This window comes from Pyrus communis, chromosome 13 (assembly GCF_041283825.1).
Source record: "Pyrus communis isolate YQ-2024b chromosome 13, ASM4128382v1, whole genome shotgun sequence".
Lineage (NCBI taxonomy): Eukaryota > Viridiplantae > Streptophyta > Magnoliopsida > Rosales > Rosaceae > Pyrus > Pyrus communis.
In genome coordinates this window covers 1,259,608-1,331,696 of record NC_142577.1, presented here as the reverse complement: position 1 = coordinate 1,331,696, position 72,089 = coordinate 1,259,608, and the positions used below count along the sequence as shown (strand labels likewise).

Genomic DNA, 72,089 nt, shown 5'->3' with positions numbered 1-72,089 from the left:
TTAATATGTACAATCTTCTTCCATGCTCAGAAAAACAATACTTTCCATAATTCTATGCAATCTAAGAGTTCATGTACTCACCCCGGCACTGCCCAATGCACAATTCCATTCCCCAAAAGATCGGAACTTATGGTCATTTGATGCGGGGCCGCGATGATCCCAATACTAACCAGTTCCTTGCACTGGACAAACTCTAATTAGTCCAAAACTGCAGAATTGGAGCAGTACCCAGTTGCGATCCAACAAAAACCCTAGAAAATTCCACCAAGACAGGAAACACCCACTATCAAAAACCCTAACCTTACCCCTCAAACAAATAATTAAGGGAAAAACTTCAAAATTTCAAGAAAAAGAAAAAAGAGAATCGACCCACTTCACAATTTCAATTTTTATTTTGTGGGTATGGATCAAAAGGGCAAAAGAGAGTGGATTCAAAGCTTCAATGAGAAAATCTTCGAAACCTGAATTCTGGATATTTGGGAAATAACTGGTGAGATTACCTCGTCCACTACAAAGTGGGCAATGCAGAATGACAGGAGATCTCTCTCTGTCTTTCTCTCTACCTCTAAATAATATAAGATACAAAAAGAGGAATGGGATAGATGATGATAAAGATAGCAGATTTGTTCTGTGTTTTGCTCTACTCCTTCTCAGTCTTGAGAGTCTCTCTGGTGCTTTGTGTTTTATAGGTGCTGTCCGAGCCTGAGTCTGTCCGACCCTCACCGTGTCTTGTTTTTATGGGATTTTGGTGTTTTAATAGAGAGAGAGAGAGAGAGAGAGAGAGAGAGAGAGAGAGTTGAGAATTGCGAAGTGAGAGTCTGGGAGAGAGATAAGGAGGGCAGTCATCCTGTTCCGATACTCTTTGTAAAGGTTTTGGAAATTTTTAATTGTATTTGTTCATCATATTTTATGTGGTCATAAATTATTTATTTAAAATTAAACATAAATAATGTCTAAAAACTGATCACACAATGTGTGATGCACAAACGCAATTAAAAAATTCCGAAATCCTTACAAACAGGATTCGAAGAGGATCTAGAGAACGTCCCCATTCGGCAGTAGAGGGGATTGAAGCAAACGAATAAATTGGCGACGGAACACATGGTTGAGAGAGAAAGGGAGAGAGCGTCAGATATTGGAGCTCCATAAATCCAAATCAAGTCCCACGCTCTCGATGCATTGTTTGTATTCCAAACCTTTGGATAGGACATAGGAGGGATAGTCAAAGCCAAGCTGTGTCCCAACTTTATGACTTGTACTTAAGTTGGATGCTTTCTTTCCAAACTTAAATTTTGGCTTGATTCAACTTTCTTTGTGACATAATCTCAACACTAATGACAACTAGTTTTCTTGAGTTATTCTTCACTTTTGCAAAGCAGAGGTTGCGGTTTCTTAAACTGGGAATCAATCGTGTTTATATGAACGGAAATTCATAGTTCCTCGTTAACATTAGAAATGGCAAGACGCAATTTTTTTGGAAAATTAAGTTTACTATTGAAAAACTATTCACCTCAAGAACAAAGTTTTACAAATAATGTCTACACATATGTTTCATGGAGCCAACATGACAGTTGATGTGGTTGCTGAATTTAGACATTAGTGTAATCATAATTGTATTTGGTGTTTTCACAACTTTCTAGTTACATTACAAATTATGTACTACTATTACATGTCTATAAAGACTCTAGAGAATCCTTCTTGTAAATTCAAGCTTGTTCAAAAATTAGAAAATTAAAAATTAAAAGAACATTATTAATTAGAAAACTCGAAAAATAGTTTTTAATTTTTCTTTTCTTTTTCGGAAACTAAAAGTAGTTACTAAATGAGTTTTTTTTTCGTTTTAAAAAAAAAAAAAAAAAAACAACTAAAAACTAAAATGTAATAGTTATTAAACTGCTCCAAATTTACGATTAAGTTGCCTTGACTTGAACTCGATCATTTCTTCTACGCATGAGCTTTACAAACAAAATATACTAAAACTCAAGTTTTACTTTTACGTTGATATGCTTAATATCCTATTTGAACTTTTTTTTATAAGGAGTCCTTTAAGGAGTCGAGCTTGATTAATCCAAATACCATAGGTCTCTAGCTATATTGAACTAGTTTATTAGTGTTCAGTAATCACAATAATTTTATAAAGAATTTGTAAACTAAATAGTTATAAATATTTATCGCTCGAAATTCAGTTCTCTCCTCCCTTCCTTTCATTTATGTGAGAGTGTATTTAAGGAACACAAAGGCATACAGAAGTCAAATACTCGCATTATGTTGATAATGGTATTAAATATCCAAACCTATTTTCAGTTAAACATGAGCTCAAATATACAAAACATCAATTAAAAATAAGTTTTTCACATATATTTATATGCATGATAGTTATGATTTATTTTGCTTCGCTCAACCCAACTTGGGAACAAGTTTTGTTTTGATATGATTGTACGACTAAACTATTTATAAAGATTGAAATCTATATAAAGATTCAAATCTATAGTCTTTTGTGGAATTAGAAATCAACAAAGCCCTAGCCACTAGCAGCAGTCGTACTTTTTCATTCCCCTCTTCTCTCTCTCGTCCCTTGCCTCCAAACTCCCTCCATGTCCCTTGTGACAACCCGTCCCGAAATATAATCTATTTTATCTTTGCTAGCGTGGAATGACAATTTTGCCCTTGAACGTTGTGTGGTGTTGTATAGTTTAATCTTTGGATGTGGACCAAATATGTTAAGTCCTAATGGTTTGGACCCAATTAAAACTTTGATTTTATTTGTTTTTGGTTGGTTGCAACCTAGAACACACACTCATACACACACATCAACCCGTTGACCCTCTCTTTTACTTCTTCCCTCTCGGATTTTTCTTCCATTTCCGTACAACTGTACGGACAACTCTCACTCTAACCCTTGCATGCACGGATCGACATCAATGAGGTTGTTTTTGTGTTCCTTGTGAGCCCAGGAGCTCATCCATATAGTTAGTTGGACGTGAAGACTTCATTTACTCGAGAACCAGAAAACCCCAATGAGGTCCACTGTTCATCCATCGTGATGGAAGAGGTTTTGTCGAGTTTGGAAGTGTTAGAGAGCCTTAGAACCTCTTCTCAAAGCTTAGGGAAGAATTTTGGAAGGTTTTGGACATTAGGAAGCTCGGGTTTGACAAGTTGCAAAGGTGGCCGAATTATCGTGGGTTTTTCCGGCGAGATCCTATTGGATTTAAGTCCTAAAAGTGTAAGGTTTTGTTCTACTTGTTGTAAGCTTCATTTTGGTACAAATTTCATGAATTTTGGTTAAGAAACGAGAAAGATATGAAGCTTTAAAGTTTTCCAGAAACCGATGAAAATTTGAGTTTCAGACGGCGAGGCTCGTCGAAGAAGGAGATGAATATTCCGTCAGAGTTCACGAAATATTCTAACAGCATCAGGTAACGCCGTTAACTTCTGTTAAGCTTTTAACGGAATATTCCTAACTGCCGTTAACTGTTCCGTAGGGTTGGGCGCACGTCTGGCAGTGCCTTGGCCGGTGCGTGGAGACGCGTGGGTGGTCGAAATTTTTTTCTAAAAATATGAGGATGTTCATGGTGTTGAGTAGATCACGTTGGTGTACTCAAACACCCCATTTGAGCAATGTATGAGAAGTTATTAGCTAGTTTCGTTTATGTGCTTTAAATTAACGTTTTTATAGTTGTTTCGCATATAGGTGAGACCTATTCTCAGGACGAGCATAGTCAATCGAGGCTTGGGGGCTACGACCCTTCCACATGCCAGTGAGTGGGCTTTTGGATTTCCGTATATACCTATATACTTGAGATTTTACCCAAAAAATTGATTTAAATGAAATTATGTTTAGAAATGCCATGCATATTGATTTATACGTAGATCATCATTGAATTAATATAGTATGCATAAATGTGATTTGACACTGTGGACGCTCAGGTAAGTACCAAGTGAGTTGTAGATTGTTTATGTATTGATGATTATGTGAGATGTGTTGAGAGCTCATAAACCTGCACCCCGGTGTTAGTGCTCCTGTCTGTGGTTAGGGCACAATCCTTCACGTGATGTTCACCTCCCGCACCATACGCTCACCTTGGATCCAAGTTAGGTGCACAGTCATGTCGTACACACCACTATAGGTGGTTCCGACTCGTAGGTGACCCACGATTATTCATACAGTCTTCACGTGATCGAAGCACTTGAGCGTATTTATTTACACCTAGTCCTGTCGTACAGACCACTTTAGAGCAACTCCACCCCTATCCACTTTGCGCCAACACCCAACCCATTTATCCACTTAATTGAACAGTAATAGACCCAATGAACAGTAATAGGCCAAAGCATCTCTACCCCAAAAAAAATGTGCTGGCACCTAGTCTAAAAATGCGCTGGCACAAACGATCTCCACCCCTACAAAATGCGCTGGCACCCAGTCCATTTAAAATATTAAATAATTTTTTTATAAAATAATAAAAAAAAATAGTTTTAATTTCGAATAGGATTTTTAACCAATCTCGTCACGCCACGTGCCATTATTCAAATGTAGAAAGTGTAGAAAGTGTAGAAAATATTGAAATGTGGTGTAAGGTGGAAGATGAGGGTTAGGTATTTATAGAAAAAAAAAATTAATTTTTTAAAATTTTTCTGTATTTTTTAAAAAAATTTTGACAATTTTTAATAAATTTTAATGTTGTAATTAATCTGGACCGTTGGATTTGAAAAATAATCAAATCCAACAGCCAACACACTGCCACGTGGCCAACAGTCAAATTTCTGACCGTTGGGCCTTTTTTTTTTTTTTTAATTTTTGGTGAAAAAAACATGGACCGTTGATCTGTGATCGGACGGTCCAATTTAAAAGTGAAATTTAAATTTTTTTTACCGTTGGAAATCCAACGGCCTACAAAAACTAGCCGTTGTAAATCCAACGGCTCTGAGGAGGGCCACGTAGCCCTTTGACAGACTGAGTCCACTTGCCCTGCATTGCGGGCCCCATTGTCTGCAGACGCTGTCGGCTACTCGCGATCTCCACCGCGTGTTGTGCACGCGCCAAGAAACGGACCGGCCTCTGGGTCTGTCCATTTTGGGCTGGGCTCTTGACTGGCACGGGCTGGGTGCCAGTCACTTTTGCGGGCTGGAGCTCATTCACTGCGTGCCGGGCCATTTTCTTCACTTGGTGCCGGGCTGGACTTGCTCTTAGGTGGTTCCAACTCGTGTGTAGGTATATTTGTTCAGATGTGGATTTAAGCTGTATAGGTCACGTTAGGTGACTCCGGCTACATGGATGAGCTCTATATTCAACCGTACAAGTCACGTTAGGTGACTTCGGCTGACATATCATTTTGCATTGATTTATATCACATGTCTTATATATTTTTATGCTGAGATATCCGACATGACTTGTATATGAGGATTTTGTTATTCTGAGCATGGTTGTGCTATAGATATGTATTCTATTTTCTGGGAAATTATACAGGTTTTACTGCGAGGGGTTACTATCTTTGATAATTAAAATGGTTTTGAAAAGCTTTGTTTTTGCCCACTCACATTTTTTGTTTTGCGCCCCTCTAGGTTATAGTTAGGAGTGCTTGTTGGTGGCTTGTGAGGAATCCACAGCAGTTCTGACAGATTATCACCATTGTAGGATTATCTTTGGGTGTTGTATAATTAGTATTCGTCCTGCTAGACTATACTTAGGCTACTTATGCTCTGGTTGTGAATTCACACTTAGTTTAGTTAAGCACTTATTTATTCGCATTTCTTATTTTAATATTGCTTCCGCACTATGCACATGGCTGCTTCCCCACTTATTTCCCCGAACTCAAAGGGTACTACGATGAATTGTCCTTTTACAACGAGATAGATTCATGCTCGTATGAGGCATTAAAATCCCTGACTGAGTGCAATGAACAACAACGCTTGATGCAGTTACTAATGGGACTAGATGAATACTATTGAACTGTTCGAGGGGCCATTCTCATGATGAAGCTGCTTCCTTCCACACGAATGGATTATGGTCTTCTTACTCAGGAAGAAAGTCAGAAAAAAATTGTTGTAGCTCACTAGAATATTGAGAGTATGGCAATGCTTAGTATATCTCACAGGAAACCATTGTTGATGATTATTCCCCCACCATATGGGTTTATTTGATGATGTTAAAATCTAAAACACAAACTTTACTTAAAAAAACCTTTTTCTCTTTTGTGTCCACACAATTCAACAAGAAAATCAAAGCCATTCGGTTTCCTCAATCCCTTATGTCCCCACCTTTTCATACCTCTTTTGATTTCCCTATCCATTCCTCTTCATCTAAAACCTTAAACCAGACAAACCTTCTTTCCCTAACACCAACATCTCCCAACTTCCTACCACCCTAGACCGCTCCCATATCCTCTCCACTTGCTCCATCCCCACTTCGTCATCCGGAATCAAATCCCACAATCTTTAGTCCTCTTTGGCGACTGCCACTGTGATGCACACCTTCCCTCTACACCCATCTAATCATCTTTTTCTACACCAGGTACAAACACTAGTTATCCTATTTTCAATTATATTTCGTATCACAATTTATCTCATCCCTATAAACTTTTGTTGCTGGCATCTCCAAAATAGCTGAACCTACTACTTACGCTCAGGCATTCTTTGATCCTCTTTGGCGTGAAGCTATTGCCAAGGAAATTGAGGCACTAGAACAAAAAAAATACTTCGCTCCTCACCTTTTTACCTGCAGGCCAGAAACCCCTTAGATATAAATGGGTATTAAAAGTTAAGAATAATTTTGACGGCACTGTTGAACTATACAAGGCGTGCCTTGTTGCCAAAGGATACACCCAACAAGGTCTTGACTACACAGAAACATTCCCCCCACAACCAAATTGGTGACATTTTGGTGTCCTCTTGCTCTAGCCACTGCCTGCAATTGGCCCCTTCATCAACTCAATGTTCAAAATGCTTTCCTTTAGGGCGACTTGGACGAGGAGGTTTATATGCGACAACCTCCCGGTCTTTGCCGACAAGAGGGGAACATGGTGTGTCAGCTCCAAAAGTCACTCTACGGCTTGAAGCAAGCTTCTTGCAATTGGTTTGCAATGCTTATTACCGCGCTTCACGAAGCTGTTTTGTACAATCTTTGGCAGATTACTTACTTTTTAATTGATCCCAAATAATTCTTTTACTATTGTATTATTTTATGTTGATAATATCATTATTACATCAGATAATTCTCAAGTAATTCAAATGGTGAAAGACTCTTTCCATCGTCGTTTTCGCATTAAGGATTTAGGACTTCTAAAATATTTCTCGGGTATAGAAGTGGCAAGATCACCAAAAGGGATATTTATCTCATCCCCTCAAGGTCCTTGATGATGCGTGTTTACTAGGTGCTCAACCTTCAGAGCATTCCTTATGACTAAACACTTCGACTCAAATCCGATGAAGGAAAGCCTCTTCATAGGCCCACTTGATATTGTTGTTTGGTAGGATGACTTATGTATCTAACAGTGACCAGGCTAGACATACTTTTATCATTCACATCTTGAGCCGCTTTATACATGAGTCACATCAGCCGTATTTAGAGGCCGTAATGAGGGTCCTGCATTATATTAAAGGATCTCCAAGCCAAGGTTTATGCTTTCCATCTCATAATAATATAGAGTACAAGCATTTTGTGACTCAGATTGGGCAACTTGGCCTATCACCAGGCAATTAGTTATATGTTATTGTATTATTGGGAATACATTGATTTCCTGGAACACAAAGAAACATAGTATTGTTGAACGTTCTCCCCTAAAACGAAGAACTGAGCCATGGAAGATGTGTGTTGTGAACTCATATGGCTTCGATACATACTTAAGCAGTTACAAGTTGAACATTCGAAGGCAACAACTTTGCATTGTGACAGCTAATTTGTTGTACATATTGCCAAGAATCCTGTTTTTCATGAGCGAACGAAGCACATAGAGCTAGATTGTCATCTAGCACAACATCTCACATCAGGTTTAGTTTCTGTTGCGTACACATCAACAAGCTCGAACTTGGCTGATTAGGAAGGGCAACTTTCGAAACTTTGCTTGGTAAGTTGGGAGTGTACAATATCCACTTGCCAACCTGAGGAGGTGTATTGAGATATGATTTGTCTTTGATTGTGTCAAGATATATTTTCTGTTGATTGTTGTAATTGATTCTGTAATTATGTTTAAATTAGTCAATGGTGTATTTTAATTTAACAACTAAAAACTAGGATATAAATTGTATCATAATACTTGGTTGTTGTTTATTTTTGTTTATTTTTTTTTTGAGTACATCGATATTTTTACACTAAAGGGAGGGAAGTTTGGCCAAACCACATTATGAGTCAATTTCATATTATATATTTTACCCTATTCTTAGTATACTTTGGTTAATATTTTAGAAGAATTTTGATACTTTGAATTGTATTTCTAATATAGGACTTTCGACTTCTTCTGGAGAAAAACATGGGCAAATGGATGAATTTTGGAGTAATTCTAATTGAAGGACGTTCATGAGTCACTTGGCTTGATCGTATCAAAATATCAGATTTTTCTACCAAGCGATGATTTTCTGGAAATGAAATAAAGGAGCAATGCGCAGTGCTGGAATAGTGATGTTTTGGGCTTAACTTGCGTTTTTGGAGCCCAGGATGACCTCGGATGGGTTTGTGGCCTTCTGGAGATGTGTTCAAAACATTCTTATCTCTAAAACAAGCTATCTTGGGCTGCATTTGGAGGAGATTTGAGGCTAAAACGTGGCTGGACAGTTTCTATGCAGCTTTTCCTAGTTTAATTAGGACTTTATTTTCTATTTTATTTTATTATTATTTAGTTTCTTAGTGGGAATAAAATACTTGATTGTTAGGGTTTGTGCACTAGCTTTAGGGAGCTATTAAAAGGTGTTGGCCGGTTTTAGTTTTGGGGGATGTTTTGCTTTTATGAAACTTTGGAGATAGATAACTTTGCTAGGATTTTTGGAGATTTTCTACTTTTAAGGTGTTTTCATTCCTTTTATTTTTAATAATATTTTCAATGATTTTAATTATGAATATGCATAACTAATTCCTTTTGCTAGGGCGAAGCCTTAAGCCTTAGCATGAATATGTAATTTTTATTTAATTGCTTGTGATTGATTGCATGCGTATTTTGAATTATTGATCACCGTGATTAAAACTATCTAATTGTCTTAATGCCTAATCACCATTAGGATCCTTAGAAAAGTAATTTGATGCAGTTTTGGTCGGAAGGTTCCCTGAAATTGACGCTGGCTTCTTGTAATTAATAATTGTAATTTCACTTAAGATGAACACCGCGTCTTAAGGGTTGCATGGTTCTTCAAAGGGTTTTCATAAAGCATAATGAGTCTCTCATTTTAGATTTGATCCGAATGTCCGTACGGGTTGCATGTTAGATATACGTTTTATGTTGGAGGTTCCAAGTAGAATATAAATTAGGAAAACCTAACCTTCAAAGTGGCATGTGTAGATCATAAGTAATTGGTAAAAATACATAAGATTGCTAGGTGATGGTGGAACCCTAGTGCTTTCTTAATTTGATTTTTCCAAAACAGTTTTCTTTCCCCTTCATCTTTAATATTGCAGATTAGTTTATTTTTATTAATTAAATTCGTTTTAATTTAAGTAGGGTATAAAACCAATCATCTCAACTTTCTGCTTTACAATAATTAATTGGAATTTGGTTTGTTTTGAATTATTTAATAATTCCTGTGGAGAACAACCTTGCAAGAACCGTTTATACTACAACAACCTTGTCATTCTTGCAAGTAATTTAGGAGTCGTTTTTAACTCGTTTGTGTGTGTGGTAAAATCTCTATCAGCACACAATGGGCAACCTACTTTGTTATCTAATTCGCCATCCACGAGATTCGAACCTAAGATCGTAGTATTAAGTGGCTATCATAATCCTTGTTAAATAGGATCTCCTTATACCATTTTATTATCAACAAAAATTATTACCATTTTTACAGTTTTGGGCAAGTGCAAAGAGGCCCTTGCACAAGGGCCCCCAATCCTAAAGGGACCCTAAAAGGTGATATCATTTACATATGTACCAACTTGGTTTGTGGCAAAAAAAATTCATCTTTGGGAAATTTTCTAGATTCTGCTTGTGAATAAGAAAAATATGGAGTCCATATGCCTAAGAGAAGTCATTTTTATGTTTGTAGTTTGATTTTGCCAGCTTTGCTCTAAAAATTTTAATTATTTAGTTTTTTTTTTCTTCTTGATTTTTTGTTGTTTTGAACTATAACTCAAGTATTATAACTCCATTAAGATCCCTTATTAGTACAACTATAGACATATGAATTAGCTTTGTAGAAAAAATTGTATACAAGTACTCATTTACTATCTTTTGCACAGTGCCTCGAAAGTCTGAAAGCTGGCCCTGACTCACATCATCATGAATTTTACGCTTGAATCTCAATTTGTCTCTCAATAAGGGACTCTTATGGAACATTCCTCGTTGTAAATGATGAAATTTTATGGTCCCTATTGTTTGAGCAAATTTTCATTTAGTTTCTATTTTGGCAATTTTAACTCATGAATCAGGTTTTGCTGATTTGATTCTTACAAAATGATGATCTTGCCTTGTTGCAAGTTATATGTAAGCTCAATTGGTTAAGAGAATATTGCCGTACACCCTTGCACTGAAATCATAGGTTCAAGGACAAAAAGAAAACTGTTCACAATTCCCAAATCAAGTAATTAATCAAGCCTGTGCTATGCTCCATTTAACACGTAGTTAAATTCGCCAAAATATCAAACAAAATTCTAAATCAAAAGAATCTGGTGTGGTTAATTATGTAAATAACCAAGACATTTAGGGAAAGTTATAGCGAATACCATGGGAGACAAAACCAACCACTAACGCACAGTTTTATTGCACTCAGCTTAAAAGATCTTGATGCTGCTCAATAGACCAGCGAAAAACTAGAGATCTTTATTCATCCTAAAGTCAAAATATTAAATATATGTTAGTCGACTTAGAAGAAGGTGAAAATTAATGTGTTTGTTATAAACTTCTTATTTAAGTGTGATTGTGTAAATCATAGATTAGATTTGATTCTAGTTATTCTTCCCTTTTAGAACTTGTATTCCTTTGAGGAGAAGGATTTTTTTCTCTCCCTTATTACTATAAATAAAGGCACTGCATAGGGGGAATAACACATCCTCTATACAACCTTACAAACACATCTCTCTTTATTCTCTCTTTGTGCCGCCGACCCTCTTTCTCCCTGTCAGATAAAATAGACCACAACACGTTATCAACACGCTCCTACCGTTGCGCTTAGGAATTTGATGTGGTAGTTTTCTGCATCAAACTAATTCATCAATATCATCACGCAATCAGGTTCTTTCAAAATAACGGTTTTTATCTCGATATTTTTGTAGTTCTGATAGCATGAACATTCACCATAATGCATGACCCAACTTTACGTTTTTCAAATTTTAGATTTTACATAAATTGTGTATGCATTATATTCATAATTGTTGAATTATTTGAATTGATATTGCCATGAATTGCATCATATATCTGCTCATGCATTGAATTATATGTTGAATATGCATGAAATTTCATTAATTTTAGAATCTAGAATTGACAAAAATTACAAAGGACTATTTTAGGGTTTTGGTTGAAACCAAGCCATGTTGCATGGGCCATATTTTTATCTTTCTGAGCTAAGAAACCCGAACCTGGAGCCACCAGCTTCAGGCCTAAACCCTAAACCCGAAGCCTAGACGGCGTACTTATGGGTTGTCGTTGAACGCACGGCCTTTGCCTGAAGCGGTGGCGCCAGTCTTCTTCTTCGACGAGTTCACCCAATTAGCGTTGAGGTGTCTAGATCAAAAACCTAAGCCCACTTGGGCTTGGCCTGTCTCTCGGCAAAGCCCTAGCCCTTTGGGCTCTGGCATTCTTCTTGGCCTAACACCGGCCCGTTGGTCACGATGTTCCCACTACACTGGATCCTAGCTGCTGCTGTTGATGCATCCGTGTATATGTTGTATAGGATTGGCACCCTTACTATAGGCCATGCCATTTGGGCCTGCATTTGCAACCCACTTTTGTGCATATGGGTTTTTTTGCTCAAACTCGGCCTGCGAATAACACCAGCTTAATTGGGTTTTGGTGTCCCCGCACCCCCCCCCCGGTGCCCGCGTTGCAACAAGATCCCAGCCCCACATAGGTGCATCCGTATCCTCGCCCACACTGGTACATCCGTGTCCTTGCCCATTCTCGATCCCAACTCGCAGCTGGTGCATCAATGCACCCACACTGCGTCACACCAGATAATTGCCCATTTGGGCCCCTTCTTTTTTTGGGCTTGAACTCGCAACCCACTTCTTTGTGATGCCTGGGATTGCTTTCATGTAAGGCTCATGTCTACTCGAGCCCAATTTTTGGGCCTGGACCATGGCGCAAATGTTTCTCCATTATTTTGGGATGCCTATTTTTTAGGCCTTATGGGTTTTATAATTTTTTTCACCTACACTTTAAATTTGTCCCGAAGTCTAAATAATTAATTCGATTATAATTCTAGACCTGAAGTCCTATTTGCATATTTTCGTGTTGCATATTTCTGTATATATATTTGTGTTTGTTTATAGGAACATATGAACCTGAAGTTCATAATTATTTTCGAAACCTGAAGTTTCTATAAATATGCCTTGTTTGAAAACATAAAGTTTTCCAAAACATCACCCAAGAAAACCTGAAGTTTTTTTTTCATGTAAATTTAAACCAATACATATATATTAGAACCTGTTTATTCTACTCCTACGTGAATGGATTGATTTTTTTTTTATTCACCATTGCACTAACCACATTCTTGTCCATTTATTTTGTGATAGGGACATGTCGAATTTGAACAAACTCGACTTCACCGCTTTAGAGGTCTCTAGAAGGAACTACCTCAAGTGGGTCCAGGTGTGAAGCTGCACCTCACCGCAAAGAATTTGCATCCTGCCATTGAAGATGAGATGGACAACCTACAAAATGAAGTGTCATTAGCGAGGGTCAAATGTCATCGAAAAAGGCATTTTGCCGTCGCAAATACTTATTTACGATGGGAAAAAGTCCTCGATGGGCGTCGCAAATTGATCCATTGGAAATACTTTTTTTCCAACTAGCCATCAAAATTAATTCATTTTCAACGCACAGGACTTGTCGTTAGTAGTTAGTTTTTTTATTGGAAATGAATTTTCAAAATGGCAAATTTATTTTATTTTCGACATGGAAATGTGGGCATAAATAATTATAGAGTTGTCGAAATTACTTTTCAAAGAACGACAAATATTTTTTACAATGACTTTTTTTTTCGACCGTACGACAGAAATAGGCACAAAAACATATTTGCGATTATCAAGCATCGTCGAAAATATGTACTTCAAGCTTTGTCGGTAGTACATATTTGCAATGGCAAGCTTCATCGGGAATATATATATTGTCAACAAAGAAGCCTCGTCAAAGATATATATTTGCAATGGTGAAGTTTCGTAGGCAATAAATATTTCTGATAGTGAAGTTTCGTTGGAAATATATATTATTTACCATATTTAGTAGTCGCAAATTTTTCGTAACCAATATTTGGTTGAAAATGGGTATTTCCTATAGGAACTTTTTTGTTAGAAATGTGCACATTAACAAGAGGAATTTACAATCGAAAAATTTATTATTCTATCTATAATTAAATTATGTATTGAAATTAAAATATGATAAAAATAGATATGCAATCCCTACTAATAAATTAACCAAACCACTGTATTAAATTTCTCAACATCCAAACGAAATTATTCATAAAATTATTTAAAAAAGAAAATAGACAATACTTAAATTGGACAAAAAAACAAACAATACCCCACGAATTAAACTTAAGAAGTTTAGATATTTGGTAATATCAAAATGAAAGTATGATGCACTACTAATCTTCATGTTGAGCATCTGACCAACTTTCAACATTCTCCTGTAAAACAAACAGTAAAGAAAGTACTTAAGTAAAAAAATAATATATTATTCAACAGTAAGACAAATAATAAAAATGAAATAAAACAATTTACCATAGAAGCAGATGGCCCTGAGCGCGCATAATTATTTGAGTTGTTTGGCATCAGTCTTTCAACGAATTCTTACAAAGAATTCAACTTATCTGTTAAAGTGTTGACTTGGTCCTTCAATTGCTCATGACTTTCTTCAAGTTCTAAGCACATACATTTATTACAACTTTGGCTATTTGAGGGATATGCATCTTTAGTACTAAAGCCAGCACCTACACCAAGAAGACGACCATGACTTGGGCCACCAATCACCTCCTTGTATATGAGCCAATCATTTACTTCATTTTGTTCTTCCATAGCAGTATTCTTTTTGTTGTCCATTTTTTCCTTCAATAAAATTGTAATATGTAAGCATAGGTAATACACACAATATCATGTAAAAAAAAAGATTGAAATTGTGATAACATGCATAAAGTTCTTTAGCCTATTCACTTGCCCAAGTTTCTTCAGTTTCACTCTTACGCTTACTCACATGGAATTTTTTGAAACAATCAATCGGGCTAGGTTCAATTCCACTACGATCAAGCTATTAAGATTATAAATAAAAAAAGTTCGTTCAATAAATTTAAATATGCAAGAATGACGGTATTGAAACAAAGCATAGACATAATATTTTTACCTCATCCTTTTTGTACTTTTCCATTGGAACTAAACCTGTGGTGTGCACAATTGTGGACCGCTCCCTATTGCATTCATTTTTCACACTTTGTTTTTGTATGAAAAAGAAAGCAAAGTTAAAACCCATTCATCTCACAGTAAGCATCTACATGTAAGGAAAATAACACATCAGCCATCATAAGATGATATTACTTAAATAAAACTTTTACCTTCCATTTAGGCTTCTCCCATTTTTCAACCATTTTACACTAAACATCTTTAGATACATTTGATGGGCAGTTAATGCATCTCTCCCCAGTAGTCTTGTACTTGTGAAAAACAGAATTCCTCCATGTGCTCAACCAATCGACATATCTTGTTTTAATATGTAGTTCAAAAGCATCCCTCATCTCTTCTTCAGAACATGTGTATGTGTATCTAGTTCCCTTAAAACGACCATACAATTCATCCATTTGCTCTTTTGGATAATCTTTAAATGTAATCCAAGGTCCATTAATAACTTGATTAAAGAGCACCCCTATAGTTCTCGTAGCATTTGTAGTTACAATCCTATAAAATTAAAATTAGATTAAAACAATCACATATCTAAATAGTTAACTATTTGACAATCATGCTTTCAGTGACTTGTGCTCATTACCTGCTATCATGTATTACAATCGGAGTGCCATTCACATCTTTACCCTTAGCTTTCCCTCTACCTTTCTTTTTGGTAGGACCTAATCAATAAAAATAATAATGTGCTTGTATGTTTAATAAATAACCAATTACAAAAATGCACATTTTGAAACCGATATAAATACGGTACCTTCCACACTTGAAGGTTGATTCTCAATAGGTGTTTGTTGTGTCTCATGTATTTCGCTATCATGTGATGGTTGGGTAACATCAAGTTGGTCTGAAGAGGGTGTGGGTGAATGAGTAGTAGTGTGCGGTGCTCTATTTTGACTCATTCCGCTTGTTGTCGTGGCTACAATTTTACAAAGAAAACACAAAGCTAAATAAGACATAATTATTAGAGAATTAGTTTCTTTTAACATATGACAAAATTCATAAAACAACCAACAAAGGCAAGAAAATTAGATGCCTAGTACCGAAAGATAGAAAAATGAAAAAAATCCACATATAAAATTACCTTGTATATTTGCATGTTGGGTCTCTTGCATTCCATTGTCATGTAGTTCAGTGGTGGTATCATGTTGGTTTAAAGAGAGTCTAGATGACAGAGGACGTGTGCTTGATGAATTTTTTTGGCTCCTTCCCTTTTTTGCCATAACTATCAATCATACAAAGACAAGAAAATTAGATGCCTAGTACCGAAGGATAGAAAAATGAAAAAACCAAACCATGAAAGCTAAAATAAAATCGACTAGAATTGGTGTTTCAATGGCAGAAGGCAAAATATATACATAAACCCTAATTGTTAGGAAATCCCGACAGCCATGAAAAATGAATAAAATTGAAATTTAATATTTACATAAACCCTAAACTTAAAATCGGCTGGTTTCTCGATCCCATCCTTGCAGCCGAACATCTTAGATGGTCAATTTTTGACTGTGTCTCCTCCCTTCCCACAAAGCCATTGCCTCTAAGTGAGATGATCTAATAAACTGCTATTGGAACGAAACGTGGGTTGTAATTTATTACACATGTTAATATAGAGTTCCATTGAGCAATGTCATAGAGTCTGCCATTGTACCATGAACATGTAATGTGTATTCAGTATATTCTTACTCGAACTCTTCAATATTCTAAAGGCAATCGACATTGTACCATGACAAGTTAGCTTCTGAGATGGAATTATGTTGACAATTTAGTGATAAAAATAAAATAAAATAAAATAAAAAACAAGGAGAACTATTGGTGTTTCAATGGCAGAAGGTAAAATATATACATAAAACCTAATTGTTAGGCTAGTAGGCCAATTCTTACCAACTCAAGTAGCGAAGAGGCACAACAGAAGGTCAGTACTACGCTGGTTCACGATCATGCATTGGGTTTGAAACAAGGTAAACAACGTTGAGGAATTGATGTAGGCCTAATCTAATCAAGGTTAGAGGTGTTAATATAGAGAACGGCAGCCCTAATCTATCCTTTTTAGTTTCCCTCCTTTTTTTTTTGGTTGTGGGCGGAACAAAGTCTACAAAAAAATTTGGAAATTGTGGGGAAAAGGGAGGGACACGCCAAAACCCTAATTAATTTGGAGGAAAAGCCGACCCGCTTAAATTCCATAAAAACAAGAGTTTGAAAATTGTGGGAAAAATAGGAGGGAAGCCAAACCCTTATTTATTTGGGGGAAAAGGCTAAACACTAAATCCTACAAACAATTTTTTTAAATAAAAAATAATATTGTTTCATTTGAGGAAAAGAGCCAAAACCCTAAACATTATCAGATATTAATATTTACTATTTGGAAAATTAATTTGAATGATTCGACTGTCAAAATTTGTTTTTATATATGTAAGATCCCACATCGCCCTAGGGGTGAGGATCCTGTAAGCCTTATATGTATATTCCCATCTCTACCTAGCACGAGGCCTTTTGGGAGCTCACTAGTTTCGGGTTCCATTGGAACTCCGAAGTTAAGCGAGTTCACGGGAGAGCAATCCCAGGATGGGTGACCCACTAGGAAGTTCTTGTGTGAGTTCCCAGAAACAAAACCGTGAGGGCGTGGTTGGGGCCCAAAGCAGACAATATCATGTTACAGTTGAGTTGAGCCCGGGTTGTTGTGGGGGTCTAGGCCGGGATGTGACAATGTACCTCGAGATCGCATATGCCAAAAATCACAAAAAACTGACATTCAAATATTAGGTGATGGGACGAAATTAACCTTTCAACGATTATAAATGAAAACTCATGATTTAACGGTCAATTTAACTCTGATTTTCATGATTTTTTACAAATACACTCCTCAACCCTATAAGAGTATGATGGACGAATTCGATCTTCAATTTAAAATATTTGCACTTTTCTACTTAATGGAAGTATAAAATAAACTCCAAGTGTTTGGTGAATCTATCGTTTTGAAGGAATACACATTCTACAAAACTAGTTTTAACAATCCAACCATCAAACTTGTTTGTATATGCTCCAAGATCGCATACATAAAAAATTGTAAAAAACAGACAGCCAGATATTAGGTAACGGAACGAAACCTTTCGACGGTTATAAACAAAAACTCACAATTTAACGGTTATTTAACTTCGATTTTGCTGATTTTTTACAACTACACTCCCTAACCCTATAACAGTATGATGAATGAATTCGATCTTCAATTTAAAATATTTGCACTAGTGGAAAACTAGTTTCAATGATCCAACCATCAAATTTGTTTGTATATGCTCCAAGATCGCATACGTAAAAAATCACAAAAAACAGACAATCAGATATTAGGTAACGAAATGAAACCTTTCGATAGTTATAAATGAAAACTCACGATTTAATGGTTATTTAACTTCGATTTTGTTGATTTTTCACAACTACACTCCTCAATCCTATAAGAGTACGATGAATGAATTCGATCTTCAATTTAAAATATTTGCACTAGTAGATACCATAAAATATTATGTTCTACTTAATGGAAGTATAAAATAAACTCAATGTTGGGTGAATCTATCGTTTTGAAGGAATATACATTCTACAAAACTAGTTTCAATGATCCAACCGTCAAACTTGTTTGTATATGCTCCAAGATCGCATACATAAAAAATCACAAAAAACAGACAATTAGATATTAGGTAACAGAACGAAACCTTTCGACGATTATAAATGAAAACTCACGATTTAACGGTTATTTTAACTCCGATTTTGCTGATTTTTTACAATTACACTCCTCAACCCTATAAGAGTATGATGAATGAATTCGATGTTGAATTTAAAATATTTGCACTAGTGGATATCACAAAATATTATGTTCTACTTAATGGAAGTATAAAATAAATTCCAAATGTTTGGTGAATCTATCGGTTTGAAGGAATACACATTCTACAAAACTAGTTTCAATGATCTAACCGTCAAACTTGTTTGTATATGCTCCAAGATCGTATACATAAAAAATCGCAAAAAACAGACAATCAGATATTAGGTTACGGAACAAAACCTTTTGACGGTTATAAACAAAAACTCACGATTTAACGGTTGTTTTAACTCCGATTTTGCCGATTTTTTACAATTACACTCCTCAACCCTATAAGAGTACGATGAACAAATTCGATCTTCAATTTAAAATATTTGCACTAGTGGATACCACAAAATATTATGTTCTACTTAATGGAAGTATAAAATAAACTCCAAGTGTTTGGTGAATCTATCGTTTTGAAGGAATACACATTCTACAAAACTAGTTTCAACAATCCAACCGTCAAACTTGTTTGTATATGCTCCAAGATCGAATACATAAAAAATCACAAAAAATAGACAATCAGATATTAGGTAACGGAACAAAACCTTTCGACGGTTATAAACGAAAACTCACGATTTAACGGTTATGACGAATATGATGAAATTGTGGGATACGCTCTCATTGTGATTGTGTGTATTTTTTTTTTTGGTCTGAAAATTTAGTTGTGGAAGTGATGTGGTTATACTTCGTTCAATGTCCATGACAAATGTTATGAGTTAACAAAGGCCTACAAATTATTTCTTTATCATAGAATACTATATTAAGTTATACACCTTTTTGCTCAACGGTTTTATTTTTAATTTTAAAGTCCAATCTTCTCCATATGTATTCTAAGTTATATGATTTATTTATTGTAGAATTTAAATTAAGCATCTAACTTATTTCAAGAATATTCCCCGTAAATAATTGATTCCAACAAAACCACATTCCTTAAAAATGTATTCTGACAAAGAAAAAATTTTGTCAGAAAAAATATGATTACTTCTGACAACAACTAATCTCCCTTGAAAATATAAAAGCATTACCGAGAGGATTTTTTTTCCCTCAAAAATATAAAGACATTACCGAGAGGACTTTTTTTCCCTTGAAAATACTAAATCAATTTCATCAACATGATTAAACCTTCGGAAATAACCATTATATTTCCGATAAGAACTTTACTCGTTGTTAATACAACTGGTGCCAATTCTTCCGGCCAAACAAAAATGTATTTCCGATGAAACTTGAGACTTTTTCAGAGGACATTATGTGCGTTGGTAATAAAAACTTGTTTCATGCAATATTACCGACGACCCATATTTTATGGTCGCAATATGTTCTTTTTACGACGATTTTTTGGGGCCCTCGGAAACTCTTCGTCGGTAATGACCACTTTTTTTATAGTTAAGCTGAGAAAGCCACTACCATGATCTTCAACCGAAGACATATTCATGACGCACTGCAAACTGAGTACCTTGTTGAGGAAAATCTACGAGCACTTTGGGTCGCTTTGGCTGATCGCTTTGATAACCAAAATGACATCTTCTAGCATGAAGCAAGACATGATTGGCAGCATCTACGCTTCCAAGACTTCAAGTCTGTGAATGAATATAATTATGAAGTTTGTCGAATCCGATCACTTCTCAAGTTTTGTAACTAGAACTTGATCGAAGAGGATCTCATGGAGAAGACCTATTCAACCTTCTCTACCACTAATATTGTCCTGCAGTAGCAATATAGGGCTCAAAAGTTCACCAATTTTTCAGATTTGATCTTTGTTTTACTTGTCATTGAAAAACAGAATCAATTGTTGATGTAAAACCATTAAACTCGTCCTACTGGGGCTACTGCTGTGCCTGAAGCATACTATATGACACATCCCGAACGAGATCAGGGCGTGCTGGCCGTCACGTGGAAGTGACATAGCCATGTGCACAGTGCGGAAGCTAATAAAGTAGTAACGTAAAAGTACGAATAAATAAAAACTAGCATACATAAGATAAAAGTAATAAGTGTTAGCGTAAGTGAGACACAAGTTCAGAGCAGAAAGCCTAAAGCAGTCCAAACTAAAATGACGCTACAACAGTACACCCAAAGGTGGCCCTACGCTGGTGATCGTCTGTCAGAAATGCTGAGAAAGCCCTCTGGGAAACCACCGAACCTGCTAGGTAGCTAGAACCTGGAGGGGCGCAAAACAAAAGCGTGAGTGGGCAAAAACAAAGCTTTTGGAAAACCATTTAATAAACAAGTTCTAACCCCTCGCCGTAAAACCTGTATACTTCCCAGAAAGTAAACATATGTACGTATATATAGATATGCCAATCATGCTCAAGAATATGCCATGTCGGAACCTCAGAATGAAATGCAAGTGCTCAGGTATAAATCACATCAATAATATATAATTTGGTAGCCGGAGTCACCTAACGTGACCTGTACGGCTACATCTAGAGCTCAAATCTCCATCACAATAACTAAACTTGCCCACAAGTCGGAACCACCTAAAGTGGTCTGTACGACAGGCCTGGGTGTAATACATATAAACGCTCTAGTGCTACGATCACGTGAAGGCTGTGCGAATAATCACGGGTCACCTACGAGTCGGAACCACCTAAAGTGGTATGTATGACAGGACTGTGCACTTAACTTGGATCCAAGCTGAGCGTGTGGTGCGGGAGGTGAACAACACGTGAAGGACTGTGCCCTACTCTGGGCGGGAGCACTAACACCGGGGGCGCAGGTTACGAGCTCTCTAAGTATCTCAAATCACCATTTAAAAGTAAACATGAATAACATTTACCTGGCACTTACCTGTGCGTCCACAGCACCAAATATGCATATGTATATAAATATATACGCCCAATAATGCAACTAATAATGCATAACGACGATAATATAATGCATGGCATATAACTAATAAACATTTAAATCAATTTTTGGGAAAATATAAGTATATAGGTATATACGGAAAACCAAAAGCCCACTCACTGATAAATGGAAGGGTCGTAGCCCCCCTGCCTCGAGTGACCACGCTCGTCCTCAGGATATGTCTCACCTATATGCGAAATAACTATAAAAACGTTAATTTTAAAGCACATAACCAAACTTTCGAAATAACTTCTCATACATTGCTCAAATGGGGTGTATGAATACACCAACGTGATCTACTCAACCTCACGAACATCCCCAAATTTTTAGAAAAATTTTCCACCGCCGCACGCGCCTCCACGCGCCGGCCAAGGCACGGCCACACGCGCCGGCCACGCGCAGGCACGTGCCTGGCACGCTGATGGCGTCAACTGACGCCGTAGGGAATATTCCGTTATCCCTAACGGATTCCGTCAACGGCGTCAGGAATATTCCGTCTTCTTCCCCGGCGAGCCTCCGGCGCCGTCGCCGGCGTCGGAAAATCGCGAAAATTTTAAACTTCAATATCTCCTTCGTTTTTCAACCAATTTTCATAATTTTGGTACCAAAATGAAGCCTAGGACTAGAGGAACACAATCATACAACTTTCAAGGGTTAAAAACCACAAAATCTCACCTGCAAAATCGATCCAACTCCGGCCAACTTCGAAACCAACGATCCCAACGTCCAATTCCTTCAAATGAACTACTCCGAGCTTCCTTGGGACCTCACCAAGCTATCTACAAGCTTCAAATTTCCTAAAACGTGAGAAATCATGTGTGCATGAGTAGTACCTCAAATCGGACATTGTTGAATCGACGTGAAAACGATGGAGTTCTTACCTGGAAATGGTATGGTTGGACTCGTACGAGCCTCACATGCTCGAATATATGCTTGGTTCCTTCGATCTGTGGGTGTTTTGATGGTTTTGGGTATGTGTCCGTACGTATATGGTGAAAGGGAAGGGAAAGGGCTCGGGACAGAGACAGGGAAAGGGATAGAAGGGTGTGCAGGTGTGGGAGTGTGTGTGTGGCCCAAAACATGCCAACACAACACAAAAACAACCAATAAACGTAATGAAATCGAACTAGGGGCAAAATAGTCTTTTCACACGTACGCTTTTGATAGTTTCGGGACGGGCTGTCACACTATAGCACAAAGCAACGCCCAAAAACACCAACATAGGCGTGGTAGGGGCGAGCAGAAGCCACCCTGTCAAGGCCAACAGAACCAAGGCCTACCTAAAGGAGGAAACTGAGCCCAGAAGTGCCCTATCCTCTCTCCTAAGGCCCCAAACTTCAAGAATAAGGGCAAAGCACCTGAAACCATGGATCCGGATATGTGCTACCACTGTAATTTAAAGGACCATTGGTCCTATGTTTTCCGTGCTCCACAAAAGGTTTCAATTGAATATCATTCTTGTCGTAAGAAGTTTGAAGCAAACTTTGTGCAAGTGGATGAACCGGAAAGTACCAAGATAGAGGTTTTTGACTTTCAAGACCATACCACACCTATGGAAGATTAGAATCTTAGACATGAACTATTTTTAGTTGACTTGTGGAACAATGGGGCCGAATTCCACCCAGTGGCCGAATCCTCCCTTGCTTTTGGTTTAATTTTGCACAATTTTCCTTTATGTTTGGTTTATTTATTGGTGATTTATTTTTGGATATTAAGTTTTTTAATTACCGTCCTTGAATACTTAAATTATTTTGAATGGATATTTGTTTTTAGAACTTTTATGCATGTGACCGATTCAAATTAATTTTTATTTCTAGGTATGACTAGTGGGAAAGTTAGTTGTCTAGTAGATAGTGCAACCATGTACACCGTTTTTCATGAACATATCTATTTCACTAACTTCATACCTAAGATTGCACCTCTGACAACCCTCTCAGGACCATCCAACCTAATTGAAGGATACGGTAAGGCACGTATAATGTTGTCCAATGGTACAATTTTGACCATTAATGAGGCATTCTATTCTCCATGTTTCGGAAGAATGTTGTTGGGTTTCAAGGACATTAGACACAATAATTACCATGCTAAAACCTATGTAGAAAATGGAGTTAAATTTATGTGCATCATTTCCTACGAATATGGCCAGAAGTCTAGAGAAAATGGAGCGTATCCCGAGTGGTTTGTATACTATGACCATATGCCCTATAGAGAGCCACTATGTGGTCGGCCCTACCTCAGGGATCGCGTACAAAATTACACTTTAGCATGATCATTTAGGTCACACTAGACGAATAATGATGCGCCGTAACCTCAAATCATCACACGGGCATCCACTAACCCGAAGTTTAGGTTTGATTCAAGGAATTGCATGTCAAACCTACTCAATGGGAAAGCTTATTATTAAGCCTTCTTATGACAAGATTCACTCGAATCCTCCTATTTTTCTACGAAGGATTCATGGGGACATTTGTGGACCTATTCACCCTCCCTACAGACCATTTAGATATTTTATGGTTTTGGTTGACACTTCCACACGTTGGTCACACGTGTGCTTGTTGTCCATAAGGAACACTGCATTCTTCAAACTGTTAGCTCAAGTTATCAAGTTCAAGGATTACCACCCTGATTATCCGATTAAATCTATTCGATTAGATAATGCTAGAGAATTGACATCTAAAACTTTTGATATTGCATGTCATTTGGGGTTAAATTTGAACATCCAGTACCCCATGTTCATACCCAGAATAGCCTAGTAGAGGCATTTATTAAGCGCTTACAAATGATTGCTTGATCATTGGTCATACGTACCAAGCTCCCGATCGCTACTTGGGGCCATGCAATATTGCATGCAGCCATGTTGGTTTGCCTGAGGCCTGTTGCGATGCAACCATATAGCGCTCTTCAGTTGGTTATCGAATACAAACCCAACATGTCACATATGCGCATTTTTGGTTATGTAGCCTATGTGTCGATTTCGTCGCCCTTACGTACAAAAATGGGGCCTCAGCCAAGGATGGGAATCTATGTCGGATATGATTCTCCTTTGATCATTCGTTACTTAGAACCTTTGACAAGTGATATGTTTACCACTCATTTTGTGGATTGTCACTTTTATGAGACAGTCTTCCCTTCGTTAGGGGGAGATAAAAACATCACCGTTCATGAAGAACGACGTGAAGTATCGTGGACGACTCCTACTTTGTCTCATTTAGATCCCTGCACTGCTCAATCTGAAACTGAAGCGCAGCGCATATTAGATCTTCTGAGTGTAGGTCAGAGCATGCCAGATGCTTTCACGGATCTAGCGTGAGTGACAAGGTCACATATTCCAGCTGCAAATGTGCCTGCAAAGATGGATGTACCAAATATACAAAGGACTTCCCTCTTGGAGGCCCGAGACACCACTTTGGCCGATCCACGTACATTAGTGGCTAGCTAATCATTTGCGCCTATATATAAGCATGGCAGACCATTTGGTTCAAAGGATTCACACCCCCGAAAGAGGAAACTCATGGCACAGGCTCCTGAATAACCCATCGTGAATCTGATTGTCGCCTACTTATTTTATCCAACTCATAAGGAAATTCTAGGTTACAAAAGCATCCTTAAAGAGACGAATCCACCTCTCGAGAATCATGAAATTTTGATTCATTATGCTAGCTTGGATGATGTTTGGTGGTGTATAAATGAGATGATCGTCGACTATGCATTAGCATATGTAGTAGCTACTGAGATCATGTTAAGCGATAACATTGAACCTTTTTCATTGATGAATGTCGACGTAGAACTGATTGGTCAAACTGGAAATAAGCAATCCAAGCCGAACTCGATTTGCTTGCGAAACGTAAGGTGTTTGGATCTGTAGCTCCTACTCCTCCACATATGAAGCCTGTTGGCTATAAGTGGGTTTTGTTCAGAAGCATAATGAGAAGAATGAAATTGTGCATTACAAAGCTCCTCTTGTTACGTGAGCATTTTCACAACACCCTGGGATTGACTATAACGAAACTTATTCACCCGTTATGGATGTGATTACTTTTCACTACCTTATCAGTTTGGTAGTTTCCGAAAAACTGAGTATGCAGCTGATGGACATAGTAACTGCATATCTCTATGGGGATCTTGATATGGAAATTTATATGAAAGTTCCAAAAGGACTTACATTGACTAGATCAAATATTTCCAAACTCCAAAATACACTCTCAATTTGGCTAAGGCGTTCACTTTACAATTTGAAGCAATCTGAAAGAATGTGGTATAACCGTCTGAGTGAGTATTTGACTAGTCAAGGATATGTGAACAATGAACTATGCCCTTGTGTGTTCATTAAGAAGTCACATTCCAGTTTTGTGATTGTTGTAGTATATGTCGACGACATGAACCTCATCGAAACTCCTAAAGAGCTCCAGAGAACTGACGTGCACCTAAAGTCAGAATATGAGATGAAAGATCTATGAAAGACTCGATATTGTCTCGGTCTTGAGATAGAGTACCGTTCAGATGGAATCTTAGTACATCAATCGAACTACACCCAGAAGGTGTTGTGTTGCTTTAACAAGGATAAAGCGAAGCCTTCGAGTACTCTTATGATCGTTCAATCGTTAGATGCAAAACGTGATCCTTTCCATCCAAAGGAGGATGATGAAGAGATTTTGGAGCCTGAACTTTCCTTATCTAAGTACGATAGGCACTTTATTGTACTTAGCTCAATGCATTAGACCCGACGTCTCCTTCACTGTTAATCTTTTGGCAAGATATAGTAATGCACCAACACGCAGACACTAGACTAAAGTTAAAGACATATTTCGCTACCTTAAGGGTAGCACTAATGTGGGCTTGTTCTATCCTTATGGATCTTCGAGTGATGTCGCACCCCTTTATCTCGAGTTGATTCTTACCTTGTTGGTTATGTCGACGCAAGATACTTATCAGATCCGCACAAGGCGCGCTCTCAAACGGGTTATGTTTTTACCATTGGAGGCACCGCAATCTCTTGGAGGTCAACTAAATAGGCCTTAGTTACCACTTTGTCTAACCATGTTGAAATTCTCACCCTACATGAAGCAACTCGGGAATGCTTCTGGCTGAAAGAAGTTGTTGGCCATATTCGAAGCTTAAGCCATCTTGACCCCATTGTTGATGTCCCGATGATGATCTATGAAGACAACGCAACATGCATTGAATAGCTCAAGCAGGGTTACACCAAAGGAGACAACACCAAGCACATTAGGCTGAAGTTCTGCTTTCACATCAACATCAAGAGCTTCAAAAGATTGAAGTCACGCAAATCCGTTCACAAGACAATTTGACCGACCTCTTCACCAAATCACTACCGAAGGCGACATTTCATAAGCTTGTTCAAGGAATTGGTATTCGTAAACTTTTTGAGTTGTAACATTGTTAGTTGTCTTTAGAATTATGTCAAACTCAGGGGGAGTATCTTGAAGTATACTTGCTTGATCTTAATGTACTCTTTTTCCTTACAATTAGGAGTATTTTTCCCATAGGGTTTTTGCTACCTAACGAGGTTTTGACGAGGCAACCACCTTGGGTTGATCATATCCCTGATGACGTCCTGCAAATGTTTCGTTTGACTTTCCATTTCTCACACATTTTTTCTTAGACTATGGATTTTATCACTACTCGGGTTTTTTCATAGCCATAGGATTTTTTGTGTGACTTACTTTCTTATGCAAGTTCATACCTTATTTGAGACTAGCGTGTTCTTAGAATCAGTACCGACAAGTCGACTTCCTCAACTCTACATGATGCCGAATCTACTTGAGTATTTACACACTCAAGGGGGAGTGTTATAAACTTCTTATTTAAGTGTGATTGTGTAAATCCTAGATTAGATTTTATTCTAATTTTTCTTTCCTATTAGGACTTGTATTCCTCAGTGGAGAATGATTTCTTCCCTCCCTTATCACCATAAATAAAGGCACCCCGTTGGGGGAGTAACACATCCTCTACACAACCCTACAAACAAATCTCTCTCTCTCTATTCTCTCTCTGCGTCGCCAACCCTCTCTCTCTATCAGATAAAATAGACCACAATAGTGTTGGATAATGTCACATTAATTATTCAAAAAATTACAGAGGCATGATGTAAGGTTCTTCCTACCATTGGGACCCCCTGTGTCATTTTCTATTCAATAAGGCATGTTGGGATGGAAGGTAGAAGGGAAGGTTCGTAGACAATTACGAAGCTAGCATGGGGTCATTAGTTGTTCTTAACCCCAACAACTTAAAAAATTCCATGTATATATGTTTGTGTATTATATTTGACCTCTATTAACAATTAAAGAAAACTAAGTTACAACCTCATCCTCCTAATTTTTATATTTTCTTCTATCATATTTTGCTTCCTTTTCTCTTTTCTTGTGTGCGACTCTATTGTGCACATCATGTGCTCAATGAAATACCTTAGTTGACAAGCCATGACAGTCTTCAACAATACTCCACAATACCTTGCATCCGCCATCGACAAGCCTCTGCAAATAATAGTAGTTGTCGACATATGTTGGCATAAGCTTTCGGCATATGTTAGAAATAATTGGCAGGTGCCTACTAAGTGCTCGACGAAATGTCCCAATAAAACTTTTTTGGTTGATATTATAACCCCATTATTAGAAAATCCTAACTATGCCAATGTTCGTAGAGCACCTTAGAGAGTCTTTGACCTTACTACTAGGGCAGAGGCAAAAAATTCTATACTTGATTGCTCCATAGCACGAATTAGGTGAATAAACGATTGACTTAAGGGTTAAAGATCTAATGATTCAGAATTTAACGATCAAATATCTCAAAGAAAACTATGAAAAGCTATGATAGAAGTCCGTCTCTTTTAACACGCGAGCCTAGAGAAGGGTAGGTTCGTAGGGCAGCTTGGACGTTAGGAGGGTCTATGGCCTTAATAATACGGCAGAACCAAAGATTCTAAATTTATCGGCCTGTAACATGAATTAGATGAAGGAATAATAAGATGTGTAGTTAAAGTTTTACTGATTAACAATTCAATGACCAAATATTCCGACGCATACTAGTGAAACTCGACCAGAAGCCAGTCTCTTTTTAACACATGGAGCTAGCTAGAGAGACTAGTGCATATTTATTACACATTTAAATAATTGCGATGGACAATGTGACATGGAATACTTTTTGGGAAGCCAGAGACTTGAATTTATGGAATGGTACTTTAGCAACCGATTTGCTAAATTCATTATTTATAGGCTCCCCATGCCAGATGAGTGATGAGTTTCTTTTTGTAATTAGGTCTTGTGCAAATGTTGCATATGGATTTGAAACTTGTAGATTTGGATCTGAAAATGTAAATCTGACCCATTTGCATACTACATTGTGTGAAAGAACATCATTCATATAATTGTTTTCCAATGCGGCCTTGCAGGAAGACGTTCAAAGTTTACTTTTGTAAGTTTGTAAATGTTGGAGAACAAGATGGAATCATGCCTTTGACTTGTGAAGCGTCAATATTTGTCTATATTATTACTCTAATCTTAGTTATAGTTTATTAGTTATTTAAAATCTTATTTGACAAAAAAAATTATAGGAAATGGGAATCTATTTTGAGGAAAAAATGATCAAATGAAGGAATTTTTTAGTAATTCCAATTGGCGGGAGTTCGTCAGTCCTTCGAGAATTTCAGATTTTTACTCCATGCGGTTTGACTGTGGTGAAGAAATAAGTGCTAATTACATAGCTTTTCCAGATTGATGCTTTTGGAAGTGTTCGGCATTTTGACAGACAAGATGGCGTATTTTGAGGAAGGTTCATTTTGAGGATTTTAAAAGAATGTGTCAAGCTTCAAACAGAAACCTTTTGAGATAAAAAAGTGTAATTTTCTCTACCTTCTAAATTTTACTTTGAATAGGAAAACTTTTATTTATTATTTTATTTAGATTTCCAGATTTATTAGAAGACCTTGATTAAGTAGGATAAGGAATAAAGCATTATAAATATAGTGTAGTGCTCTTATGGTCTCTCTACACATTACTTTAAAGAACTCGGCAAAGCTTTTGGATTTTGTACTTTGATTACAAGGTATTTTCTATCATTTTCTTCTTAATAATAGTCCAATAGGTAAAGCAAAAACAATACATGAGGCTTCCCAAGAGTTTTGTGATGCAGGCTGAATCTAGAACTACGCAAATAATTGGACAATGGATAAGGGAGCTGATATATACATGATATGTATATATATACAGGTCCTTTAAGAAAAGGGATCCCCATTTTTCAAAAAAACAGGAACACCTTCTTGACCGTTAGATTTGACTTTAATGAAATTCTGTGGCTGAGATTAAATCATAGGCCACAGAATCTCAACCACAAGATTTCATTAAAGCCAAATCTAACGGTCAAGAGGATATCCTCATTTTTTTTGAAAAATGGGGATCCCTTCTCTTAAAGGCTTCCTACACACACACACACACACACACACACACACATATATATATATATGTGTGTGTATGTATGTATGTATGTATGTAATAATATTATAATAGTATATACCATATCTACTCTTACCCATTAAATTAAATAAATTAAATTAAAAATAACGGATAATATTAAATAAGGTGTGCATCAAGAGAAAAATATGTGTATTGTCATTAATATTATTAGGAGTGTGTTTGTGTAAATCTTAAAGTATGATTCCAATATGATTTGGAAAGCAAATCCTTTTATGACTTGTATTACTTGTAGGGCAAGTAAAGCCCATGCGATCAATATAAATAAAGGCATAAGGCCACAAGAGAAAAAGCAAGCAATTGCATACAATTGAGCTCCCTTTCTCTATCTCTCTCTTGTTGTCCCTCTCCTACGCTCACTCTCTAAATTTTCCTTCAACATAGCACGAAGTGTGTCTCAAAGGAAAGGATCACTCTACAATGGTGTTTAAAAAATCGCCATCCAAGTATACATTACCACAAGTGGAAAAACAAAGGTTGTCTTTACATTTCAATTTTAATAAGGAACTTAAATCTGTCACTATAGTTTTAAGAGATGGATGGATTGTTTTGTTTGACGAAACACTATTATTTATTAATGAATACTTGGATTATTGTAATTAGTTGTCTTTATATCGTAGAGATAATGTGGAATGATTCATTTATGGGGCTTAGTTCGCATAATGTTGGGATGATTCATTTACGAGGCTTAGTTCATATAATTAGTCACTCGGGACCAATGGTATAAGTACGGAATGAGGCGTACGAGGTTTAGGTGTATAGTTATACGGATTAATAGGTATAGATGAAGAATTTTCATTGCATTCATACATTATTACCGATAATGATTTGATACCTGATTGTGTATGATACCATGACACTTAATTTAGTATTGTCAATTTACTGTTGTAAGGTCATGTCCCTACTGAGCTGTTGAAGCTCACCCCTCTTTTGCTATGCAGGTTTACAAACTAGACAACCGAGAAGGTAGGCAGGATGAGAACAAATTAGATACGAGGCTAGAAACTTTATTTATTTCTTACTTAAGCTTTGTAAAAAATTAATGAGTTGTTTTTAAAAGAGGAATTTAATTTTGATCTCATATCTTTGTCTTTTTATTAAATTTTTAGATCGAACACTGAACAAGGGGTTTATTTTCTGCTGACCAGGTACGGGGGTGACAGTTAACAAGTCATGTCTACGTAGCGAGGTTGTGGAGTACTTGAGCCCAGGACCTGTGGGGCTCATTTAGGGCCTAAATAAGAGGGATGAGTATCTATTATAAACAGTCGTGTGGATGCAAATTTCCGCCTTCTTGTTCTTGGACGAAAATGCACCTACAAAACAATTAACACCTAAGGTCAAGGCCAAGAGCCTCATGCGCCCACGATGAATTGGGGATGGGGGGCTTTGGCCGAAGAACCTCCGATGCCAAAGTTAGAATTCGAGGGAAAAGTGTTTAGAGAAATTTGGAGAATTTTAGAAGGGAATTGGACTTAGGTTTGTTTGGAGAAATGAGGGCTATTTATAGGGGTGTGGCCGGCCCTCATTGGAGAAATAGGGACCGGCGACTTATGGTGGTGATATCAGTGTAATTGTAATCAATTAGGCAATTATCAATTAATTGGGTAATTAATCAATTAATCCTAATTTGAAAAGAATAATTAGGGGGTTACCTTGTGAGGAGAATTTGATGAGGATTGATGTAATAGGTCTTGAATACATACCTATTTTTATCACTTTTGACCTTGATTGAGCCATTATTGTTCACTGCTTGCGCGTGGGAGTCTCAATGTGCCTCGAGGGTAATTTTGTTTTTTTTACCCAAAAATCCACTTATTGCCTCCATAATTTTCTTGATTATTTTTGGCTCCACAAGTCGGACACAAGAGAAAAAAAATAGAATATTATTGAGCACTTTTTGTAACTTACCTTCAATATATATATATATATATATATATGAGTACTACAATGGATGTTACTCAGTTTTGAGGATGAATCACTTAATTCTTGTTGTCAAGCTATTACAGCTTAAATTCCGTACCCACCAAAGGCCAATCATAATGCCTTTATTAACCTCCCACTTTTTAGCATTAACAAGTTAAAGCTCATAGTAGCTAGACCCAACAAATGTTAAGAATACATAGTTAGACGTATTAAAATTTTGGGAATACAGCGATTGTGAAGTACTTTCTTTCTCTCGTTAATCTTCTACTTCTTATTAGCCCCACTTTTACAACGATTGTAAAACATAGTTACTAATACGGTATCAAGCATTGAAGTAGAAGAACCAATTGTTTTGAACTATTCAAGAACAATTTACAACACCTTCGAAAGGTGTGTTCTTGACATTTGCAAGACATTTCTTGCAAATACCCCTTCCAATGTCCATCCTTTCATAAAGAAAGATTGTTCCCTTGGAGTTATTTCACCTTCTTCATTTGACTTCTCCATTGACTACAATAGTCATGGTCCCTTAAACTCCCACTATCTCTCTTGGAACTTATTTCAATTGTGTTATACACATCAAACGATTTGGAGAGTTTGCAGTTATTGTTCACTATATAGTTTACAATAAACTTAGTGAACCATTTGGATAGGGACTCAAAGTTGAAGTCCTTGGCTAGTTTTCTTCTCCTGAAGTGGTTTAACACTTCAACACTCAATGATTCAAAATCATGATAAGTCCATGTTGATGGACTATTTTTGTCATTCAACCATTATATTCTAAACATGATTACAAACTTTCAAGAGTTGTTCAAGGCAACTCTCATGTCTTCATACAACAATTTGTAAGTGAAGAATCATGGCACATAAAGTGTCCATGCCCTTGTGCTTACTTCTCAAGTTCCTTGTTCATTTAACAAAGAAACAAACACTAGTGTTTGCATTAACTAAGAGTTATTCAAAGCAACTCTTGTTTCTTCATACAAAGATTTGTAATGGAAGAATTATGACACTAGAAGTGTCCATGTCTTTGTGCTAATCTTCTCAAGTTTCTTTGTTCATACAACAAAGGACTAAGTACTAGTTGTTTGTGTTGTCCTCTTTAAGATAGACTTATCTGACATGTTCTTCCATTGATACATTATCAATAGGAAGATTGTGAGGATGAGACTACTTAGGTACATATACAATTCATTCAAGACAATCTATGGGATTGTGGTACTAAGTCCGGAAACTAAAGCCTTCGGCTTTTCTTTGTCAAGTTTTGGATAGCGTTTGCAAATATATCGGTAAATAAATACATAACGAATATAAATTGATTGATTTTAAGCTATTTGATTTGGGTCTTTAAATAAAATAGCACCACCCACTATTTTTGGCAAATTCCATATCCCTCATTGGAATTCGAGAATTTTAGAGGAAACTCTTAGTAGGGTATAGGAGGCTCACTATTACCAAGCCCACCTCACAATGATATGATGTTGGCTAGCATCAATAATAATGAGAGAGTACACTTACTCATTTACATCTCATGTAAGTACCCATCTTATTTGGCCTCTAGAGAATGATGCCTCACAATGATATGATGTTGGCTCCATTGCACTTAGTTAAGTTATTCCCACCATGCAAGTTCGGGTAGGGGTTCAAGAACAACCTCACAATGATATGATGTTGATCATTCATGTTGCCTACCTTCACAACATCATGTATGCGTATAGAACTCCTCCTGAGTGTAAGCACATACTTTGTACTCCCCCATGATAGGGTGAAGTCAGTGTATGAGTCACAAACAATCGGAGCCTACCACGGTGGAAGGCCATGAAAGAGTGTTCAAAGCACTCTCATGCTTGTCAACTTAATAACGGTTCTATTGAGGGTTTTTAGGTCTCATCACTTATAAGCATGCATTTTAATCTTATTAAAACAATTGGGTCCTATTACAATTATTGGTCCATTTGATTGATTTAGTAGTATATGATACTCTCACTATGCTTGTAAAACGTTTTTTAAAGCAAGAGTATATGGTACTACTAACATAAGCTTTGCATTCATTGATGGACTATATAGTTGCTTTAGGGCCTTAGGATGACTATGAACCTTTGATTCGATCCAACACGAGCCTAGTGTTGGATCTCGGTCTAGGGATGGTGATTGATTTTAGTTATGCGTTTAATCATATTAAGGCGTGTTTTCTTATTGGGCGTTGGACCCTACTACCCTAATTTCATGCAAATCAAATAAAACAAGAAAGGAGTACTTCAAAGTAAAGAAGAGCTTATGCTCTATTACAACATTTGACCAAATTACTTTGAAGTAAAGAAGAGCTTATGCTTTTTTACAACATTTGATCATATCAAATTACAACCAAAATCTAATCTACTTATTCCCATGGTTCAAACAAATTTGAGAGATGGCCTTTCACATAGCTCAATTATCGTAGGCTTATGTTCATAATCACCCTTTCTTTAATTAATTAATGTTTTAACTACTTAAGCTTGAATGCAACATTGTCATTTGGTTTTTGTATCCATAGAATTGATTTAGATGGAGCTAAATGAAATGAAAATCCAATTCTCCTTTAAAGATACAAAACTATTTTGTTCTCAACTAATTTGGGCCAAAATGCAACAACCTCAATCTTTTAGGCTATATTGCAAAACACAAACTTTTGAGGTCATTATGTTAAAACACAAAAGTCCAGTACTTCATGTAATTACAACTAGAACCCAAAAATTTCAACAAATGCCAAAACTCCATTAAAGGAGCAAAACAATTTGTCCTTTAGTGATTTTGGGCCTTTATGTAAAAACGTAAACTTTTGGGTCAAAGTACAAATACACAAAAGTATCAAAACTTTGTGTAATTGCATACAAGCCCCAAAAGTACCCCCATTATAGGGGTGGCCGGTCATGGTGAGTAGTGATGGTGTGTGTGAGTTGATTTGTGTGTTTGAAAGGTGATTGAAAGTTGTAAGTGATGGGTATGGTGTGAATAGTAAAAATAGTATGGGTGTTGTTTGAAAAATCATACCATCCATCACTAATAAAAACAAATAAATAACCAAACAGCTTTTTTTGAATCAAAACAACGAACCTTTTTGTTCTTGGTATGAACAATGAGAACAAAGCAAGAACATTGAAGAACATCCATGAAAACCCATAAGAGCTCCATGAATGTTTTCACTCAATAAAACTCAAATTTTCACTACTCAAAAGAGGGTTAACATCCTAGGGTACTTAGGGGTTCCAATAGTCACTTTAAAACACTTTTAACAAGACAAACATGAACCCAAAAATCCACCCTTTGGATTTGGCCGAATTACCCCATAAACATGGCACCAAATTTTAGCTCCAAAATTCATGCTCATATGAACTACATCTACAACATTTGAGATGGCAAATTTTCAAGCAGAATTTACGTTCAAAGAAGCAAGAATAAAGCTTGTAACAATTACAACATTCAAATCAAAGACTATGAACTACAAAACCCAAAAGGATTCACGAACTACCAGACCTAGGCTCTGATACCACTTGAAGGAAATATTTGTGAAAACTAGTTTATTTGAGCAATATTTATGCATGCAATTAACAATTAAAAGGCGGAATCATACTTGTATGCACTCAAAAACAAAACTTTACCCATGAAATTCAAGGCCTTGTAATTGTGGTGAACCAAGACTCAACTCAAATCTTAAAGAAAAAAGTTGAGAAACTTTTATACCTTTGAAGCACCTCTTTGCTTAGCAAAGGATATTCACCCATGTGAGGACCTTCTTTCTTTAGTCTCCTTGCTCCTTGACTCCATAGATGTGGATGGATGAAGGAATGGATTCTCCAAGTTCCCAAAATAGGGAACCTCTAAGTTTTCACACCAAGGAGAGCATTGAGGAAGAGATGAGTGACCTAGAGGAAGAAAGATTGCCAGCTATTTTCCTCTAGGGTGGCCGGCCTCCTAAGAGAAGATAGAGCTTTGTGTTCACCCTTATGAACTTTTGGCTATAAAGGCCTTTATATAGTCACTTCACTTAAGTGACAAAAGGAACCAAAACCCATTCATTTACAATATGGCCGGCCTTCCAAAGGCTTTGGGCTGTTTGGGCCCTTTTGAGTCTTTAGTCATTAAGTTGTCATATAACTTAAGTTAATGGGCTTGACGGTTCTAAGCCCAATGGGCCTTGAGGTCAAATAATTACTCAAAAGTTAAAATGAACTTATTTGTTTGATTAATTATCATATTAATTAATCCTAGCCATAAATAATTAAACCATTTAATTATCCTTACTCATCTCCATTGTTTCTTCAATCTTTGCCTTACATGGTGTACAATCCATTAGGTTCCTTTTAGCGAGGTAGTGGGCGATTAGAACTCTTCAAATCGATTGTGAATTGAAACATACTTTCAATTCTCCCTTTAGTGATTATACACCTTTAGGGCTTCCACAAACCATGAGACGCACCTAGCAATATATCATGGCTACCCAAGCTAATCAAAAGAGGTGGAGAACCTATTCAGTTTAGGATTACAATGCAATAAGGTCTTTCTCTAATACAATACTCTTGACCACATTGTTTGGTTTGATAGTTTATTCATGTCTACTATCCAATGTGATTATTTTACTTATATGATTACCTTGAATGTGAATTGGAATGACTTCCTAAATCTCATTCATATTCTGGCCAGAAATTCTTAATCATATCATAGAGTATTCTCCCTCAAACGGTTTGAAGGTTAGAGAACCCTTGTTGTGCATTCACTTGCCTTCATAGCTAAGTGGCTTAACCCCAACTATGCCGTGGACACCCTTTGACAGAGTAACTGTGACATAGTCAAAGATCAAGGATCTAACCACAAGACAACTATGATGCCTCAGGTTAAAGGACTACTTTGCATTATACTAACCATGAGTTCTCATGTGACATGAGTATGAGAACTCCTCGTTGATCACATCCAATGGACTCATTCTCTATTGAGCACCTACATGCTTGTCTTGATGTCAGTCACACCAATAACTCAAAACCAGTCACTTTTTCTAAGAGAAGACATAGCATGTACTGATCTTAACGAACTGTCAATGCCCGATTGGCAATCCTATGATCAAGAACGTTTAGGATATGTATACGAAAGAGAATGATCTCATGAATCTAACTTCTTTAGATCACATTCTCCCAATTACATATTCCTTTGACATATCTTTTAAGCATATAACATTTATATGAGACAGCTTTAAACAACAATCTTTGCCCTTTATATTAAACTAGATTAGTTTAACAGGTGAAATGTCCGTAAAGTATCATCATATAATTGACTTTTAGGGCACATTTCCAATAGTATGGGATGCCCCAACTAATTAGAGAATCTAGCAGGAAAGGTGAGCTCACAATTGTAGACAAACATCCCCCTTATAGGCCACCACCATTGGCTAATAAGGGAGGAGGGACCATATTGAGGAAACCCAAACCAGAAAAGGAAAATTTCTCAAGTAATGATCGTAGCCTGAAGTGGGAACCTCCTCATATCCCACATAATAATACATCAAACTAGCAACTCATAGAAGAGTTAGCCGAGCTAAGAAGAATGGTGGTCCAGAATGCTCAACCTCAGGCTCACCCACTGTTTAGGATCACCTACCAAAAGCCATATCCTGAGTATATTGATGAGCAGAATCTTTTTCCCCTCAACTTCAAGATGCCCGCGTTTCCCACTTTTAGTGGAGAAGATGGCAGTGTGTCCTCTAGAGATCACATTTTAAAGTTTTCCAACCATTGTGTAGCGTTTGAAGACAATCCTAACTATAAGTTAAGATTGTTTGGGAATTCATTGGTTGGCTTGGCATCTCAATGGTACTCTTTATTAACCCCCCCCAATTCTATTGCCAACTGGGGTCAAATGGAGATGGCTTTTCATGAACGGTTTTATAGGATGGAGCCCGAGATGACTATCAACGATCTAGTTGAAGTAAACCAATATAAGCATGAGTCTACAGAAGATTTCATGATGAGGTTTAGAAAAACAAGGATGAGGCGCCAATTTCCTATTAACCATGCCCAACTCATATCCATTGCTCAGAAGCCATTGAGGCTACCATTGAGAAAAAAGTTTTATGATGTGCAGTTTAATGAGCTGCAAGAGTTGGTAATTGCTACCACAAAGTATGAGAAGCTGCTGATTGAAGAACAATAAGTGAATCACTCATCTAAGTTGCCTCATTTCTACAAAAATAAAGCTACAATTCACCAAGTAGAGTTTGAAGGAGCATATCCAAAAGAAAGTGATGGCCATGGAGTTGAGGGAATTGAGATGTGTATGGCAGAGATGAACACCCTTTTCAAACCTTTAACAGTGAAGGTTTAGTTCAGCCAGTCAAGGATCAGAAAGTGGTGATGAATGATGGTGGATTTGTCCCTATGAAGCCCCCTAAATACCAAAGTTATTCTTTTAACTTAACTAAGGCCTAAAAAATCTATGAAAAGTTGGTGTGGGCAAGAGTAATAGTGCCCAACAGCACCAAGAAGATGCCTAAACCAGAAGAATTAAGAGGAAATAAGTATTGCAAGCTGCACTATACCTTCAACCATTCCATAACTAACTGTGTCCAGTTCAGGGATTGGATACAAGACCTCATAGTCAAAGGAAATTTTCTCTTGAAGGAACCCTAGGCTAATATGAAGATTGGCACAGATCTCTTCCTAGAGGCCCTTAAAAACATAATCAACCTGACTTTGGCTGAGAAAGGGAAAGGAAAAGCCACTTGGGAAGTGAAAGCAGAAAGGAGGCTAGTTGATAAACTTACAGAAGGAGTTATCAAGTTACCCAAGAAACCCAAAGCAGCCTTAGTTAAAGGGCTGGTATTGTGCAGTAAATGTCAAGGTGAATGTGAATTAGAAGCGCCAACATCAGGAGCTATTATTGATCAAGAGTTGATCAGAAGAAGAAAGAAAGAAGAGTAAGATGCCCGCAGAAGCATCATGCAGGCAGCTAAGAAAGAAACCTCTAGACGTGTTTTCCAAATATTAGGAGGAGATTCTGAACCAAAAGGGTTGTCCGAAGTGTTCAGAAATTATGAAGCCTCAGAGGAATGGGAGGATAGAGGGGCCAAAATGCCAAAATGGATGGATGTAAGGCCTCCCCAGCCAAGTTATAATGATGTCAGAATGAAAGGAAGAACAAAGAACCAGTATCCCCAGTCACTAAGAAAGATTCTGCCCGACTTGGGTGAAAATGGTATGTAGTAGGGAAAGATGGGAAACCAGTGAAGGAAATGGGAGCTTCTATGATCAGGAGAGTCTAGAGGTAGCATAATGCTCATATGAAATCACTAAATGTCCCTGCTACATCAGAAGCCTCTGAGAATGTGAAGTTTGAAAAAGTGCCTCATGGGGGAAGAAATCAACTTAAATGGAGAAGCAAAAAGGAGGTTGAAAGAACTAATAGCAAGACTAAAGAAGATGGAGAAGCCATTGATTTGGGAATTAAGGAGGATCCAAGGCCTATACAGATTAGTAGCCTATTGGAAGCTGAAGATCGGGCAAAGATAGTCAGCCTTTTGCCTGAGTTTAAAGACTATTTTGCTTGGCATTACACTGAGATGCCAGGTTTAGATTCAACCTTAGTAAAACACATAATGCCTATTAAGGATGGATATAAACCTATAAAGCAAGCACCACAAAGAATGTCAAAAGAGATTGAAGGAAAAGTCAAAGAAGAGATTAAAAGGCTGGTAAAGGCTGGATTTATTAGGTCTGTCAAGTATGTCAAGTGGTTAGCCAACATTGTACCTGTATTAAAAGCCATAACTAATGCAGTTCGATGTTGTGTTGACTATAGAAACATTAATGGAGCCACACCTAAAGATGAATACCTCATGCCCATGGCTGACCCATTTATAGATGCAGTTGCAAAACACAAAGTTCTATCTTTCATGGATGAGAATGTTGGTTCTAATCAGATAAAAATGGCTAACGAAGATATACATAAAATAACCTTTAGATGCCCGGGACATGTTGGAGCATATGAATTCTTGGTAATGCCATTCAGGCTCAAAAATGTTGGTGCAACTTATCAGGAGAGCAATGAACGTTATTTTCCATAACCTAATTGGGCATAGCATGGAAGTATACATTGATGACATCGTGGTAAAGTCTAAAACTAAAGAAAAGCACTTAGTACACCTCAGACAAGTCTTAACAAGAATGAGGATCCATAAGTTGAAAATGAATCCTAAGAAATGTGCTTTTGGGGTAAGGTCGGGCAAATTCTTGGGGTTCCTTGTCCATCAAAGAGGGGTGGAGGTCGATAAAAATAAAGCCCATGCAATAATAGAATCACATCCTCCCACCAACAAAGTAAACTATTGAGGCTATTGGGAAAAATCAACTTCTTGAGGAAATTTATTGCTAACTTGGCGGGCAAGATTTAGCCGTTGACTCCTCGGTTAAGATTGAAAGATAAAGAAGAGTTCGAGTGGGGCCTACCACACCAAGAGGCTTTTGATAGAATAAAGGCTTATGTAGCCTCTCCACCAGTTCTTATGCCACCTCAAAGGGGAAAGCCTTTAAAGCTTTATATTTCAGCCTCTGAAAAGTTAATGGGAAGCTTGTTGGCTTAAAACAATGAAGATGGGAAAGAACAAGCAATATACTACCTTAGTAGAATCCTTACTAAGGTAGAAACAAGATATACCCTAGTGGAAAAGTTGTGCTTGGCTCTATACTACACTGCCTGCAAACTAAGGCATTACATGTTGCCTTGCCACATCCACATTATTACCAAGACAGATGTAATCAAATACATGTTGTCAAAACCAATGTTAACTGGAAGGATTGGAAAGTGGATTCTAGCATTATCATAATTCAGTTTTCAATATGTGCCTCAAAGAGCAATAAAAGGGCAAACAATTGCAGACTTCTTGGCTGAGCACCAAGAACCTCAGGATGAACTTATCAATGTCCCAAGAACTCTAGAGGTAGTCAGTCTCTGGATCCCACTAAGCAGAGCTCTCTCGGGTAAAGAGAAATGGATTTAGTAGGAGGTAAAAAGGATAGCTAGTCTTTGGATCACTCCTTGGAAGTTGTATTTTGATAGGTCTTGCACTCAAAACGATGCTGGAGCTGGGATCGTCATCATTGATCCTAAAGGTGTTCAACACTGTTATTCATTTCTCTTAGATTATCAAGAAACTACCAACAATTGGGCAGAGTATGAGGCACTTATAATTGGCCTAGAAATCTTGATAGAGTTGGGGGCAACTCAAGTTGAGATATTTAGTGATTCAAAATTGGTGATCAATCAATTCAATGGAGAATGCAAGTGCAGGCACATCATTATGGTTGTTTACTATTTAGCATCAACACAGCTATTAAGCTATTGGGGTGCCGAAGTATCAGTCAACCATGTTCCCAGGGAATCAAATGCAATGGCCAACGAAATGGCACAGTTGGCTTCTGGAGCACAGATCCAAGAAAGAAGATTTGAGTTAGAGGTGGAATTGCAAAGGAAAAATCTTCCTTCTATCTTTGAGAGAGGGTTTAACCTAGACGTGATGACTAAGGAGCCATAGATAGAAGATTGGAGATCACTTATTACTCAATACTTGAAAAATCCTTCTTTCCCAACAAGTAAGAAGAATAGACAGCAAGCAACTAAGTATGTCGTATGGGAGGAGAATCTGTTAAGAAAAACTCCAGATGCACTCTTGTTAAAATGCTTAGGCCAAGAATAATCAATGAGAGTAATGGCCGAGGTACATGAAAGGATCTGTGGAGCACAATAAGCTGGAATTAAAATGAGGTGGTTGCTCAAGGGAAATGGTTATTTCTGGCCCAACATGGAGAAGGACTGCAAGGCCTATACCTGAGGGTGTGAGGAGTGTTAAAGACATAGACCTCTTCAACATGTGCCCTCAGTACCTCTAAACATTATGGTCAAGCCTTGGCCCTTCAGAGGATGGGCCATGGATTTCATCGGGCAAATTCATTTTGCTTCTAGTAAGGGACACACATTCATAATTGTGGTGAAAGATTACTTCACCAAATGGGTAAAAGTTGCAGCTGTGAAAACTATCACTTCAACTATTGTAAAAAAGTTCATTGAAACCAAGATCTTACACAAGTATGGGGTGCCCGAGACAATTGTTATAGACCACGGGCCATCTTTTATTTCAAAAGAAGTAGAACAATTTGCAAGTAAGTTTAAGATGAAGATGATCCAATCTAGTCCTTACTACCCCCAATCAAATGGTCAAGCAGAAGCCAGCAATAAGGTCTTGGTAAATATTGTTAAGAAAAAGGTGGTAGATAGTCCAGAGAAATGGCATGAGAAGTAAGGAGACACTTTGTGGGCTTATAGAACCTCCAAGAGGGCAAGAATTAGAACTACTCCTTATGCGTTAACCTTCGGGCAAGGTGTTGTACTACCCATGGAAATCAATGTAAGTTCTGTTAGAATTCAAAACCAGCTTGGGCTACACAGTGAAGAATACATCCAAGCTATGTGTCAGGGAGTTGAAGATCTAGATGTAGCCCGAATTGACGCTTCAAATAAAATTCAAGAAGGGAAGAAAGTTGTTGCTCGAGCATACAACAAGAAAGTGAAATTGAAAACCTTCAAGGAAGGAGAATTAGTATGGAAGGCAATTTTTCCCTTAGGAGCTCAAGTTAGGGGCTTTAGAAAGTGGAGCCTTACTTGGGAGGGTCCTTTCATTATCAACCAAGTGCTGGATAAGGGAGGATATTACTTGGCAAATTTGGAGGGAAACTTGCGATCAATGCTAAGTTTTTCAAGAGATATCACCCAACCTTGTGGGATGTTAGGGATTGTTATATTGAAGAAGTCTAAGCATTATGAGAAACTTAAAGTCAGCTTACGTATTGGCCACAGTAGAGTTTCAGGGAGGAAATACAATCTAAAGTGAAGGAAGAAGTCATTTTTATTTCATCAAATATTGAAGTCACATAAGGTTTAACTCAACAGTTTTACATCCTTGGCTAGGGCAGCTATCCTAGAATGGTATGTTTGCATAATAATGAAGATTCTACTAGGCTTCTCCAAAGCAATATTACTATTGGTTAATTGTGCTTTTGCATCATTAACTTCAACGTTTACTTTTTTGACTTCTTCAATCTTCTGGTGAAGTTTGTTGGATAAAGTCATTTGTTCAACCTTGAGTGCAGACAGTTGCTCATCCAACCTTTCAATTTCATAAGTCACCTCTATAATCCTTGCCTCCATGGTCGAGCCTTCTTCCACTAACCTTTGCAAAGAGGATGAGGTTATTGAGTGTTTCTCCTTGTAGCATTTTACTCTATTGGCCTGCCTCTCTACCCTCAAATGCTGGTCCCTTAATGTCTTCAAGTTCTTAAAGAAGTTACGGAATGACTCAAACTTAACCTTTGTCATGTGTTGGGCTTTATACAGTTTAGTCAGAGCCTTCTCAACCTCTTAAAGACCCTTAAGGCTAAAAAAAGCATCTAAGTCCCTCTGCATCAATTCTTGGAAGATCATGCGATAATCTTGAAGTTATTGAGGCTCATAAGAGCGCCTAGGAGACCTCAACTTTGTTCTGATTTGCCCGAACTCTTTGGTATTGCTTGGGCAATAAAGTTTTAGCTGGAATAGGTGCGAGAGGTAGAGGCATGGCTTCACTACTCCCAGAAGCAGCAATAGCAGTAGAAGTAGCCCTAGTTGAAAGAGGAGGATGACTAGAAGTTGAGGAAGTAATAGCAGCCCTTATCTTCTTTGGTCTAGAGATATGAATTCCCATAACCCGAAAAGCCAAGGAAGAGCTGCTTTATGCACCAGAAGTGGAAGAGATTGGTCCAAGCCTTCTCCAAGACCCTGTTACAAACCAAGAAAAGTAAGTTAAGAAGAAAGACTACAATTCAGATTAAAGGAATGCGAGATAAAGGAAGTTAATACAGCTGAGTTAAGCTTGGAGCCTTGGAAGGAGATGGAGTATGAGTTGTTTCCCTTAATGGTTGAGGAGGATCATTCTCACTTACTTGAGAATGAGGAATGATGCTCGAACCTTCACCAGAGGGCTATAAACATCAAAAAAAGGCAAGTGTAAGTAGACCAACTTATGAAGAAAAGAGAAATAGAAGCGTAATGGCTTCCATGCCTTAGCAGAACCCTGAGTAGGAAGAGGAGGCACCTTTGTGGTCGTTGTTGCTTGAGAAAAAGTAGGTAGATTGACCTAAGTAGCAACCTGAGAAGCCCTCGGGTTAGTCACCTTTGAGACCACGGGGATCTCAGGGACTATGGGTTCCCCAAATGTAGTTGCTGCTGGTGGATGAGACTCTTGTGTTGGGGATGATTGGGGAAAGCAAAAAGAAGATAAGTATAAAAGAATGAGAGGACTTTAAATATACAAATGTCAAGACAAAAATGCTTGGGTACTTAAAAGAATTGAACATGCACCTCTAATTCCTTGATGGTAGCATTAAGAAGGGGCTTATCTTTTTGATACATCTATGCCCCTAATGGCCCTTCCCTTGAAGCAAAAGTGGGCCTCTTGGTTGCTTGAGGCCCTGGTTTCAAAGAAGATGGAGTTTTTAGCTTTTAAAATGAAAATGCAGGTAAGGAATGAGGGTTAAAATAAGATTCACTTACTGGAAGACTTATGTTTCTTTCTGCCTGGCTTAGCTGGAGAGGTAATAAAGGCAGAGGGCATTTTGGAAGCTTTGGAGGTCTGAGCCCTTGTCCTCTTCTTGGTTGGAGTTGCCTGAGGTACAGGCTGTTCTTCAGGCTCGGACTCCGAAGTTTCCACCACAGTTATTCTTTCTCGCCGAGTGGCCTAAAGCTCCACTTCCGGCTCAGTCTCAGCCTCTGAATCTCCACAAAGTTTACAGATATCTCCACATTTTCTAGCTTCTTGTCTCTCAACCTTGGCCGTAGCCTCTTGAAAGACAAGTTCATTTGTAGCCTCTTCATCTAGCCTGATGCCCACTTCTTCAGTAATGCCTTGGGCTACAAGTTCCAAGATAACCAAGTTAAGGATTAGTGGAAAGCAAATTATAAAAGAATCATATAAAACAAGTGAGAAATGACAAAGGATACCTATTAGAAAAAGCTGGTTCTTCTGACAAATCATTTCCTTCCAGTTTTCAAGCTCACTCGAGCTAGGATAGGACTTGATTGAGAGTTGCCTGAAGAGGCGGCCATGAGCTTCCCGTAAATCCTCTCCATACTTTTTGGTCCATTTGGCTTCCCACCAAGTGGAGAAGGTCGGAGTACATTCGAAGTTCAGCACCATGGGCTTATGAGCAATCTTACTTCACACCTCCAAGCTACATCGAGCTACTCGAACTGTGATTGCAGATGGAGAATGAAGATGGTAGGAGGTTCCACAGTGCATAGAGTCAAAGAAGGGCACTGGAATGGCTTGCCTAAATCCCAACCGCCTAGCACAGAAGTTAGGATGGTAAGCCTCCAGCCTGCGCTCGTAACGATCACTGCATACCCTCCCAAGCCAAGTCTCTTTGCTAGATACAACTGATAAACTTATCTTTGCAAAATTGGCTAGCATCATCACCGAAGGCATCTTGGAAAAGCTAATTCGAGAACCACTAATACCTCCTAAGCATGGAGGCCCCCCATTCCAAATCTGCCCGAATCCGGCAGACTCTAAAGAAATATAGGTAGCAGAAAGTAGAATGGTTAGTAGGAGAAGCTTCGGCCAAAATTCGAGCAGGAGCAACACCTTCAGGGAACTCCAGGTTGGGTGCCTGAAGCTCAAGGAAGTACCATTGCAGCCATAGCTGGATCATCCAGGTCGGCCCGTTGAGATTGGTCTCAAAGGGCTCGCCTCTGGTCATTTAGTACAGAAGATGATAAAGATGGGCGAGAAGAAAGGGCCATGTGGCCACATCATCAAAGTGATGGAGAGCTTCCACCAGAGGGATCCACTTGACTTTTACTCCTTTGGATTTGTTGGGGAAGACACGCTTGTTGAGCCAGTATAGGAGGAAATACATGTGCTCCTGATCTCTGTTAGCATTAGAGGACGTTGAGCCAAAGTTTTTCTTGACAATTGGGATGAAACCCGTGAAGGAAGTCCCATAACTCTTGGAAGTTGAAGGGTTACACCCCAACCGAGTGATAGAATCATTAGCATCTGAGCTTTCAGCATTCGGGCGGGATGGGGAAGACCAATCATGGGTGACCACGATTCTGCCCAAGGGCCTTAGCCCGAAGAATTAGGCCATGTCAAAGATAGTTGGGGACATAGGACCCATCCTGAATCAAAGGTGTGTGTCCCCGAATTCCAGAAAATGAGGGTCGTGGTTAGAAGCTCAGGCATGGCGATCACAGTGGTCTTGGAGAGCATTATTAGCTCATATATGTCATTGTTCATTCACTTCTTCTTGAAAACGAGCTCGAGCTCATTTACCCACTGCACCTAAGCTTCATCGTTCATCAAAGGAAATCCTCTTCAATGGGTGGACCGTTTAGAAGAAGAAATGCTAGGTTCGTCCAAAAACAGGTTGGGGGTAAACCAATTTGCCTTGGGCATGTTGTTTTCCACGACAACGAGGACCCTGGAGGTCTAGGCAGGTCCCAAAGAATGTATACCCCCTTCCTTGAAAAAAAGAAAGGTATTGAGGCTTGCCCGAGGGCGATGAAGGCCATTGAGCAAGCGACGCATGGTAACAATCCCCTAGCCAGACTGGCATGAAGATTGAGTAGCTTTGGGCACCATTGAGTGTATTAGAAAGAAAATGGAAGAGAATTGAAGATAGAAAGCAAGAAAATTATGAAGGCAAGAGAGCTCTGAGAAAATCTGGGAATTCAAGGGATTAAAATTGCTAAGATATTTGGCCGACAGGATTATGCAAAGTTTATATGGTAAAACAGTTAGTTAAAGTTGGAAATCGTGGGTTAGTACAAAGGTTTAGTTAACAAAGGTTGTTTTAAATGGCGCAAGTCCCGAGTGAAAGCATGCAATGGCTGTTTAATCATCATTAATGCCTCGATTTGCAGACTCAACAACGACTAAAGGGGGCACTATTTGGGTTAATATTTGAATATTGGGCTTAAATGAAGGAATGCCCAAAGGATGCCAATTAAGAAGGAAACTTGCCCGAAGCCCAGAATTGAGCCCAGAGGCAAACTGAAGCCTTCTCAATCAAGACACAAGCCACATGTCTATAATTGAAGTGAAAAGTGATGGAAATTAACCTGTTATTAGCCAAAGAACACTTTCCAGTGGCATTACAAGTAAAAAGATGATGATTCATTACCCTCCCAGTGCTTTAGGGCAAGAGCAAAAGCTACAGCAACCAGGCCAAATAGCCTATAAAAGGAAGAAGAGACAACGAAGACAAGGACACTCAACCAATCAAACAAACAAACTTACAAACTCTGCTCTTAAGACAAATTTGCATCCAAAAGTTGAAATCGTCCCAAATTAAGTTCTTTTAGCGATAGTTCGTTTGAAAAGCTATATATTGTCTAGTGTAAAAGCTCTGCTACCTCCCTTAGTGGTGTAGTATCGATTCCCTCGTGTAAATTTGTTTACCATCCATCCCATTTTAGCATACAACCCCTGTAAACTCAAAGAGAAGTGGCTGCAAGAGGTTCAACCTTGCCAGACATGGTGAAATCTTGCCCGAATCTCTTTGTTTGTTCTCTAAATTAGTAGATCTATTGCTTAGTGTACTTTTCATTATGTATTCAAGTCATTTGCACCTATTTTTCTATTTTAAGTATCCCATTTGTATCTGCATATGTGTTCATTAAGAGCAATTTGGAACTAAGCAAATGATTTAAGGGGCTCTAGATTCCCTCCATTCGAACATACAAGATCATGAACTAAAAGTCCTTGTTTACAAGGCAAGAAAAAGAACTTAATGTGGACTTAACCCATCCATGACAATCCTTTGATAACAAGAAGTTTGAGTAACTTATCGACTTAAAACATACTTGTTCTACATCTACTATACTAAGATAGTAGTGGCACGCCTGAGTATTTGGTTAGTTGGCCTATACCTAAGGCCCCACAAAGGCACCTTTTAGAACTAACTTTAAGCTCTGACTGCAGCACACAAGGCAAGTAAGAGCCCGACTACCAAATACATACATCAAAGTGCCAATCCCTTGGGGAGCTGTGCAGAGGTCCAAGGAGCCTTCTCCAAGAAAAATCTTTGCTTGAACACACTTACTTAGGTTGCGACTCTGACTTAATCAAAAAATCGATAACTTTCATTTTGTATTTTTTTTTAATAAATTGTGAGAGACTTGTTGAATACTTGAATGAACACTCATTATATTTTGGTTCCCATGTTGTCGATATGTTCTAATACTTTCTAATTTTTATGTCCTTGTATTTTCAATTTATGTATCCCAATACAATTACGTATTTTTTAATTATAAACACACTTATTTATATGATATATAATAAGTTCACTTAAATCTGTCTAGTTCGCCTAGGCACTAGGTCCCAATCAACAACACAACTAGCACCTATCGTCTTTTAGAACCTTGTTTTCACCCTATAAAGAATTTATTATGGACATTAGATGCTAAAACATTGTATAACAAAACCTCCTTTAATAAGAAGTAACAAATGAAATGACCTCAACCTGATTATTAGGATGGGTTGGATTGATGCATTGCCCAGCTATGTGAGTCCAACTCTTGAGACGGTTTGAGGTTGTCATTATTTGGAGTATGTTTCATTGAATGATGATCCTCTCTAGATTCTCTTTGTAAGGATTTCGGGGATCTTTCAATCATATTTGTTCATCGTAAATCGTGCAATCAGAAATAATTGTAAATTTTTTATTTAAAATTAAATATAAATAGTACTTGACAAAAAATGACTGCACTATCTACGATAAACGGATATGATTGGAGGATACAGTACTTGACAAAAAATGATTGCATGATATACGATAATCGGATATGATTAGAGGATCTCTGATGAAAAGGATCCTCATTCAGTTTCATTATCTCCTCCTTCGTATTCCTCGAAGAAACAAGGTCAGTAGTGCCAATATCCATGTATTTGGTGGTTGTGGTGGCCATGTGGATTGTAGTCATCTTTCAGCGCTTCACATATAATTGTCTGAATTTACTAAAATATGCAGAGTTTGGATTATCGGGCCTTTTTTATTTCTACCCCTATGATCATTTTATATGAAAATAAATCATCCAGTTATCAACTCGTATCTTTCGCTTTCCAATATTTAATAATTGAAGATTTCTTTATTTATTTGTTGATGAACAAGCGAAAACACAAACCTAACACATCTAGTTACTGACGGGATTTCATCTCAAACTCGGCAACACGTGCCATCTCGACAATTTTTAAAAGGATATTGGGGGAAAACATAAAAATCGACAGCTAATCTACGACGATTAATCCTTGTACTTCATATCGGCCAAGGAGAAGCCGGGCATGTCAAATGAGGAGGAGAACTTCTCAACATCAACCTTGAGCTCTTCAATGTCCTTGTTGTTCACCAGACCCTTGTTGAAGTCCTTGAGTAGTTTTCCGTGCTCCTTCTGGATTTTCAAGGTGAGAGCTACAGCCCTGTGAAGAAACTCCCCTATCTTCTCAAAATCCTTCTCAACCAAACCTCTTGATGTCATGGCCGGGGCACCTGTTGTCAAACATCCCATAACTTATTTCAGGACAAATGCAGCAAGGACGTCTGTGAATACAGTACTACCATGGTTGATAAGTAAAAACTGAAAATTCACTACATGCAGAATTTTTTTTTCCACTACACACAAGATAATTCTTAACTAGCCACAGTGGAAAAGCCGATTCATATAGCACTTCTTACCAATTCTTACTCCTCCAGGAGCCAAGGCACTGCTGTCGCCAAAAACAGCATTCTTGTTCACAGTAATGTTGCACAGGTCACAAAGCTTCTCAACCTTGTTGCCTGAAGAACATCATCAAAGAGGTAGATTTGTATTAGGAGAAACACAAAAGAAAAAGAAATGCTCGTGGCCATCACATTTATCATTCGAGAAAATTGAACACTTTACCGGTCAAACCAAGAGGCCTGAGATCCCACAGAACAAGGTGGTTCTCTGTTCCTCCTGTAACAAGCTTGTAATCCTTGCTCATCAAGTAGTTTCCAAGGGCAACAGCGTTGGCCTTGACTTGTTTGGCATAGGCCTTAAACCCAGGTGCCATGGCCTGCTTAAGAGCAACAGCTAGGGCACCAATCTGGTGGTTGTGAGGACCACCCTGAAGGGAGGGGAAAACAGCAAAGTTGATCTTGTCTTCAAAGTCGTAAACTGCATCCTCGGGCTGGCCCTTCTTGGGTGGTTTTGGTCCCTTCCTGTAGAAGATCATACCAGCCCTAGGACCCCTCAAGCTCTTGTGGGTTGTGGTTGTGACAATGTCACAGTACTCAAAGGGATTTGCAGCTTCCTATACCCAAAGAAAGAAGACAAACTACAGAGTAAGAACATAGAATCTATTACAAGCACGGTAAAGCCAGTAATACTAAAAGCAAAGGTGCACCCGTCATGTGTTAAGCCAAATAAAATAAAACAATGTCAACAATTATCCGAATGCAACGCAATTTAGAGTTGCAAATGAAATTTACCCCTGCAACAAATATTATATTGAAACAGAGATGAAGAACATAGAAAACCAAATCTAGCAAAAGGCCACCAGTCAATATCCAGATCCAGAAATTGTGCAAGCAAAGCAAAACCAAACAACTGAATGTGCAGTGCAGTGCAGATCTACTGCATATTAAATTAGCCAAAAGAAATTTACTTTTCCAAATTCATCCCCTCTAGAACACCCATTTTACTAATTGCATCCATTTCCATTTGCATCCTAGAGAAAGATAGACCTAAAATTATCGGAATTTTGCAGATTCCAGATCTTGATTCAAAACAACGTAATTAAAACATTGAGCAGTGAATCAAAGATATTCAAAGACATTCAGATTGGATCATAAGAAATGTGAGTAACTACAAACAAATAAGAATCGAATCGAATCGAAATCAAAAACCAGATCTGCTCAACCAAATTAAGTAAATCACACAAACCCAATTCATTAACATCAAATTTAAGCAAACCCATCAGATCTGATTAACCAAAACACAAACGATTCACACAAAAAAAAAAAAAAAAAAAAAAAAAAAAAAAGCACATACCTGAGCAGCAACAAGGCCACTAATGTGAGCCATGTCACAGAGCAAAAGGGCACCGCACTTATCGGCGATGGCCCGGAACCGTGCGTAATCCCAGTCTCTGGGGTAGGCACTGCCGCCGCAAATGATCAAACGTGGCCTGAAATCCAAGGCCTTCTCCTCCAACTTGTCGTAATCGATGAACCCAGTTGAGGAACTGACCTTGTACGGCAGACTCTCGAAGTATATCGAGGTGGCCGAGATCTTCTTCCCGCCGGAAGTGTAGTACCCGTGGGTCAGGTGACCGCCAGAGGGAAGGTCCAACCCCATGATGCGGTCGTGGGGATTGAGGACGGCGGTGTAGGCGGCGAAGTTGGCAGGAGAACCGGAGTAGGGCTGGACGTTGACGCCCCATTTGGTGGCGTCGAGGTGGAAGGCCTGAAGGGCACGTGAGCGGCACAGGTTCTCGATCTCGTCGATGAACTCGTTGCCGCCGTAATAGCGGTTGCCGGGCATGCCCTCGGAGTACTTGTTGGTCAAGGCGCTGCCGAGGGCCTCAATGACGGCGAAGGAGGTGAAGTTTTCGGAGGCAATGAGCTCGATTCCTCGACATTGGCGGCGCTTCTCCTTCTCGATGAGGTCGTGGATTTCGGGGTCCACGCTCACGAGGGAGGAATTTCCCCAAGCGTTTACTGGTTCCATTGGGATGGGATCGGGGAGGAAGAAGAAGAAGAAAGGCGGAGGAAGAAAACGAAGGTAAATGAGAGAAGTGTCGGGGTGTGCGGGGGTGGTGGCGCGCCTGCGGCAAAATGATAATCGGGGTTATAGGAGCTGTATTTGCTGAAAATACTATTTTGGCCTTTTGGGATTCTTTTGTGGTTGGTGTCAAATGTGGATCAGTGGCTTCCTGAATCATCATCCTTCATTTCACAATTCATGACCTCTTTTCTTTTTCTTTTTTTTTTTTTTTTTTTTTTATTAACAAACGATGATATTTACAATAGGGGAGAGTGAGCTAAGTTTCACAATAAGTTGGTAAAAATGTGGTTCAAATTTGACTTTGGCAAGAATCGAACCTAAAACCTCTCACTTTAAGTGAAGAAGAATATTAGTAGGTCGTAATACTAAGTAGTAAAGTTTTTTATTGTTATAAACAATAATCTAGATTAAGGAACAAAGAGCGTTTAAGTTCAAAATGTAGATGAAGATGAAAATCTTGTCTACTAAGACAATCTACCACTTGCTAATCACAATGACCTTAGGATTTTAACATTTTTCATTAGGAGTGGACGAAAATACCAAAAATACTGAAACCATGCCAAAAATACCAAATTGAGAATACTGAAAAATTCAATACCCGATCCTAAACCAATAATGAAAAAGTTGGTAAGGGAATCAGTATGAAACCTTGTTTGGGCCCAAAATAATATTCTGGGTCGAGCTTAGAGTTGTTCTCGACTCAGTAATATTCATCTAAAATCTTGTCATGGGTTGTCTAGTCAATGTCAACCAAATCCTATTGCTAGAAGGATTGGTTTAGATAAAGGTGAGGTAGTCGAACCCTAGAGCAACAAGGAGTCTTAAAGCTAAAGATGCTTAGAACTAGGGGATAAATTTGGTTCGTTAAGGAACTTGGTTCAAAGTCCTATAAGGGTTAGTATTGGCCAAAACCTGATCATATTGTGTGACGACCCATCCCAAATTTCATATGTAATTTCTCCCCGAGTATGAAAATTGACATTTATGCCCTTGTTGGCAAAGTGACGTGGACGTGGACATGTTTATGCAGCTTTAAATTATTTTTCTCGTTATCATAATTAAATAGTATTCGTTGTTACAATCGTGTGAGCGCGAGTTAGATCCGAATTTGATTTGTAACGAAAAAGTTACGTTACGTTAAAGTACATAATTGACGGGTAGAACTGTACATGAGTGCGTGTTAATTTATCAGTATTAGAAACAGTGTTTTGGATAGATTTCATCTGATTACTTTTGTACAAACCCTATCATTTTCCTTCTTTAAAACCAAATATGTGCCTTACACCTGATGCGTGAATTATACGCACACAAATTAACCCTCTTTTTATCATTTGTAGTAAGTATGTAAGTAGGGATCGTTCTAGGCCGGGGATTAGGAGGGATTGCAAAATCACTTGGATTTGACTCAAAAACGTAAAAACACAATATAAGACACCAAACTAAACCATATTCTAAAAACACAAACTAAATTGATTTCTAACTACTATGACTCAACAAAGTAAAGGGGGATTGGATTTGGACGAATTTAAACTAAAATGGACAGATTGTAAAGAAAACAAATTGTAAATACGAATTTGATGGAATTGAATGGATGGGAAGCTAGCTAAGGGGTTCTTCTCCACACATGTTACACTTGCATACAATTTGATTTTCGGTTGGTCTTTCGATGAATTATGAAGTCAACACCCCGGGTTAATTAGGTCCGCTTAAATTAACCGTCAAGTTTTCCTTAAGTTAATGAATTGGATGATTGCATACGACAACCCAAAGCATTCCCCACAAGTTCCCTACATGAATTGCATAATAGAGATACAAGCAAGAATCATTAAGTTCTTTGAAAACTATAAGTGTTGACGAGGCATTCGTTACTATGAATTGCATGAAACTTATGCCAAGAATTTATTTAACGCGATTGTTTATAAGCAACCTCCACTACTTGTGAATATAAGTTCATAACTATTAGGTGAAACTCACTTATATTCTAGCGTCATATTCATGCATGAAAATTAAGCGTGCACTCTCAATAAACGTACATAAATAAGTTATCAATCAAACAGTTAAACAAATTGAATCCACAACTCATGAAATTCCAACCAAAGGTAATCAATTCATATTGCAAGCATAAACATGTATTTCGAATCCCCCCCTAGCCAAGGGGGGTTTAGTTCCTCATACGTACAAAAGTAAATTTAACCATTGAAATCGAGGAAAAGAAACACCTAAACATTCCAACAACTCAAACTTGAATTGTATGAACGTTTAGGCACTCTTCTCCTCCTCTTTGTTGTAGCACAAGGTCTAAGGATAGTGTTTTGGAGGGATGGAAGTGTGGAATGGCGTGGGGAGTTATGGAAATGGATGCAATGGTGTGAAATGTGTTGGAGGGATGGGAAGGCACGGCACAAAAGGATTGTGGATGCTGGAATTGTGTATGAAATGCACGGTTTTGGATTCTAAGGGGAAGATGGTTGTGTGTTTGTGTTGTGAATGGAGGTGTGGGAATGAATGAATTGTGTGATGGGATTGCATGGTTTTATAGGGAGAGAATGGGTGAGAATGTGAGAGAATGTGGCTGCAATGATTAAGGGAATGCATGCGAAAAACAGCTAGGTTGGTTGGTGGAAAGCTGGAATTGCACAAGGGGACTGCAAAGCCACGGCAAGGTGTTGTTTTGGGTGATGGGTGCATGTGTTGGTTGATTTATTTGTTGGGAAAGCATGTGAAAAACAACTAGGGTGAATGATGATGAATGCATGTGGATTAAAGAGTGAATGGTGGCTGCAATAATGAAATGGAATGCTGGAAATGCAAGGGAAGATGCTGGAATTAGAAGGGAAGGCACGGCTTTGAAGTGATTGTTGTTGGAATTGAATGTGAAGGCATGTGAGTGGCAGCTAGGGTGAATGATGATGAATGCATGTGGATTAAAGAGGGAGAATGTGGTGCAATGATGAAGTGGGAAGTGGAAGAATGTGGCTGGAATGGTGGAGGAAGGCACGGCAATGATTTGTTGTTTGTGTGAAGTGTGTGTGAATGGTGGTTTTGCATGGCTTTGATGGATTGTTTGATTGGGCTAGAGGTTTTGCATGGCTTTGATGGATTGTTTGATTGGGCTAGAGGTTTTGCATGGCTCAAAGGATTGTTTGATTGGGCTAGGCCCTTTGTTTTATGTCCTAAAGTGCATACAAGGCCTTCAATTTCGTCCAACACTTTGGCTCCAAGCATAAGCTATTCATTCTTAGCCCAAAAGTGCTCCAAAAGGCTCCAAAATGCACTTCTTTGCTTCTTTAGCCCTGAGAACCTGAAAACATACGAAAATAACTTAAAAGACTTAAAGAACTAAGAAATAACAACGTAAATGCACAAGAACAAGCCAACTAAGTTGCCTAAATATGCTCCTATCAACACCTCACCACCAATCAATTTTCACTCTTCAATTCTCTCACCCAACCAAACAATTTCCCTCACTTTTCCACCAATCAGAAAAGCTATCAGTCTCTCTCTCTTTCTCACCTCCTTCTCTCTTCCTCACCGTAACTCTCTCTTCTTTGTGATCACCAAGAACACGTATCAAAACTCGTAGATCGAACCTCCAACTAGCACCATCGTGTTCCTCTCAAACTCATGAGCATAACCATACCAACCGATTCTTGAATGGTTGAGTTTTAAGTGGTCAACGCAGAGCAACTCAGAAGGTCCGACTTGGACGAGTTTACCACGATGTGATCCCGGCCGAGTCACGATGTTTTAAAGGTTGTAGGATCTTCCATTCAACTCCTTAAGGCCTTTAGTCAAGGTTTGAAGAAGCACTAACATTGGAACAAGCAAGTTCGAGGACTTAAGTTTTAGGCCGAGACTTGCTAACCATTTTCAGGCCATTTCCTGTCTACTTTTCGACTTCCAAAAGGTATAACCTTGTTCATCTCCTCTAGATCTTCATTTCCATGTAAAGTTGGTCAAAAATGGTTGAGAATTGAGTAAGTTATGCGAGTTTGAATTTTTCCCCAAAAACCGGCCACTTTTTCTAGTTTCGGACGAAACCAGACGGGGGACGGCAAAGCTTGTCAGAGAAGACGACGAATATTCCGTTAGACTTAACGAAGTATTCTAACGGCGCCAAGTTCCATTAAGTGTTTAATGAAATATTTCGTAAACTCTAACGAAATATTCCTGTCTTCTGTCAGATTTTGCCAGGTGCGTGGCCGTGCGTATGGCTGTGGGTTGGGCGGTGCATGACGGCGCGTCTAGCCTCCGGCCAAGGAATGGTTGATATGTGTGGGTCCATGACTTCGAGTAGAAAATTTTCATATATTCAAACCTTTAGTTTGAGCAAATTATGGGGAGTTTTTCCTAGCTTTTCCGTATATATGTTAGTTAAGTAATTATTATTAGTTGTTTAGCATATAGGGGAGACTTACCCCTAAGGACGTACGAGGACAAGCGAGACTAAGGGGCTACAATCCATTGACATACCAATGAGTGGGCATTTTTGTTTTCGTATATATATAGACACACACTTTATAGTTTCCACCAAATACTTTTAAATTGATTTATGCATATTATGCCATGATTTATTTAGTTTTAAAAATGTTGTTACGTGGTTGAGATTTATATACTGTAATGGCATATGCATACGTATTTGACCTGCTCATAAATATTGTACTATTGTGAAATGCTAAAGTAGCCATACGAGATGTGCAAGTAAGTTTAGGTAAGTTCATTATGTGAATTGGAATTGTTGCATCATTATGGCATGCATATATTCATGTAGTGCTCATAATTGCTGCACCCCGGTGTTTGTGCTCTCGCCCCGGGCCAGGGTCAGTCCTTCACATGTATGTTAACCTCCCGCACCGCACGCTCACCTTCAATCTAAGTAGGTGCTAGCCTGTTATACGGGTCACATTAGGCTACTTCGACTCGTAAGTAACCACATATAGCGCTAGCTTCACATGATCGTAGCACTAGAGCATATATTATTACATGTAGCATGTCGTACAGGTTGCATTAGGCGACTCCGACTCGTGTGTTAGCATAGATTGATGAACAATAGGTGCAGTCGCACGAGTCACATTAGGTGACTCCGACTTGCGTGCTAGTATTGAGCACATGATAATATTTATATTGTTGATGAGACATTGAGTTGTGGCATGCTCCTGGTTTTACTGTTAGCATGCATTTGATTTCATACTTATACGTAGTATGATTTTCTAGAAACTATACATGTTTTACAGCGAGGGGTTCTATAAACTATACATGTTTTACAGCGAGGGGTTAGTATGTTCAGAAAATAAATGGATTTGATAAATCCTGATTTTTGTGCCCACTCACCCATCTGTTTTTCGACCCTCCAAGTCTTAGATAGCTGAATTATTCTATTGCATGTGCGAGGATTTGACAGCAATTCTAACATATCTCCATTTTTAGCGTAGGAACTTATCCCAATTGTGTAATAAGTACTTCTCTAGTTTAACTGCTTACACTTATGTTATCTATGCTTTGAACATTTGTAGTTTATGGGTTTTACCCACTACTGCGCACTCACTTTAATAGTTTAAATAAGTTCTATTTTCGGTTTTAATTTACTCACATTTTTTTTTTCACATCACTTGCACCTTTAGGTGATGGCCAACATGCCTTGACTCCGGTCAAGGTGTGTCTGATTTGGTTGAGGAGTTATAATCTGAGTACATATCTAGTTCGACCATGAAGGGGATTCGCTGCTATAAATAGATAAGGGAGTGCATCATTCAAGGTCCCTTCAAATCAACACACAAATTGCCCTGCGTAAAGCTTCTCAACAACCCTGAGATTTTTTCCTCTCCCCTTTTCTTCTCGCCAACATATCTTCAATTTGGATAAACAACACTATGAAGGCAACCGGCGACATCTTCAGTTTAGATAAACAGGACTAGAGCCATAGAATCAGCCGACCAAGGAGCATCTTCAATTTGGATAAACAGCACTGCTTTGAGACCGATTGGTATTTATCCAAGTCTCGGTCAATAAGGATTTTCGAGTCCTTGTTGGTAGAGGTCATCTCATCAGCTTTCTTTGTGATAGCCTATCCCGAATTATTTGTACTGTAGGTGTGAAATGACGATTTTGCGCCTGGACGTTAATTTGTGTTTTAAGGTGTTTGGTTTGTTTTGTTTTTGGTTGGTGGGCTACCATCTGGACCACACACCCACACACACACCCGTGGACCTTAATTTGTGTTTTAAGGTGTTTGGTTTGTTTTGTTTTTGGTTGGTGGGCTGCCATCTGGACCACACACCCATACACACACACCCGTGGACCTTTCTCTCTCGAATTTTCTTCCCTTTCCTTTGCAAGTGTACAGACAATGTCAAAGCTAACGTTCCACGCACAGATCGAAGGTTTGAAGGTTGGTTTTGGACTCCTTTCGAGCTCAGGAGTCAATTGGTGGTGTTGGTTGGACTTGAAACCTTCGAAAACCCGAGAACCATGAAACCCTGATTTGGTGCACTGTTCTTGCACACATGATCATGCGTTTTTTAGAAGTTTTTACGGTTCTAGGGAGCTTTAGGACGTCTTCACGAAGCTTGGGGAGTAATTTTGAAGTGTTTTGGACGTCAGGAAGCTCGAGTTCATCCAGTTGCATGGTTGGCCGGATTATCGAGGTTTTTCCGGCGAGATTCCGTTGGTTTTAGGTCCCTAAAGTGGTAAGGTTTTGTTTTACTTGTTGTAAGCCCCATTCGGTACAAATTTCATGGAATTTGGTTGAGAAATGAAGAAGATATTAAGGTTTGAAGTTTCTCCAGTTTTTGACGAAATTCGAGTCCCAGACGACGGCGATCGGCGATCGGCGAGGCTCACCGGAGAAGAAGGCGAATATTCCGTCAGAGTTAATGGAATATTCTAACGGCGTCAGGTAATGGCCGTTAACTTCTGTTAGGGTTTAAACGGAATATTCCCTAACGCCGTTAGGGTTTCACACGTGTGCCAGGCACGTGCCCGTGCGTGACCAGCACATCTGGCCGTGCCTTGGCCAACGCGTGGCTACGCGTGGGAGGTCAGAAAATTATTTTAAAAATATGGGCATGTTTGTGAGGTTGAGTCGAGCACGTTGGTATATTCAAACACCCCATTTAAGCAATGTATGAGAAGTTATTATCTAAGGTTGGTTATGTGCGTTAATTTGACGTTTATATAGTTGTTTCACATATAGGTGAGGACTACCCGGAAAACGAGCGCAACCACGCGAGGCCCAGGGCTTACGATCCTTCTACGTATCAGTGAGTGGGCTTTTGTTTTCAGTATATATATATATATATATATTGATTGGTATCTTTCCAAAAATTACATTTTAAATGGTTTTATAATTGAAATGCCATGTCGAATATCGTCGATATTATTATTGTGATTGTGTTGATTATGCTTTGGTGCCGCGAACGCTCAGGTAAGTCAGGTGAGTATGTTGTTAGTGATAGATGTGGTGTTGGTGAGTTTGAGTTATAGCTTATATTCCTGCACCTCAGTGATTGTGCTCCACCAGAGTAGGGCTTAGCCTTCACGTGATCGTTCACCTCCCGCACCGTACACTCACCTTGGATCCAAGACAGGTGCCAACCTATCGTACATACCACTATAGGTTGTTCCGACTCGTAGGTGACCCACGATACATCGCACGGCCTTCACGTGATTATAGCACTGAGCATATTTATATACACCAGCCCGTTGTATAGACCACTATAGGTGGTTCCGACTAATGTGTAAGATAGTGGTTGAGGAGTTATAATTTCAACCGTACAGGTCACTTTAGGTGACTCCGGCTGAGGTACTAATATTACTGGCATATTATGATTTGTTTTATCTTACCTACTTGATGCTTATACTGTTTGATTGGATATTCTAACGCGGCATATTCTGGCATGGCATATTTGAGCATATCGTTTTAACATGATTAGATATACGAGTACGCATAATATTTTCTAGAAAGTATACATGTTTTACAAAAAGGGGTTATTATTTGATATTGAAATGCTTTGAAAAACAAACTTTGTTTTTGCCCACTCACGTTTTCTGTTTTGCGCCTCTCCAGGTTTTAGGCAGCGAGGACGTGGGTGACGAAAGAGGCATCGAGGCATTTCTGACAGAGCACCCTCCATGTAGGATTTTCTAGTTATCACTTATATAGTGTTTGTTTTTCTGGACTGCACCTAGGATACTTGAACTTCTACTTTGCTTTTCTCCTTCCATGTTTGTTGCTATCACTCACTGATCTTTTATTGTAAATTATCTTGTTGACTTTATTTTCCTCGTATTTTCACTCTTTTACTTCTGCATTGCGCACTTGGCTATGTCACCCCACGTGACGGCCAACACGCCCCAATTTTTGGATCGGGGTGTGTTAGTTTGGTATCAGAGCCTAGGTTTGGCAGTCCTATTTTATTTGTGAGTATTCTAATTATTCTTGGTGTTTTTTGTCAGAACTATGCCGCCTCGTCGGGAACCATGTTGCTCAACTGAGCCTAGTTTCCTTGATATAGCTTAGTTGGGGGAAGCTATAGCTTATGCGATTCAGTCTACACTCCGCCCTGCTCAGAGGACTCCTCTCGAAACCATGTATAATCTAAAGCTAGATAAGTTTGAGGGTCATGAAGGTTATGAGGGAGCTGAGCGGTGGCTTGAGCATATTGAAAAGACTTTTCTAGTGTTGCAAAGTCAAGGGAATCTTCCTTCTGAAAGGTAGGTAGAGACGACTTCATGGTTCTTTGGTAAAGAATCAGCATCTTGGTGGGGACAGGAGGTTCATCATTTGACCCCTAAGGAAGCTGTTGACTGGGAAGTGTTTAAACGATTGTTTCAGAAAAGGTTTGTTCCCCCTGAGTATATTGATCGCAAGAAGCAAGAATTTACTGATTTGAAGCAGGGGAAGCTAACGGTGAATGAGTATTACCAAAGATTCACTGATTTGTCCCTTTATCATTCAGAAGTTGCTGCTAATCTAGTTGAGATGCTTCATCGTTTCAAATTGGGTACTAAGAAGAAGTGGCGTTCTATGGCGACCACTACTCCTTGCGATACTTATCAGGAGTTCTACGAGATTTTGTTGCGGATTGAGGATTCTGAGAATATGCCTAGTGAAAGTGAAGAAGAAGAGAAGGATGGTAATCAAAAGAAAGACGATACAGGTAAAGGTCAAGCATTTCAGGGACCCCGGAGGACTCAGAGTTTTAAAAGAAGCGGGGCTAGCTCTAGTTCGTCCAGTGGAGGCATGAGTTCTACGGGCCAACGTAGAGGTGGTAGGTTTACTGAAGGCCCACGTTTTCAAAGGCAGCGAGATGCTGGCAGTTCTGGTGGTTCAGGAGCACCGTTTTGTAGGAGATGTAACGGTTGACACTTTGGCGAGTGTAGACAGGGCAGTCGAGGATGTTTTACTTGTGGACAGGTCGGACATTGGGCAAGAAATTGTCCACAGGGTCAGCAGAGGCCCCAAATTCCTTCCTTACCACTACCAGTTCCTAGTCAACAAGCTCCAGCGCCGAGCGATTATGGTCAGACAGGTCGTGGGGGTACTTACCATTACCATGAAGATGTTGTCCCTTATTTAGCAGCGCCGTACCCGTATCCTCAGGATCTGTATTATTCGAGTGGTTACCAGAGCGGATATCAGCAGTACCCTGGAGGGTATACCTCATATCCTTTTTATCCAACCAGTGGATAGCAATGGTATTCAGGAGTTTAGCCTCAGCTGAGAGAGGTAGCTTCTAGCAGCGCAGGGTCGTTGAGACAGACTGGTAAGGGCCGTAGCACACCTGGACGTAGTGGTCAGTCGAGTAAAGGTCAAGGTGGTCGGCAACAACGTCAGGGCCATATTCATAACTTCACAGTTCAGGATGCCTAGAACAACCCATATTTAATCATGGGTACGTTAAATATCCTTGGTCATTTTGCTAGAGTGTTGATTGATTATGGTGCTACCCATTCAGTTATTTCTCATACATTTGCTTAATTGATGCAACCTAATCCCACACATCTCGAGTTTGAGTTAGAGTTTTCGATGCTTAGAGGAGAGACATGTCAGGTGGGCTGGATGTACCCTGGGTGCCCAGTGTTAGTGGAGGATGAGGTTATGCCAGTTAACCTCATTCCGTTGGATATTGTTGAGTTTGATGTCATTTTGGGCACTGATTGGCTACACTTTAATCGAGCCAATATTAATTGTTATGAGAAGAAAGTTACGTTTCATCGCCTGAGACTTCCTATGGTTACATTTGTTGGCAAGCGTAGTCGCGTGAGACACGGCATTATTTCGGCAATGAGAGCCAAGAAGTTGCTACAGAAGGGTTGTTAGGGATATCTGGCACATGTTGTACTGAACGATAACGTTTCTAGCCATGTGGAGGACATTAGAGTGGTCAAGCATTTTCTTGACGTGTTTCCAGATGATTTACCGAGATTGCCGACGGATCGTGACATAGAGTTCGTTAGTGACTTATTGCCAGGTACAGACCTTATATCCTTGACTCCCTATCGGATGGCTCCTACTAAGTTGAGAGAGCTGAAAATTCAGTTGCAGGAGTTATTAGATAAAGGTTTTATACAGCCTAGTACTTCGCCTTAGGGAGCTCCCGTCTTGTACGTGTGAAAGAATGGTGGTACCTTAAGGTAATGTATAGACTACCGGCAGCTGAACTGGGTGACGATTAAGAACCGTTATCCATTGCCACATATCGAAGATTTGTTTGATCAACTACGAGGAGCTTACATGTTTTCGAAGATCGATTTAAGGTCTGGCTACTATCACCTGAAGATTAAGAGTGAGGATGTCCCTAAGACGGCGTTTAAAACCGAATATGGTCATTATGAGTTTTTAGTGATGTCGTTCGGGTTAACTAACAAACGCACCTACTGCTTTTATGGATTTGATGAACAGGGTGTTTAAGCAGTACTTAGACAGGTTTGTCATTGTTTTTATTGATGACATTTTGATTTATTCCAAATCCAAAGTAGATCATGTGCGACATCTTACTTTAGTGTTGAAGAAACTGAGGGAGCATCGGTTATACGCTAAATTCAGTAAATGTCAGTTTTGGTTAGATCAAGTAGCGTTTTTGGGACATGTTATCTCAGCTCAGGGTATTCAGGTGGATTCCCAGAAGATTGCAGCAGTGGAAAATTAGGAGCAGCCACGAACCGTCTCAGAGCTACTGAGTTTCCTTGGTTTGGCAGGCTATTATAGACGGTTTGTTCAGGATTTTTCCGTTATTACGTTACCACTTACGAGGCTAACCAGAAAGAATGTTAGATTCAAGTGGGACGATAGTTGCGAGCAGAGGTTTCAACAGTTGAAGTACTGTCTCACTCATGCACCGGTGTTAGCACTTCTAGATGATGGTGGTAACTTTGAGATCTACAACGATGCATCGTTGAATGGTTTGGGCTGCGTACTAATGCAACATGGCAGGGTTATTGCTTATGCTTCGAGAAAATTGAAGCCTCATGAGGTAAATTATCCTACTCACGATCTTGAGTTGGCGGGGATCCTGTTTGCACTGAAGATTTGGAGAGACTATCTTTATGGTAAGAGATGTAGGATCTTCACAGATCACAAGAGTCGTCAGTACCTGTTTACTCAACGAGATTTGAACCTTCGCCAATAGAGGTGGATAGAGCTGCTAAGTGATTACGACTGCACGATCGAGTATCACCCGGGACGTGCAAATATGGTGGCTGATGCACTTAGTCGGAAATCTCAAGGCAGAATTGACGCTTTTCACGCAAGCCGTGTTCCTTTTCTTACTGATTTAAGGTCAACCGGAGTGAAGTTAGAAGTAGAAGCTCGACAGGAAGCCTTACTTGCTCACTTCAAGTTAGGCCAATCTTGATCGACCTTATTCTCGAGGCACAGATGGATGACGATGAAACTCAGGACCTGATTCGGCTAAGAAATGAGGGGAAAAAGAAAGACCTTCGGATTCAAGAATTAGACGGCATACTTATGCTAGAAGGTAGAATGTTGGTACTGAACAACGCGGAGTTAAAAAGGGATATTTTGGATGAAGCACACGTATCGAATAAATAAAAACCAAGCTATACACTAAGTAGATAACATACAAGTGCAAGCGTAAGTGTGAAAAATAATATTCAGAGCACGGAAGACCTAGTGCAGTCTGGGAGAACAAACACTAAATAAACACACCCAGAGGTGGTCCTACTTTGGTGATAATCTGTCAGATATGCCGTAAATCCCTCGAGAGCCACCAACAGAGCTATCCAAACTAGAACCTAGAGGGGCGCAAAATAGAAAGTGTGAGTGGGCAAAAACAAAGCTATTCAAAAATCAATTCAATATCAAAAGTTCTAGCCCCTCGCCGTAAAACCTATATAGTTTCCCAGAAAATAGAATATGCACATATATATAAATCATGCTCAGAAATATGCCATGTCGAATGCCTCTAAATAAAATGCAGGTAATCAGGTAATGTCAATCAATATCATGTAATCTGTCAACTGGAGTCACCTAACGTGACCTGTACGGCTGAATCTAGACCTCAAATCCCCAACTCACTAACTATAGCTGCACACGAGTCGGAACCACCTAAAGTGGTCAGTATGACAGAATTGGGTGTAAAATAAGTACGCTCAATTGCTACGATCACGTGAAGACTGGGCGAATAATCGCGGGTCACCTACGAGTCGAAACCACCTATAGTGGTCTGTACGACATGACTGTGCACCTAACTTGTATCCAAGATGAGTGTGTGGTGCGGGAGGTGAACATCATGTGAAGGAGTATGCCCTACTCTGGGCGGGAGCACTAACACCGGGGGTGCAGGTTATGTGCTCTCTATGCCTCTCAAATCACTACTAAACACAAACATAAACCATAACTTACCTGACACTTAGTTGTGCGTCCGCAGCACCAAACATATATATATACCACTACTAAGTGCATAATTAACTAGGCAAACACGATGCATGGGATGTAAAAACATATAAACACTTCATTTTATTTTCTAGGAAAATCACAAGTATATAGGTATATACAGAAAACCAAAAGCCCACTCACTGGTATGTAGAAGGGCCGTAACCTCCTTGCCTCGAGTGACTACGCTCATCCTCGGGATAGGCCTCACCTATATGCGAAACAACTATAAAAACATTAATTTAAAGCACATAATGCTCAAATGGGGTGTATGAATACAATGCTCATACGGGATAGGTCTCACCTAGGTAAAAACTTCTCATACAATGCTCAAATGGGGTGTATGAATACACCAATATGATCTACTCAACCTCATGAACATCCCCATATTTTTAAAATAATTTTTTGACGCCTCACGTGCCCCCACGCGCTGGCCAAGGCACAGCCACACGCACTGCCCACGTGCAGGCACGTGCTTGGCACACTGACGGCGCCAGTCAACGCCCTCAGGAATATTCCGTTAAATTTGACAGATTCTGTTAAAGTTAACCTAACGCCGTTAGGAATATTCCGTCCAAACTGAAGGAATATTCCGTTGCCTTTTCCGGCCAACCTCCGGCGCCGTCACTGGAAAACCAGGAAATTTTCCAAACTTCATATCTCACTCGTTTTTCACCCAAATTTCATGATTTTGGTACCAAAATGAAGCTTACAACTAAAGGAACAAATCCTTACCACTTTCAAGCATTAAAACCAATGGAATCTCGCTGGGAAAACTCCACCAAATCCAGCCAAACCTGCAACTCACGATCCCAACGTCCAAAACCTTCAAACGAACCACCCTGAGCTTCCTAAGGACCTCACCAAGCTTCTTACAAGCCTGAAATTCCAAAAAACACATGAATTTACATGTGTATGAACAGTACTCCGAAATGGACCCCTCGGGTTTGACGTGAAAACGAAGGTTCCCTTACCTGAAATGAGTATGGTTGAACTCCTAAGAACCTCATGAGCACAAATGTAAAGTTTGCTTCCTTGATCTACCACGTTTTCGAGTGATTGGGTTCTTGTCCATACATAAGAAAAAGAAGAGAAAGAGAGAGACAGGGATACGGGATAGAGAGGGTCAACAGGAGAGAGTGATGAGAATGATGATGGATGTGTGGCTGAGATGCAGCCAACCAAGTACCCAAAGCAATCACACAAACAACAATCATCCATTAAGGGCAAAACCATCATTTCACCCTTACGGTATGAAAAATCCGGGATGGGCTATCACACGACGGGCTATCTGAGAGGACCATTCAGACACTGGAGGATATGCTGAGATCCTCTATTTTGCAGTTTAGCGATGCATGGCATAAATGTCTGGATTTGATGGAGTTTCCCTACAACAACAGCTACCATTCGAGCTTTGGGATGTCCTCTTTCAAGGCATTGTATGGTAAATCCTGTCGTACGCCGTTGTGTTGGTCAGAGGTAGGCAAAAAAGTTTTGGAGGGCCCAGAGATAGTGGAGGAGACTACCTAAAATATTCAAATAATCAAGTCTAACCTGAAAATGACCTAGGACCATCAGAAGAGCATAGTGGAAAGACATGTTACGGATCGAACCTATAAAGTAAGTGATTGGGTATTCTTGAAGCTGTCACCGTGGAAGGGTGTTGTACGATTTGAGAAAAAGGGGAAATTGAGTCCCAAGTATATCGGACCGTACGTGATCACTGAGCGGATCAGCGAGGTAGCTTATAAACTTGAGTTACCTCCCGAGTTGTCTCGAGTGCACGATGTATTTCACGTTTCGATGCTTCATCACTATGTCTCGGATCCATCGCATGTGCTACCTCGCAACAGTTGGAAATTAATCCTGATTTGACTTACGACGTGGAGCTGGTGACTATTCTAGACTGGAATTCTGAGGAGCAAGACAGTGCACTTGGTGAAGATTTTGTGGAGGAATCACTCAGTGGAGGAGGCTACTTAGGAGACGGAGGATCGGATGAGAGATTTGTATCCCGGCTTCTTTTATGATTACTAGTGGTTTGTTTTATTGTGTAATTTTGGGGATGAATTTTTTTTTAAGGTGGGTAGGTTGTGACAGCCCATCCCGAATTATTTGTACCATAGGTGTGAAATGACGATTTTACCCCTGGACGTTAACTTGTGTTGTAGGGTGTTTGGTTTGTTTTGTTTTTGGTTGGTGAGCTGCCATCTGGACCACACACCTGTGGACCTTTCTCTTTCCCTTCTCTCTCGGATTTTCTTCCCTTTCCTTTGCAAGTGTACAAACAACGTCGAAGCTAAAATTCCATGCACATATCAAAGGTTTGAAGGTTGGTTCTGGACTCCTTTCGAGCTCAGGAGTCGATTGGTGGTGTTGGTTGGACTTGAAACCTTCGAAAACCCGAGAACCATGAAACCTTGATTTGGTGCACTGTTCATGCACACGTGAACGTGAGGTTTTTAGAATATTTTGAGGTTCTAGGAAGCTTTAGGACGTCTTCACGAAGCTTGGGGAGTAATTTTGAAGTGTTTTGGACATTGGGAAGCTCGAGTTCATTGAGTTGCAGGGTTGGCCAGATTATCGAGGTTTTTCTGGTGAGATTTTGTTGGTTTTAGGTCCCCAAAGTGGCAAGGTTTTGTTCTACTCGTTGTAAGCTTCATTTTGGTGCAAATTTCATGGAATTTGGTTGAGAAATAAAGAAGATATTAAGGTTTGAAGTTTTTCTAGTTTCCGACGAAATTCGAGTTGGAGACGACGGTGCTGACGGTGGCGGACGGCAGCGAATGGTGAGGCTCACCGGAGAAGGAGGCGAATATTCCGTCAGAGTTAACGAAATATTCTAACGACGTCAGGTAATGGCCGTTAACTTCTGTTAGGGTTTTAACGGAATATTCCCTAATGCCGTTAGGGTTTCACACGCGTGCTAGGCATATGCCCGCACGTGGCTGGCGCGTGCGAGGTCAGAAAATTATTTTAAAAATATGGGCATGTTCGTGAGGTTAAGTAGAGCACGTTGGTATATTCAAACACCCTATTTGAACAATGTATGAGAAGTTACTATCTAAGGTTGGTTATGTGTGTTAATTTGACGTTTATATAGTTGTTTTGCATATAGGTGAGGACTATCTGGCGGACGAGCGCAGCCACGCGAGGCTCAGGGCTTTCGATCCTTCTACGTATCAGTGAGTGGGCTTTTGTTTCCAGTATATATATATATATATATATATATATATATATATATATATTGATTGGTATCTTTCTAGAAATTATGTTTTAAATGGTTTTATAATTAAAATGCCATGTTGAATATCGTCGATATTATTATTGTGATTGTGTTGGTTATGCTTTGGTGCCACAGACGCTCAGGTAAGTCAGGTGAGTATGTTGTTAGTGATAGATGTGGTGTTGGTGAGTTTGAGTTATAGCTTATATTCCTGCACCTCAATGATTGTGCTTTGCCAGAGTAGGGCCTAGCCTTCACGTGATCGTTCACCTTCCGCACCGTACGCTCACCTTGGATCCAAGGCAGGTGCCAGCCTGTCATACAGACCATTATAGGTCGTTCTGACTCGTAGGTGACCCACAATACATCGCACAACCTTCACGTGATCGTAGCACTGAGTGTATTTATATACATCAGCCTATCATACAGACCATTATAGGTGGTTCCGACTCGTGTGCAAGATAGTGGTTGAGGAGCTCTAGTTTCAGCCGTACAGGTCACTTTAGGTGACTCCGGCTGAGGTACTAATATTACTGGCATATTATGATTTGTTTTATCTTACCTGCTTGAGGCTTATACTGTTTGATTGGATATTCTGACGCGGCATATTCTGGCATGACATATTTGAGCTTATCGTTTTAGCATGATTTGATATACGAGTACGTATAATATTTTCTGGAAAGTATACGGGTTTTACAGAGAGGTGTTATTACTTGATATTGAAATGGTTTGAAAAACAAACTTTGTTTTTGCCCACTCACGTGTTTTGTTTCGTGCCCTTCCAGGTTATAGGTTGCGAGGACGTGGGTGACAAAAGAGGCATCGAGGCATTTCTGACAGAGCACCCTCCATGTAGGATTTTCTAGTTATCACTTGTGTAGTGTTTGTTTTTTTGGACTGCACCTTGGATACTTGAACTTCTACTTTGCTTTTCTCCTTCCATGTTTGTTGCTATTACTCACTGATCTTTTATTGTAAATTATTTTGTCGAGTTTATTTTCCTCGTATTTTCACTCTTTTACTTCCGCATTGCACACTTGGCTACATCACCTCACGTGACGGCCAGCACCCCCCAATTTTTGGATCAGGGTGTGTCATTCTTGGCGAAGTGAAGTGTTGTAGGTTACTTGGCTCGGCATATTGAAAACCAAGTGTTATTTTATGATCGAATATTCGCAAGTACATTTTAGAGTTCAGCATTCCGACGGCCATACCACATTTACAACCAAGACATTTGTTTCTTTCGAGTATTTGTGTTCGTATAGTCTAGTACCGGTTCGACATACTTATACTTTCACAAATATAATTACCAAGACTGAACCCGGCGCCGACGATTCATGAACTTCAAAGAAACTAGCAGCCTTGTCTTTAGGCTCTAGAAGCCAAAGGCCGAGGCGTGTTCCTTCCTCGGCAACAGTCGCAGGATCAAGAAGTCAACAGCACGCCCAACGAGACATCAACATACTTTACTCACCGGTCGAACTCGGTCGACGAATTGGCACGCCCCGCACATAACAGAATGACGTAGTTAGCTTATTAGTTACTCGGCCTGTGCACCATGTAGGCTTGGTAGTTTTTAGGGTCAACATTTTGGCACGCCCAGTGGGACACAGTGCTAAAGCTATGAAGTTCATGACCATTGAAACACGGTCAGTAAAAAAGAAAACAGTCATCTGTAAATCAATGACTAATCTTCCACCTACAGTCTGAAGCCTAGGACAGGATGGCTTGTCATAGGCACAGAATCTTACTGCTGCCGTAACACTTGAAGCCACAAGTGCGACATGCTGAGAAAATGAAGTTAATCTTGGCGGTCAGCCTCATGATCCCGAAATACCCACCAAAATGACGAAAAACATTTTTGTTGAAGGAATAGTGGAGGATTGTGACAATGACGAGGATGAAGCCTCTGGTCCACCATCTATGTCCTTTCTCCAAAGATGATTCGAAGAACAATCCTGGCAGTTTGAGCAAATGTTCAGCCGAGAGGTAAAAAGTATACTTGAAGAAATGCGTGATAATAGCGCTATACACAACAAGTTGCTCAAAGTTCTAATTGATAAATACACAAAGTTGGACCTGCAGATTGCCCCAGGCAGCCTCTTTTAAAGAATAATCCCCTGCCAACGATACAGGCCAAGACAGGATCTGCTTGGCTCAAAATGATTGACTTGGAGAAAAATAATGGATCAAGCAGCAGATCGGACAGAATTGACCAAGGAGTAAAAGCAGCGTTTGTTGACTTGGTTGAAGTCCAGAGAATGTTTGATTCAGTCTTAAAAAAGGGGCTAAAGTTCCCAAAATTCATTCACCCATATCCAACCTTTGTAGAAAGGTTCGAATATCCTAAGGGATTCAAGATTCCAGACTTTAGCTCTTTTGCTGAAAAATCGTCCTTGTCTTCATTACAACACGTGGCTTGATTGAGTGCTGAATGTGGAGATGTTAACAATGATTTTCATAAACTATGACTGTTCAATTTCTCATTAACCGGCTCAATGTTCGCATGGTACATCAACGTTTCACCCAACTCCATCCAAAGCTAGGAGGAATTGATCAAAAAATTCCATGAGCAATTCTATTGGCCAGGGATGGAAATGTTAGTTTCTTCTTTGGCCAGGATGGCTCAATCATCCGACGAGTCACCAATGGAATATCTTACAAGGTTTAAATCGACCAGAAACTGGTGCCGAGTACCTCTTCTTGAAGTCGAGTCTATTAGGCTTGCCTTGAATGGCCTAGACATGGAGTACAAAAAAAATTCTTGGGGGCTAACCTCCAAGTTATTTACGAATTGGCTCAACATGTCGAACAATATGATTACTTGCTCCGAGAAGAGAAAATCTCTAAGTCCCCAACCCGAGGGATGATCTACAAGAACCCAATGGTAAGTTATGCATAAGTCGAAGGTGAAGAGTCCCAACATGCCAGTATAGATGCGGCCAAGATAGTAATTGACAAACCATACATATGCAAAGCGTTGGCTCACGCTAGCTCCAAAGATGTCAAAACATGCTCAACCTCTATGGAAGCCGCCATCAAAACATCAAAGACCTACATCTTTGACATCACCAAGGCCAATGCCATCTTTGACTAGTTTTACTTGCAAAGATCGTCAAGCTTCGGCCAGGGCATATTATCCCCAAGATTTGAAAGCAAATATGTATCGCAAATACCACAACTCGAACAAGCATACAAAAAATAATTGTGTCGTATTTCGTGATGCCATCCAAAGCTGGATTGACAATGGTAAAATCAAGTTTCCCAAGAAACAAATGATCGTTGACGCCAATCATTTCCCTTCGACGATGGTAAATATGGTAGATGCTCACCTACCCAAGGACAAGAAAAACAAAAAAGCCAAATTCATCCCGACTCAATACGTCCCTAAGAAAAATTCTCGACCACGATTGAAAATTGATCTATCATTGAACGAGCCACCCAAGTACTTTTCAAACCCAGCTTATGCCAAATTAGTGTCAGACTCCAGCACGGAGGAAACTGACGGGTCGATGGTTTTATGTAGTCGGTATAAATCAAACGTCATCATAACTAAGTCGAAGGAACATCCACTTTGGGCTGAAGCACCGCAGCTGGAGCCTGCAATTGCGACAACATCTCAAAAAACGCTCGGTGTAGGCAAACGCCAGAAAGTCTTCGATAGGCTCAGCCCTCAAACATAAAATAAAAAGTCATCTTTAGCAAGACGGCGACTTGATTTCGACGTGCCATTTTCCAATGGAGATTATTATGCGCACAAATCCAGCAGCTCAAGTCACCTGCGAACTGGTGAACCTTCAAGCCACCTGAGCCACGCAACCAGCGTTGGTATAGCTACAACTCCCCTATCGGTGCATTATCGCATTGTTCTAGTAGCAAAAACGCTGCATTTAGATAATAGACTGCATGGCTCGCCGACGCACAACCCAGGCTACCCTGTATACCAAATGACAACCGAAAGAAACAGTGGGTAATGAAGATGATCGATCGTGATTTTGAAACCACAATTGAAGAATCCGAGAAGTGAATCAAACTCTTCCTTCAGCTTGGGGACAAGAGTCATTAATTAAAGTCCGACGGAATCTTCACCTGCCGTTTCTCAATGAAGCTTTAGAATACATACAGGATTTTCAAAAGAAGTATTTAGCTAATGACTTGTACGACCTGCCAAAAAAATGACAAGAGCCTCTTGATCTAGCGTTAATCTACCCCGATCTCGAACAGATCATTAAAAAAACCACGGATCCAGGAATGAAAGCTAGGTTCTA

General features: G+C 39.1%; 2 protein-coding genes, 1 long non-coding RNA gene and 1 pseudogene across 3 annotated transcripts in view; all 4 read right to left on the bottom strand.

Annotated features, from left to right (window-relative positions):
- Window positions 1-820, bottom strand: part of LOC137737210 (uncharacterized) — a 9,666-nt gene extending 8,846 nt beyond the window's left edge. Inside the window, exon 1 of the mRNA XM_068476627.2 lies at window positions 1-820. This exon is cut by the window's left edge and continues 680 nt beyond it. The gene's annotated coding sequence lies outside the window, so the exon portion shown is untranslated.
- A 13,079-nt stretch (window positions 821-13,899) lies between these two features.
- On the bottom strand, window positions 13,900-14,578 carry LOC148691549 (uncharacterized). The gene is made up of 2 exons (XR_015954752.1): window positions 14,072-14,578; window positions 13,900-13,977 (listed from the first exon to the last, which is right to left on the bottom strand). It is a non-coding gene; the product is annotated as an uncharacterized LOC148691549 (long non-coding RNA).
- Window positions 14,579-43,376: 28,798 nt separating this feature from the next.
- On the bottom strand, window positions 43,377-46,535 carry LOC148691548 (uncharacterized; annotated as a pseudogene).
- Window positions 46,536-48,992: 2,457 nt separating this feature from the next.
- On the bottom strand, window positions 48,993-51,865 carry LOC137737112 (serine hydroxymethyltransferase 4). Its single transcript, XM_068476491.2, has 4 exons — window positions 50,966-51,865; window positions 49,835-50,225; window positions 49,627-49,728; window positions 48,993-49,440 (listed from the first exon to the last, which is right to left on the bottom strand). The coding sequence occupies exons 1-4, from the start codon at window positions 51,641-51,643 to the stop codon at window positions 49,196-49,198; spliced, it is 1,416 nt and encodes a 471-aa protein (XP_068332592.2). The 5' UTR covers window positions 51,644-51,865; the 3' UTR covers window positions 48,993-49,195.
- Window positions 51,866-72,089: the final 20,224 nt, after the last annotated feature.

Excerpts from the sequence above, each read along its gene's own strand:
- LOC137737112 (XM_068476491.2), bottom strand. The coding sequence starts at position 51,643 with ATGGAACCAGTAAACGCTTGGGGAAATTCCTCCCTCGTGAGCGTGGAC. Across the intron at positions 50,226-50,965 it reads GTGGCCTTGTTGCTGCTCAG|GAAGCTGCAAATCCCTTTGA; the intron begins GTATGTGCTTTT and ends CTTTGGGTATAG. Across the intron at positions 49,729-49,834 it reads CAGGCCTCTTGGTTTGACCG|GCAACAAGGTTGAGAAGCTT; the intron begins GTAAAGTGTTCA and ends GATGTTCTTCAG.